The sequence below is a fragment of the Oncorhynchus mykiss genome, chromosome 16 (assembly GCF_013265735.2).
Source record: "Oncorhynchus mykiss isolate Arlee chromosome 16, USDA_OmykA_1.1, whole genome shotgun sequence".
Lineage (NCBI taxonomy): Eukaryota > Metazoa > Chordata > Actinopteri > Salmoniformes > Salmonidae > Oncorhynchus > Oncorhynchus mykiss.
The window spans coordinates 42,741,589-42,797,532 of NC_048580.1; the positions used below are offsets into that span (position 1 = coordinate 42,741,589).

The following is a 55,944-nucleotide window of genomic DNA, read 5'->3' on the forward strand; positions in this document are numbered from 1 at the left end:
TGAATTGTTTCCCTGTTGAACAACAAGGTAGAAAACAAGTGATCCACCTGTGGCTATTAGCCTGTAAATCAACACGCAGGGTTGTATGAAATTACCATGAATCTTTAAGAAAGAGAAGAACAGTTGACATAATGCCATGTCCGAGCTTTGTCCCTCAGCCTTAGCTTGCCCTGCTTGCGGGGGGGTGGGGGGTTATAGAGCTTGAAAGAAAGTACAAGTTGTGAAAGGGAAAGAAACCACAGATGTCAATTGTCCCCGGCGACAGATAGAATGGGAGTGAAACCACCTGCCTGTAGCCGACACCAAGACATCACACATTCAATGACAGAGAGACTCCTGTTGCTTTCCTACATGACAGAGCAAGGACTGAAGCTTTTGGAGAGGGGACGAAACCCTGTAAAGCACTCACACTGGCTGATGTAGTGTTTTACATGGCATCACAGTGAAGGATTTGAACAGTAGGCTAAACTTCTTTCCAGTTGACAGTGAGTTCACAATGCCTGAGAAAGAAAACTATTATTCTGCCCCTCATCTTAATTGAGTACTTCAAACTGGTGTGACCTGTTGTAATAATCACCAAGCTTGTTTCCCCACATTCTATGTGTGGTCAATGACTCCTCACCTTAGCTTAGCCTATGTATTCTCCTTATGCAAACACACACCAGTGACCGATGACTGACTTAGAGGGAGATCAAAAAAAAGAGGGGAAAAGAGGAATCCAACCCCCACATCCATATTGATTAAACAAATTTGCCGCAAATCATTTTACAAATGCTCTGTGGGAGGCTATAGAAGCTGGTGGAAATGCCCCTATTCAGACACCCTCCTCCCCCGCAGGGAAGGAACCCTGAATCTTCGCTCGTTTAAGCGTGCTGACAGACAAACAGCCTCTGATCCTCTGGCCATCTGCAGGGAGGGTCAGCCAGCCCAGTGCACTGCCATGGGGTCTTTGTGTCCCCGAAACCTTGAGATTTAACGGTGACAAAAAAAAACAACATTGGCCATCATCAGGGAGGAAGGGAGCAAACATAGAGAAACAAATCTCATTCAGAGGGCACAGAATGTTTAGTGTAATTATTTCAAGGGATATTTATTGATGTTACGTATAGGCAATTATGAGTACAAAAACATAAATACTGAAAACAGGTGTTCTCCACTGCTCACCCAATACACAGAGAGAGTACACATCAACCTCTAATATTAAACATGAATTCGTGTCCTGGACATATAAACGAGAGCAATGAACCTTAAAGATAACACTGTAATGGAAAGGGCTGTACAAATTAAATGTAGTTTTTATTATGTGCTGGATCTGAGGGGTAGCCCCACAGGGGAAGGTAAACAGGAAGTACCAGATGTAACAGACTGACCTAACTATGCACACACACAATGCCTGCCTTGTCACTACTGGTGAGTAGATGTGGCAGCTAACCTACTATCTCTATCAGTAATGACTATAGGGTTAACATAAGCCAAGTTTGCAGATATCTCAAAATCTAACTATACTTTGATGGGCAGAGGTGGCCAACTAAAATTACCTGTCCTGTAACCTCTTTTTTTTTTAACCTTTTCGCTGGGGATTTAAAAATACAGACCCAATCTCTTTAATTCTGACAGGAGTGATCACAAACCAGATCAATTGATATAACAACGGTTTCATAAACAAAACTCTGTCATAATGAATGGTTTTTAGTATTGTCTTGATTCTCATAAGTTGGGAGCTTCTGTAAAAGTTCCCATAGCACTTGTTTGGTCCTTCCATGTTGGGGGCCCGGGCATCCTTCCCCTTCTCATAACCTCAAACATGTGGTCAGCTCCTATTATTTTAACTGCTTCCAGTGGCTTGAGATCCTGCTCAACCTCAGAGTGCAATCAGGAACAGGAATGGCCACATTAAACGTCCAGGCTGGGGACAGCTTAGGTTACCATAGTTATGAAGACTGGAGGGGAAAAAAACAAGGTGAAATGGTGGCAATAACCATCTAAAGTGCCTGAGCAATGTGCCTCACAATCAATCCTTCTCTCATCTTCGAGGTCGTCTATCGATTCGATATAGGGGGTTAAAACGAATTGAAAACACCACAACACTTTCACAAACAAATATCATTATCATAGTTAGGTATGCCCAGAACTTGCAAGAGAGGGATTGGGGCAAATTCCAAATTTGGTTTTCTACTTCTGTTTGAGATTGCGGCAACATCCACACAAATACACTATATATACAAAAGTATGTGGTTACCCCTTCAAATTAGTGGATTCAGCTATTTCAGCCACACCCGTTGCTGAAGGGAGTGTAAAATCGAGAACACAGCCATGCAATCTCCATAGACAAACAGTGCTGTAGCGCGTGAAAATAGTCTGTCCTCGGTTGCAACACTCCCTACCGAGTTCCAAACTGCCTCTGGAAGCAATATCAGCAAAATAACTGTTAGTCGGGCACTTCATGAAATTGATTTCTGTGGCCGAGCAGCCGCACACAAGCCTAGGATCACCATGTGCAATGTCAACCGTCGGCTGGTGTCGTGTAAAGCTCACCACCATTGGACTTTGAGGCGGTAAAAACACATTCTCTGGAGTTATGAATCACGCTTCACCATCTGCAGCTCGACAGACAAATCTAGGTTTGGCGGATGCCAGGAGAACACTACCTGCCCGAATGCATAGTGCCAACTTTAAAGTTTGGTGGAGGAATAATGGTATGGGCTTTTTTATTGTTTGGGCTAGGCCCCTTAGTTCCAGTGAAGGGAAGTCTTAACACTTCAGCATACAATGACATTCTAGACGATTCTGTGCTTCCAACTTTGTGGCAACAGTTTGGGGAAGGCCCTTTCCTGTTTTAGCATGGAATTGCCCCCATGCACAAAGCGAGGTCCATACAGAAATGGTTTGTCAAGATCGGTGTAGAAGAACTTGACTAGCCTGCACAGAGCCCTGACCTCAACCCCATCGAACACCTTTGTGCCGACCTCACTAATGCTCATGGCTGAATGGAAGCAAGTCCCCGCAGCAATGCTCCAACAACTAGTGGAAAGGTTTCCCAGATTAGTGGAGGTTGTTATAGCAGCAAAGGTGGGACCAACTCCATATTAATTCCCATGATTTTGGAATGAGACGTTCGACAAGGAGGTGTTTCACATACTTTTGGTCATGTAGTGCATGGCCGTGTTGATATTTCAGTTCTATGAAGAAGATTATGATTATGCTCAGCGGAAGCAGCTGAAATTTGGGTGGTGAAGGATAGCCAAATAGTAATGTTAACAGCAGCTATCTTTACCACAGAGAGAGCCATGCACCTATTGCTGAGAGGGGAGTAGACCATTATCATGGCTCCACAACACAGAGAGCAGCTCAATTGTCATTACAACATAAAATGCACACAGACACCAACACGCGTGCACACACAACACTTTTCTTCTTCACATATTCCTGTTTTGAGAGGTTTATAGATTGTGCGAGGAATGAGGGGTTCCACACACAAACCTAATCCAGCCTAATGGCCCGTCGTTCATAAAGATGTCACGAGTGATGTGAGCAGAGCAGGTTATTGTGACCTTGGGACACACAACTCTATCCCTCACCCCAGATCTCAGAAGACTCACTGTCACATCAGTTGCTGGCTGGCACTGCAACCGCCCATAAAAAACACGCCAGCTTGTTTTTGGGGGACAGAGGGAGTCATAATACTCCACAGGCTACCTCAAGTAATATCCACTGGAGAAAGACGAGAAAATGTGATTGTATGTATTTAGAATTTAGTAAGCTACTATGATGCCAAAGTTCTGAAGACTCATTACATTGTAAGTCGATATTTATAATAACAAGTAAGCAATGTAAGAACAACTGCCATAGATCAGTGTTTGGTAGTGTCCACGTGTGGACACATACCCTCATCCCATGTTTTCAATTCCATTTCCCCACTGCGAGTCGGATGTTACGCAGGCTCCGTGACTCCTTCCAGTCAGCATCCACACAATGAGAAAAATATACTCCTCTACTCTTGCCTGCAGATTTTTCTCATAAAAACTCTTTGATAATTTAACCATCTGGCCAGAACCAGAAAAAAGTCCTAAAAGGGGCACAAATAAGGTCAAGGGTTGCCGCCTCCCTGGGTCAGGGGCCTTTGAAGGCTGTTATAGTGGACTTTACGAAAATTGTCAGCCTAGATCCCCTTGACAAATTAAAGCACATTCTTCTATTTTTAACAAGTATTCCATTACAGTTGCCAACCACCAAACATCACCAAAGGAAATGTTGGTCATAATGTCTGTCATCAATATAGTAGACTGCGAGGAGAGCAGAGGATAGAAGTCGGTGATATAGACACAGTACATAAAGTTCCTTCGGAAAGTATTCAGACCCCTTGACTTTTCCCACATCTTGTTAGGTTACAGCCTTATTCTAAACTTTCTTAAATTGTTTTTTTTTATTTCATCATCAATGTACACAAAAAAAACAATGACAAGGCAAAAACAGCTATATTGAAATTTGTGCAAATTTCTTACAAATAAAAAAATGCAATACCAAATTACATAAGTATTTTGACCCTTTACTCGGTACTTTGTTGATGCACCTTTGGAAGCGATTACAGCCTCGAGTCTTCTTGGGTATGACACTACAAGCTTGGCACACCTGTATTTGGGGAGCTTTTCCCATTCTTCTCTGCAGATCCTCAAGCACTATCAGGTTGGATGGGAACACAGCTATTTTCAGGTCTCTCCAGAGATGTTTGATCAAGTCCGGGCTCTGGCTGGGCCACTCTAGGACATCGACTTGTCCCGAAGCCACTCCTGCGTTGTCTTGGCTGTGTGCCTAGTGTTGTTGTCCCATTGGAAGGTGAACCTCCACCCCAGTCTGAGGTTCTAAGCGCTCTGAAGCAGGTTTTCATCAAGGATCTCACTGTAGTTTGCTCTGTTCATCTTTAGTCTCCCAGTCCCTGCTGGTGAATAACATCCCCACAGCATGATGCTTCACCGTAGGGATGGTGCCAGGTTTCTTCCAGAAGCTAAACTTGGCATTCAGGCTAAAAGAGTTCAATCTTGGTTTCATCAGACCTGAGAGTCCTTTAGGTGCCTTTTGGCAAACGCCAAGTGGGCTGTTATGTACCTTTTGCCGAGGAGTGGCTTCCGTCTGGCCACTCTACCATAAAGGCCTGATTGGTGGAGTGCTGCAGAGATGGTTGTCCTTCTGGAAGGTTTTCCCATCTCCACAGAGGAATTATGGAGCTCTGTCAGAGTGACCATTGGGTACTAGGTCACCTCCCTGACCAAGGCTCTTCTCCCCTGATTGCTCAGTTTGGCCGGGTAGCCAGCTCTAGGAGTCTTGGTGGTTCCAAACTCCTTTAATTTAAGAATGATGGAGGCCACTGGGTTCTTGAGGACCTTCAAGGCTGCAGACATTTTTTAGTACCCTTCCCCAGATCTGTGCCTCACAATCCTGTCTCAGAGCTCTATGGACATTTCCTTCGACCACATGGCTTGGTTTTTGCTCTGATATGCACTGTCAACTGGGGGACATTATATAGACAGGTGTGTGCCTTTCCAAATAATGTCCAATCAATTGAAATCAAGTTGTAGAAACAAATCAAGGATGATCAATGGAAAAAGAATGTGCCTGAGCTCAATTTCGAGACTCATTGCAAAGGGTATGAATACTAATGTAATAAGGTATGTTTTTCTTCTTCTAATAAATTAGCAAAAAAAAAACTGTTTTCGCTTTGTTATTATGGGGTATTGTGTGTAGATTGATGAGAAATCATATTTAATCCATTTTAGAATAAGGCTGTAACATAAAATGTGAAAAAAGGGAAGGGGTCTGAATACTTTCCGAATGCAATGTGATGATGCTAACCATAGTTAAGACTTGGCAGTATCAGCAAGACAATGTTATTTATATATTAGCTAATTGATTTTTACATTTGCCAATTATAAATGTTGATGTTATAATTGTGTTATGTATTAGTTTTTCTGTATAGTAACTTGTGTATCAAACGCTTCTCTAAATGTATAACTGCTAGACAGAGAGGGAAGGTAGGAGTTGTGTTTTCATGCATAACATGAGATTTTTTAACTTTGTACAGTTGAAGTCGGATGTTTAAATACACCATAGCCAAATACATTTCAACTCAGTTTTTCACAATTCCTGACATTTAATGCTAGTAAAAATTCCCTGTCTTAGGTCAGTTAGGATCACCACTTTATTTTAAGAATGTGAAATGTCAGAATAACAGTAGAGAGAATTATATTTTTCAGCTTTTATTTCTTTCATCACATTCCGCGTGGGTCAGAAGTTTACATACACTCAACTAGTATTTGGTAGCATTGCCTTTAAATTGTTTAAGTTGGTTCAAACGTTTCGGGTAGACTTCCACAAGCTTCCCACAATAAGTTGGGTGAATGTTGGCCCATTCCTTCTGACAGAGCTGGTGTAACTGAGTCAGGTTTGTTGGCCTCCTTGCTCGCACACACTTTTTCAGTTCCGCCCACACATTTTCTATAGGATTGAGGTCAGGGCTTTGTGATGGCCACTCCAATACCTTGACATGGTTGTCCTTAAGCCATTTTGCCACAACTTTGGAAGTATGCTTGGGGTCATTGTCCATTTGGAAGACCCATTTGCGACCAAGCTTTAACTTCCTGACTGATGTCTTGAGATGTTGCTTCAATGTATCCACATTAATTTCCTCCCTCATGATGCCATCTATTTTGTGAAGTGCACCAGTCCCTCCTGCAGCAAAGCACCCCCACAACATGATGCTGCCACCCCCGTGCTTCACGGTTGGGATGGTGTTCTTCGGCTTGCAAGCTTCCCCCTTTTCCTCCAAACGTAATGATGGTCATTATGGCCAAACAGTTCTATTTTTGTTTCATCAGAACAGAGGTCAAGCAAAGAGGCACTGAGTTTGAAGGTAGGCCTTGAAATACATCCACAGGTAGACTCAAATGATGTCAATTAGCCTATCAGAAGGTTCTGAAGCCATGACATAATTTTCTGGAATTTTCCAAGTTGTTTAAAGGCACAGTGAATTTATTGTATGTTAACTTCTGACCGACTGGAATTGTGATACAGGGAATTATAAGTGAAATAATCTGTCAGTAAACAATTGTTGGAAAAATGACTTGTCATGCACAAAGTAGATTTCCTAACCAACTTGCCAAAACTATAGTTTGTTAACAAGAAATTTGTGGTGGTTGAAAAACTAGTTTTAATGACTCCAACCTAAGTGTACGTAAATGTAGACTTCAACTGTATGTATGCAGTGCTGTGAAAAAGTATGTGTCCGCTTTCTAAATCTCTATTTTTGCATATTTTTTTTATACTGAAAGTTATCAGATCTGAAACCAAAACCTAACATTAGATTAAGGGACCTTGAGTGAACAAATAACAATACATGCTAATTTCCTTTATTTCATAAACAAAGTTATGCAAAACCCTAATGTCCCTGCGTGGAACAAGTAATTGCCCCCACCTTTAGCTTCAATGACTCCAACCAAATGCTTCATGGAGCTGTTGATCAGTCTGTCACAACGCTGTGGAGGAATTTTGGCCCACTCTTCCATGTAGAACTGCTTTAACTCAGCAACATTTGTGGATTTTCAATTGTCAACTGCTCGCTTCAGGTCCTGCCACAACATCTCAATCGGGATTAGGTCTGGCCAATCCAAAACTTTACATTTGTGGAATTGTAACCATATTCATGTCGACTTGACTGTGTGTTTTGGATAATTGTCTTGCTGCATGATCCAGCTGCTCTTCAGCTTCAGCTCACAGAGGGATGGCTTGACATTCTCCTGTAGAATTCTCTGATATAGAGCAGAATTCATGATTCCTTCTAATAAGGAAAGTCGTCCAGGTCCTGAGGCAGAAAAGCATCCCCAAACCAACACCAAGATTTTTACTGTTAAATGCAGTGTTTGGTTTTCGCCAGGCATAATGGGACCCATGTCATCCAAAAAGTTATACTTTTGACTCATCTGTCCATAGAACATTCTTCCAAGAGTTTTGATGATCATCCAGGTGCTTTTTGGGAAACTTGAGTCAACTTCTTGGACGCTGCCTGCTTTATATAGCAAGCCACGGCCATGTGACTCACTGTCTGTAGACGCAAACCACTTTCGTGAACAGGGTGGTGTACCTAGTAAGCTGGCCACTGAATGTGTGTATGTATATACACAGAACAAAAATGTAAAAGCAACATGTAAAGTGTTTCATTTCATGAGCTGAAACAAAACAAATTCACTGAAAGCTTATTTCTCTAAAATTGTGTGCACCATTTGTTTACATCCCTGTTAGTGAGCATTTCTCCTTTGCCAAGATAATCTCTCCACCTGACAGGTGTGGCATATCAAGAAGCTGATTAAACAGCATGATCATCACACAGGACAACAAAAGGCCACTATAAAATGTGCAGTTTTGTCACACAATGCCACAAAGTTGAGTGAGCGCGCAATTGGCATGCTGACTGCAGGAATGTGCCCCAGCGCTGTTGCCAGATAATTTTACTTTAATTTCTCCACCATACGCCGCCTACAATGTTGTTTTAAAGAATTTGCAGTACGTCCAACTGGCCCACAATCGCAGACCATGTGTTACCATGCCAGCCCTGGACCACCACATCCGGCTTCTTCACCTGCGGGATCGTCTGAGACTAGCCACCTGGACAGCTGATGAAACTGGTGGGTTTCCCATTTAGAACCTCTGCACAAACTGTCAGAAACAGTCTCATCTGCGTGCCTGTCGTCCTCACCAGGGTCTTGACTTGACTGCAGTTAGTCGTCGTAACCAACTTTAGTGGGCAAATGCTCACCTTTGATGGCCACTGACAAACTGGAGATGTTTGCTCTTCATGGATGAATCCCGGTTTCAACTGTACCGGGTAGATGGCAGATAGCATGTATTGTGTCGTGTGGGCGAGGGGTTTGCTTATTTCAACGTTGTGAACAGAGTGCCCCATGGTGGTGGTAGAGTTATGGTATGGGCAGATATAAGCTACGGACAACAAACACAATTGCAATTTATTATTGGGAATTTGAATGCACAGCGATACCGTGACGAGATCCTGAGGCCCATTGTTTTGCCATTCTTCCGCAGCCATCACCTCATGTCGCAAGGATCTTTACACAATTGCTGGAAGCTGAAAATGTCCCAGTTCTTCCCATGGCCTGCATACTCATCAGAAATGCCACCCATTGAGCATGTTCGGGATGCTCTGGGTCGACGGGTACGGTAGCGTGTTCCAGTACTTGCCAATACCAGCAACTTCGCACAGCCATTGAAGAGTGGGACAACATTCCACAGGCCACAATCAACAGCCTGATCAACTTTATGCAAAGGAGAGGCAAATGGTGGTGATGCCATTTGGTATCTGTGACCAACAGATGCATATCTGTATTCCCAGTCATGCGAAATCCATAGCTTAGGGGCTTGTGAATTTATTTCAATTTACTGATTTCCTTATATGAAATGTAACTCAGTAAAATCTTTGAAATTGTTGCCTGTTGCGTTTATATTTTTGTTCAGTATAAGATACCTTATAGGGTATTACTACAGTGACAAGCGTCTGTTCCCCTTCCAGAACAAATATATACATATATAATACATAATATATATACATAATATATATATTTAAACTTTTTGTTTGAGGTTAATACTTGCTATCTCTCTAAGCATAGAGGAATACATGTGTGCCAGGCTACACTCTAAGAAATAGTATGGTTAGGGTGCAGTATTGTTCCCAAGGGGTACAAAAATATGAAAATACACAATGTACCTTCAGTTCAGAGGTGTGCACATGGTACTGTTGTATAATCCAGTGTGTGGATAATCTAGTATAAATTGTGCATTTTAGTACCCAATATCTTGAATACAAAAAGGTACAATCATCACACACCATGCCCATCATTATCGTATTTTCGAGGATGCCCTATGGCAGGTCGATTTTTTTAAATTATTTTTTTAATCCAAAAATGTAACTTTGTTGCAGTGTCTTTTAACATGCACATTGATTGATTGATCTTATGCTACACAATGATAAATACATTTTTCTAAACTAATCCAATCTGTTAGTAGATGGACTTATTGGACTCGTTACGGAGATGCTTAGATGGTCTCAATTTTTCCAACCTTGGCAGACATAGTAAATGGAGAGTGCGGGTGATTAAAAGTTCAGATTTTTAGATATCTTAACTCTGCCTGGATTCAAATAGGATTTACATATAACTTTGCATGCCAGCATAATGTGACTTGCCAGATGTGGCCTGCAAACTGGAGTTTCAGACCACTGTATTAGGGTAAAACTAGGCTGTCAACGTATAGCCTTATGATATATTTAATGTATTGTCATAAAGACTTTTTAATTTCAATGATAAAATAGGCATTCACTTGGTGAAGGCTACTGGACTAAAAGCCATTGAATGCAACAACCATGTCTCTGTCACTAGAAAACACAGTCATAGGTGGTACTGGTAACTCTTCAATTTACTTCAAAATTAAACTTTATTTGTCACATGCGCTGAATACCACAAGTGTAGACTTTACAGTGAAATGCTTGCTTACAAGCCCTTAACCAACAGTGCAGTTCAATAAGAGTTAAGAAAATATTTGCCAAGTAGACTAAAATAAAAAGTAACACAATAGGAATAACAATAACAAGGCTATATACAGGGGGCCCTGGTACAGGTTAGTTGAGGTAATTTGTACATGTAGGTTGGGGTGAAGTGACTATGCATAGATAATAAACAGCGAATAGCAGCAGTGTACAAAAGGGAGGGGGGGTCAATTTAAATTGTCCGGTGGCGATTTTATTAATTGTTCAGCAGTCTTATGGCTTGGGGGTAGAAGCTGTTGAGGAGCCTTTTGGTCCTAGACTTGGTGCTCCGGTACTGCTTGCCGTGCGGTAGCAGAGAAAACGGTCTATAACTTGGGGGACTGGAGTCTCTGACAATTTTATGGGCTTTCCTCTGACATCGCCTACTGTATAGGTCCTGGATGGCAGGAAGCTTGGCCCCAGTGATGTACTGGGCTGTTCGCACTTCCTCTGTAGCGCCTTACGGTCAGAGGCCGAGCAGTTACCATACCAGGCGGTAATGCAACCGCTCAGAATGCTCTCGATGGTACAGCTATAGAACCTTTTGAGGATCTTTTGGGGACCCATGCCAAATCTTTTCAGTCTCCTGAGGGGGAAAAGGTTTTGTCATGCCCTCTTTACAACTGTCTTGGTATGTCTGGACCGTGATATTTCGTTGGTGATGTGGACACTAAGGAACTTGAAACTCTTGACCCACTCCACCACAGCCCCATCGATGTTGATGAGGGCCTGTTCATCCTGCATTTTCCTGTAGCCCACGACCAGCTCCCTTGTCTTGCTCACATTGAAGGAGAGTCTGTTGTCCTGGCACCACACTGCCAGTTCCTTGACCTCCTCCCTATAGGCCGTCTCATCGTTGTCGGTGATCAGGCCTACCACTGATGTGCCGTCGGCAAACCTTAATGATGGTGTCGGAGCCGTGTTTGGCCACACAGTCGTAGGTGAACAGGGAATACAGGAGGGGACAAAGCACACACCCTTGAGGGGCCCCAGTGCTAAGGATCAGCGTGGCAGATGTGTTGCCGCCTACTCCCACCACTTGAAAGATACCCTGGGAAATATACTGAATGTACAAAATATTTCCATGACATAGACTGACCATGTGACTCCAAGTGAAAGCTATGATCCCTTATTGTTGTCACTTGTTAAATCCACTTTAAATCAGTGTATATGAAATGGAGGAGACAGGTTAAAGAAGGATTTTTAAGCTTTGAGACAACTGAGACATGGATTGTGTGTGTGCCATTGAGGGTGAATGGGCAAGACAAAAATGTTAAATGCCTTTTGAACGGTTGTAGGTGCCATGCACCTCAGTTTGAGTGTGTCAACAACTTCAACGTTGCTGGGTTTCTCATGCTCAACAGTTTCCGGTGTGTATCAACAAGGGTCCACCACCCAAAAGCCATCCAGCCAACTTGACAACTGTGGGAAGCATTGGAGTCAACATGGGCCAGCATCCCAGTGGGACACTTTCGACACCATGCCCCGACAAGTTGAGGCTGTTCTGAGGGCAAAAGGGGGTGCAACTCAATATTAGGAAGGTGTTCTTAATGTTTTGTACACGCAGTGTAAGCCTTTACACCCTACAGTGTTAAAACAACACATATAAACCTTTTTAAGAGGTAGATGTTTGGCACTTAAATGGAACAAAATGGCTTTGTCACTGTGGTGGTTCCCTAAACAGGCAAATTTGTACATTTTTCCAAAGGTACCCTTCTGTACTATCCTGTCCCCTAAGGTAAACCAGAGTAGAATTAGGTACAAAGGACGTACCTTATAGGGTATTAATACAGTGAAAAGTGTTTGTACCCCTTTAAGACCAATCTTCATTTCTGAGAGTGTACAGAGCAAAACAGTGCGGCACAACCATCGGTCAGGGCCCATGTATGCAAAATCACAGTGGTTTGTCTGGATAACCATGGTTCTTGCTATTTTACTACTACGAACATAGAGTTTCACTCATATGAAGGCTTTTTTGTTTTCAGAGGCCATTTTACATCAACACATAGTACATTAAAGATGCAACGCCAGCCTGTCATTAACCCTGACCTGTCTGGTCTGATGGACCAGGATGAAAGCCTAGGATTAGGTCTTATCACTGAACCACTCATTTTGCTGGCTGCTCCCTATAGTTGTCAGTACTTCTGCTGACCTACACAATACCGACACTGTCCTGTGAAGTTTGTTGCGAGCACTTTACATTCAAAATCCCAATTTTTAAATGTCCAATTAAAATAGTTCAACAGACAGAGCTAGAGTAGATGAGACATCGTGTAGCTTCAAGGTAGGTCCAACATTCATCTTTATGTCCTCACCATCTTGTCAACATTTTTTTTCTTCTTCTGGGTTGCCTTTCAAACATGAGAATGTGTTTGGTTCTACTCCACAAGCGTTCAAAATGTTCAAACAAATGCTCAACATATGACAGCCCCATAACGCTGGCGGAAGAACGTGTTGGAAAGCGTTTTCCAGCTCACAACTGCTTAGTCCTGTTCAGTAGGAAATCTTGTGCTTATTGTTGCCTGGCTCTTAGAGGAGGTGATAAAGTCCTTGCTCCATGCTCCACTCTCTTCCTAAAAAGGTGAATGACACACGGTGGGTAAGAAGTGTCCCGTTTTTTGGGGGGAAACCGTGAGAGAATTGTTGAAACAATGAGCTTCATTGAACACCATTGAGGAGCCGGACCTCTTAAGAAGTATAGCATAAGCTACAGGTGGAATAGGGGTTACACAAGACTCAAGTCTCCCATCTTATAAATGTGCTATTTTGTCATTTCCTCCTAACACATCTATACAATCTAGCAAATCATACAATAATAAAGGATGTCTGTGTCATAGAAATTAGGTAACAAGCTATACACAACCAGCAAATGAGAAATGTATGCATTAAAATAACTATTTATACTCTACTGTATTCTTATAAATGTGCATTTTTTTAAAGAGAAAATCAACAACAACAAAAAGAAGACTGGAAATACACATCTGTAAAAAAAATCAGCTTTATCTTTAAACATTCTCACTCGGGTTCCTTTGTAAATGAATTGATGACGCAAGGTGATGGGGGGGTGGGGGGAGCAGATTTATTTTACATCTCCTGTTTCTCACAATCAGCATGACTATGAAGGAGGAAAACAAACAAACACAATTTTCTCACAGGACTTTGCCTCGGGGAGCTCTGTGTGGCTAGGGAGGGGCTTCATCAGGGCACACCATTATTAATCTTTCTTAATTGTAGGTTTCTATATTTCACAAAGTAACACCAGCTGGATCTTTCATCAGTAGACTTTTGTTTATGGAAGCTGAGAGCAGGCTAACAACAACAATTGGATGACAACAAAAGTCAACAGAAAACATCAAGGAAGTGCATTAATGATAAGTGACCATAGACCTGCTGCAAAAATACACATCTAACCATATGCTAAACACAATGAAAACAGGGTTCGAGAGGCACGGTTCACAACATGTGAACGAAAATTCATGACTTGTGTGTTTCAAATGGAGTTGTAGGCCCATGCCGGCCAATGATTCCTTTGGGTTCTTTGCTTTATCAAACGTTATATCATCTCATTCTTGTTGTGCATAAACCGCTCTTATCCCACTCACATCTTTTGGTCTTTTTGGGCAATAAAAGAGGGGAGTTGGCTGGCTAGGTTGTGTGGCATGCCTTAAATGCCTATGAAACAGCTTGCATTCCACATGTTGCACAGTAATGGAATCCTCTTCTGAAAAGGAATGCATCATGGTGGAATAATTGCCCTTACCCCTCTCTGGCCACTTAGTTAAAAGGGATTTGGATCTGTCTGCACCACCCCTCCTCTAAGCAGGCGGGGGTGGGGGGACGACATTAACATAAAAAGGCCTAACTTGTTTGCCCTCTCCATGGTATGGTTTATCCACAGTAAGATATACAACATCTGGGTTATTGGACAAATCATTTTCTGAATTGAATGTGTAATTTCAAGTTTCAAGTTTTATTAGTGTACAGGATACACATGGTATACACCGCCACAACTAAATGCTTACTTGCGGGTTCCTTCTTGACAATGCAACAATAAGAATACGAACATAAAGCCAATGGCTCGGTAGAATAGAATTAACACTTGAGCATAAGTATAATACAGGAAGGCACAATTTATATGTATCAGAGAAAGGGGAGATTGGGGGCAAGTGTTTCAATTGTGCAGTATTAGCAATAGTAAAGACTGGTAGCAGAAATTGTGGTTTGTTTCTGAAGCATGAATGTGTGTGTGTGTGTGTGTGTGTGTGTCTGTGTGTGTCTGTGTGGGTGTGTGCGGAGAATCAGAGCAGGTGGTCAGTCCAGTTCAAATGTTCAGCAGTCTGATAGCTTGTAGATGCCAACAGGCTCAGAGACAGTTTCCATCAGACCTCATGCTCCGATACCGTCTGCTCGACGGTAAGTGAGTGAACACTTCACCACCCACTGAAGAGCCTTGTGGACGGAGCAATTCCCATACCAGGCCATGATGCAACCGGTCAGGACGCTCTCGATGGTGCAGTGGTAGTATTTGGAGAGGACTCGGGGTGGCTTGCCGAATTTCGTCAGCCACCTTAGGCATTAGAGGCGCTGTTGCGCCCTCTTGACAAGAGTGGTGGTGTTGGTTCATGTCAAGTCCATAGTGGTGTGGGCGCCGAGGAACGTAAAACTGCTGACCCTCTCTACTGCAGTCCCGTTGATGTGGATCGGGGTGTGTTCCCTCCTCTGCTTTCTGAAGTCAACAATGTACTCCTTTGTTTTGCTGACATTGAGGGAGAGGTTGTTGTCCTGGCACCACAATGCCAGTTCACGTACCTCCTCCCTATAGGCTGACTCGTCGTCGTTAGTCATCAGGCTACAACTGCTGTGTTGTCAGCGAACTTGATGATGGAGTTGGTGTCGTGCAAAGCCACGCAGTCATGGGTGAACAGGTAGTACAGCAGAAGGCTGAGGATACACCCCTGGGGGGCCACTGTGTTAAGAGTCCGTGTGGAGAAGGTGGTTGTGAATCCTCACAGCCTGTGGTCTGCCTGTCAGGAAGTCCAGGATCCAGTTGCAGAGAGTGGTGACCAGACCCATGGCTCTGAGCTTAGTGTTGAACTTGGAGGAAACAATACTATTGAATGCTGAACTTTAGTCAATGAACAGTATTCTCACATAGGTGTTCCTCTTATCCAGATGTGTTACAGCCGTGTGAATAGCAATGGAAATGACATTGGAACTGTTGGAGCGGTACATGCCTGACATGCTGGCCTTGATGTGGGCCGTGACTAGCCCCTCAAAGCACTTCATGATGACAGGGGTGAGCGTGACGGGGCGATAGTAATTTGGGCATGTCACCTTGGCTTTCTTGGGCTCTGGGATGATGATGGTCTCCTTGAAGCAAGTGGGGACTACAGTCTTGGGACAGGAACAGGTTGTCCAAGAAGATGCCCGCCAGCTGGACAGTGCACACCCTTAGGATGCGGTCAGAGATGCGGTCTGGGACGGCGGCATTGTGAGTATTCACCCTTTTGAGAGTTTCTCACATCAGCCTAAGAGGGCGAAAGCATTCAGATCCTTCCTGGATGGCTCTGCATTGTCTGCCTCAAAGCGAGTACAGAATGTGTTAAGCTTGTCTGGGAGGGAGGCTTCAGTGGGCACCACACAGCTGGATTTGCTTTTGTAGTCCATGTCGTCCTTGTCACATGCATCACGTGTCTGAGTTTTTTGTCGAACACTGATTCAAGTTTGAGATTGTATAGTCTTTTTGCACTAACGTATTTACGGAGCTCGTACCTGCTTGCCTTGTTCGTGTCACCCGGTTCATTCTGCTGACATTAAATGCTGCAGTACGGGCTCTCTGCATGATATGGATTTCTCCGTTCAGCCAGGGTTTTTGGTTGGGGTATGTCCGGATTGTTATTGTGGGTCAACATCATGAACACATTTCCTAATGAAGCCTGTGACTAACGATATATATTCCACAATGTTGATGGATAAGTCCTGGGTGGATGAATTGTTGAACATATTCCAATCAGTATTCTCAAAACAGTCCTGTAGCATTGAGTCTGCCTCCTCTGTCCAGCGCTTCACTATTCTCTGTGTTGGTGGCTACCTCTTGAGTTGCTGTTGAAGGCAGGGTTTGTGTGGGGACTGGTGGGAGGTCCAAGTGGTCTTTGGCGTTCGCCTTGGGAGGCCCTCAGGAGAGGAAGACCTCTTCTGTCCAGAGAGAGGACCCCTGGGCTACTGGAGTGACAAGCCACAGCCGCCGCTCGTCTCACACACGGCCTTAGAGTGGCCACACACACTGCCGACACACTGACAGCTGGCTGAAACACTGCATCGCGGAACCATCTGAGCTGGATGAGTATACTAACTGGATTCTAAATGTTTAGTCAGTGTAATATTACTGAAATGTATTTTTGTGTAAAAAGTGTATTATACTGTGGTATTTTTATGTTTGGCAGAGAGGAATATGTTTGCAGGTTGAACAGGTTTCAAAGCCAGATGGCCTTTCTGTCAAGTTATGACTTCTAAAGGAAGACACTGCTGTGATGGAAAGACTGTCTATTAATTACTCAGTTATATTTCCCTATAGGCTGAGGTCCACAAAGGATTTGGCAGGCTTTAGGTTCAATTGCACCACTGTTGGTGTTAGACACGCTGTAAGGAGATTGAATAACATTGCTTACATCCATGCCTTAGCGTGCTGTACTGTTTGGAAGTATGTTTGGTATACTTGTGCCTGCTTATATTGTATACCAAGTAGCAGAAGTGAACAAAAAATATACTTTGCTCAAGGAAACTAATTTTCATCCAGTGCTTATTATCCAATTGATGATTTTGGGGAAGAAATCATCACAATCAAATGTATTTAGAAATGTATTTTTATATCAACAGTTGTCAGTAGAATCAAATCTCTTCTAGAATCCTATGAAGCAGCACACGTCAACCCCTCGGCTTGTATTTTGATGGTTCTGTGATTTCTCCAGTCCCATTGAGCCAGTCCTACCATCCTACGTAGTGCCTTCACCCCCGCTGAGGGGCTAATTAAAACAGTTTCAGGGACAAAGGAGGAGATCCATTGTATCAGTTCAACGGATATGGTGCCAGAGGGGCACAGTTGTCCAGGATTAGTGCCCCTTCAGAACCATACATAGATGGATATGTCAGCCTCCTCCCAGCACTGATGAAAGGTTCAGTCAACTCAATGGACTGCTGTAGATGTGGATATGCTGGAACTGTACTATGGAGGAATCCTAAACTATAGTGACCTTAATGTTTTCAACCCTGATTTAAGATTTTTTTTAATAATAAAAACAAAATCTGATGCAAAGTGCAAACCCAATTATGTCTATCTTCTGTAAATGCATTTGGTTTTATTTAGTTGTATCATCCCAAAAGAAACTGAACTGACAGATTTAGAGCAACAATAAACCAAACCCTCCCAACCTTTTCCCCATTCCTGAGTTGTGCAGAAACCACCACCCCCCCCCCCCCCCCCCCCTTCCCTTTCCCCAAAGAGATAAACCTACCTGCTGGTGACAAATCTTCCAACTTCCTGTGTTTTAACTTAAGCAAAGAGTTAATCAACTGGATTTTTAATCTCCTGAGCCACAGCCCTGGTGCCATAATATTTACGCTGGCCATTCTAAAGCTACCCCCCATCTAAATGGGTTTCTTGATTCACAGCTCTGGTTGACCTCATTAAGTGCTGACTAATAGTCTAAATATGGGAGTGTCTGTGGGAGGAAGTGGAAAGTAGAGATGCAATCAACACAACACATCTCCCATCTAATAAAAGCTGCAGGCATTTTGGAAACAATCGGTGAGAACCGGAAAGTCCACAGGTACCGCAATAAAACAAGAGACATGATTCTCAGAGATTAAAAGGTATTACTGAATATTTAAAAGTCTATTACTTCACCACCATGTATTTGCAAATCTATTAGATGTTTATACATTTGACACCTGGTAGGTTATTTTATTCCTTTTTGCAAATGACTGACCAGACCAAGAAACTTTGATTTGACTGAAATTACCGCATGTCCGTAGGACTGAAACTGCCCAGCAGATTTCTATTACACTACCGCTACTTGCTGTTTATTATCTATGCATAGTTACTTTACCCCTACCTACATGTACAAATGACCCTCTACTAACCTGTACATTGACTTGTTACCAGTACCCCATGTATATACCCTCACTATTGTTGTTTTGTTTTTTAAAACCTTTTTTTTTTATAACTTTAATTTATTTAGTAACTATTTTCTTAACTCTATTTCCTTAAAACTGCATTGTTGGTTAAGGGCTTGTAAGTAAGCATTTCCCTGTAAGGTCTACACCTGTTGTATTCGGCGCTTGTGACAAATAAAATGTGATTTGATTTTTACATTTATCTGGGTTCCGAGCTAGGTGTTTCATCTGCATCTGCTGTTATCTCTCTGTGGCCCCGGCTCAGCCAGAGCATACTTATCTAACAAAAAAGGAACTGTATGTAACCAGAAACAATAGACGTGATTGAGTGCATTCCTCAATTGGGGTCGGGTTACGACGGCCACTTTAATAGAAGATATCTGTCGAAGGAGATCTCCAAAGTTTTGCATTTGATCTTTATCAGTCTTTCAGAGCTTTTTAAAAAGGGGTACGTCCAACATATGTTAATTTAAGCATATTCTATTAAATGGTGCTAACAGGAAACACCCCAGAGCTCTGGTGACAGATGGCAATCCAACAGTGATTTGAACACTCAGGATAAAATGACATATCTATTTAATCATTTATACAGTCCAAAGGTCAATTGATTATTAGAAATATAAAATGATAAGTTATAAATGCATATACATTGTAATGCCCACAAAATGTTTACACATGTTTGCAATTAATGAAACACGTATTTATTATAGTTTGAATCATTCATCAATGTGTATTCATTAAAGTTATCATAGTTAAAAATAAAAATTAATTGGTAACACTAAGTTATGTTAAAGAACACACTGAAATTATTGACTTGTACGGCAATGTTGAGGAGAGTTAGCAAGCAAGCATTTCACTGTGCTGTATGCACGTGACCAATAAACCTTGATGTGAAGTTAACAAATTACATTGAAAAAAAATGTGGAAAATTCCACATTGATGGTAGACAGACCACTACTGAACTTTGAAAAGCCCCATTTAATGTTATTAGCGTAACAAAGGAAGATATGCTAATGGTAATCTTTTGGGCCAGCAATGTGTGCATGGGTGGGATCCATGTGAAACGACCTGAGAATGACTCTGCTTCTAAAGAATTCCCACACCAATGAGCTCCAGGGGAACTAGAGCCAATGGTTATAGCATGAAGTTACAATATGCATATACACAGTATATTGCTTGTTTATTATATTTAAGAATGTGTTAACAATATGACTGTTAGGATTATGTTATAATAATGATTATCTTATTATCATTAGTAGCAGCCAATTTTTGTTTTGGTAATCTTTACCATCATTAGTATGTGTGATAGGTGTGTAAGTGCAAGTGCAATGCTGAATTGGTGGACCCTTTAAGATTATATTGACAAAACTTAAATCACACCACCAACAGATTCCGTTGGGGGGTGGGATCACATATGCTAATAAAGCAGATGTCCATCAGCAGTACTCAACACAGTCCAGCCTATAAAAACAAAGCTTCTTTCTTCTGTGAGGAGAACACAGCCTGACTGATCCGCTCTTTGGGTTCAGAGAGCCAACAAGATTATTCTTTGATACTGAACTATCCTCTCAGAACTATACAAAATCAACCAAATCCCAAAGGAATTGGTAGCAAGCTGTGTTCAGACTAGATGTGTGGTTTAACTCAGGACAAGGTCCATATAAACAAGAACTAAACTCAAACATGCACATGAGTGGTCTTTGTCCAGTCCACCACAAGTACAGTAATTTGATCCCCAGACCAGGGCAGTTCTTTCCTCATTCTGAGCAGTGTGTGTGTTTGGTCAAGGTGTGAGTTGAGTTCCTTCTGAACTTTCCATGACACAGGCTGGAGGTTTCAAACATGTCTCTCTGTCCACTCTGCGCTTCTTCTATACACCGAGCTGATTATCCATAAACCATTGTTGTCTCCACAGGCATTTAGGATGCCACCGCAAATATAAGCTTTGTCCTTAGATGACTGATCACAGATCAACTAAAGTTCATGAACTTATGAGCTCAAGTGGTAAATATAAATATGACATATCATTGGGGTTGGGTTGCTGAACATTGAATATAAATGTTAAAAAGGTGAGACCGATTCTTGATACTATAACTCTTCAACACAATACAATTCTCAAATACAATACCCTAATCGCTTTCAGGCCCTCATCTGACCATTGTATTTCCTTGTTCACTCAACCAACTGTGACTAACAGCATTCTACATCAAAAAAGACAACAAGACCATTTCCTGGGTCTTAGAAAGAAAGTGTTCAATGCAGAAGCATAGCACCCAGTTGGCCATAAAATAATGAGGGGAGGAGAAATGAGAAGGGGTCAATACATAGAATTTTTAAAATATTTTTTTAAACATTTTACCTTTATATAACTAGGCAAGTCAGTTAAGAACAAATTCTTATTTTCAATGACGGCCTAGGAACAGTTGGTTAACTGCCTTGTTCAGGGGCAGAATGAGACACGAGGACAGAGAGACTCACATTTGGCTCATCTTCAGATGAAAACAACAGTACAATATAAAATATTTGAACATTTAAAAAAAAGGCACGGCTCTTGTCCTTTCTCATTCCCCCTCTGAACAGAGGGTCTATAGAAATTAAAAGGATGAAAAGGTTTCAAAAAGGGGCCTTAATGCCATCCATGCATGCAGGCCATGGAGTTTAATGGTGTTTCTCCTAAAACGGGGAACAAAAGAGATTCTTCCTGTCGACCCATTAAGGACGGTGCTCAATAAATATGCATCATAAGAGAAGAGCAATCACATTTCAATATTCATTCAATCGTGGTATTGCTGCGGATTACTGATAGTATAAGACGTATTAACACTTTACTGTAGGCACACAAATAAAGCCTTAGTGTATTTATGAAACACTCCACAACAGCCTTAAGTGTCTTATGATACAAATAATGTTGATTTTAAACACTTGCTATAAGCTATCATTACCTATGTAATTATAGCATTATTATAGCAAGTCGTTATACTGGGTCCTTATTATAAGCCGCAAAAAATCACTCTGGTTTGCCGTCAGTTTGAGTAAGGATGCAATCACTTTCTGCTGTGTGATTGTGCATTTAAACCAGATAAAGCAAACGCAGCCTTTAAAACAAACACAGACATAGCAAAGAGTAGGATCCCTAAACTGCCAGGAGACAATGGTCTATATCTGTCAAGATTTCCATCATGTTTGTTTTTTTTAGGATAATGCATGCGTGAGCAAAGAAAATATTGTGCTTGCTCATGGCCATCTGTCGAAGGCAAAGGCATCTTTCAAATGGTAAATGTTCATTCGTTTGGATATGCAATAGGTTTAACTGTGAGAATATTGACAATATAGGGTTGAAGGATCATAGTACCTTTTCAACTATTTCTTCAGTCAGCCCATCCTTCATCAGTGTTGTTGCATACGTGAGAGTTATTCAGTGGATTGGACAGTGACATTGAAAGCAAAGATCTAACCAGACAAGACTGTGATTGACTGGCCTTCCAAATCTAACTGAAAGTGCATACCGAAAACACAAAGCAACCTGCTGACAATGCGAAAATGATCACAAAACAAAGCCGAAAACCAGACAAATAGTATGTTTGACGAGAGAATAACAATTGATTGCAAACTGACAATTGATATCGAAACTGAGAAAATATTGCAAGCTAAAGAAAAACTTCAAAAATAACATGCAAACATGCCTTTTTTTAGTAAACCAATGGCCTTTACATACAAACACCCAACCACAATAGGTTTTTACGTTCACAGCTGGGCTATCAACAACATCACATTCATCATAGGTCATTTCAAAATGGTATATCTAGACCGCAAGTCACAGCAAATTATATTTCTGAGTGTTTAAGAGCAGGAGATATTCCTTTGGCCTTTTAAATGATTTTTTATGGGCTTTGGCCAGCAACACTCTGGCCCTCCCCATTGGCTAAAAATTATACTTATTTTCCTGTCCCCGAGGACTTATTTTTAAACACTGATTTCATTCTTAAAGAAACAACAGCAAAAATAGCCTGTCAGTGTAATGCTTCCTGACAGCCCAGGATAAGACAAAAACAACACCATAAATACTAACGTTTTGAATGAATTTACACTACCTCCCCAGGCCCATTTTTTAGAAGTTAGTGTTGTGGGTAGACTATATCTTTACTTCATGAGTAAGAATATGGAATAAGTTATGTATTTACTTTTATATATATATATATATATATATATATATATATATATATAAATATATATATATTCAATATTCTACTTTTTACTAAATTGTCTGAATCAAACACCTGAGTTGTTTTGTAAAGACTTCAGACCTAAAAACATAAATAGCTGTAAAGTGAGCGGCTATCCCATTGTTTTGTCGCCGCTCATAATTCCAATATCTGATATGTGACCTGGGTGCTCTGAGAGCTGAATAGAGCAACATGATCAACCACCGTGTATTTCTCTTGTTAAAGAGGAACAAATGGCAGCCTAATAACCCTCACTGTTACTAAAACAAAATGTATCTCACAACAATCACACAATTCCAAGTGAGAAGACCCTGAAAGGTCTGGAATACAACAGTTGTCACCCCTACCTGTAGTCTTGCTGCATGTTGGTTGTCAGGACTTACAAAAGACTTGACATCTGAAATAAGATGGCATAATAAATTCAAAGGCCTTCATACTTTGACAAATAATTGCAATGCATCCAAAAAGACAATTCACTTGTACCACTAAGCACATTGTCCACTTGTCAAACGGAATGTCTAATCAAAATACGTCTATATTTTGTATTTCAAACACATATTGTATTGAATGAGGGGCAAGATAAAAGCCTCCCATGTTGTGAAAAAAACCTAAACTCACTTAAAATGTCAATAGTGTCAGGAGAAAAAGATGCTAGCATTGGAAAACAAATCCATATCAACTCCGAACTGATCAGTTAATTGCATTAAGGGAATTCAATGCCTTTTACTAATGGTACAGCAAATTGTGTGCAAACGATTCAAAGGTCAAAACATTTGCACACAACAAAGAGTAAGGTATTTAGATAGTGGAACATCACATCATGGGACTTTATAGCTTTAAAAAAGAAAAAAAGATGTAAAAAGGAACCAAGAAAGAAATCCAAACCCTTTTTTTTTAAAAGAACTCCAATGTTGTCGTCCACGCTCCCCTAAATATTTATCACCATATTACTGACAGGAGTGAGATTAACCATACGGGCAGAATATTCATTACGTTTTATAATAATGGCCCTTTTGACATTTTCACACTATTAAAAGTGGTCAGATACTACTGTTCTGTTACAGAGGGAAGACTCCCCAGTATTTCACGTCATCCAATCTCTCCATCACTTGGCCTTCTCTGGCTTAGTTCATGTCCAGAAGGAATGCATCACAAAATACGACTTCTTTAAGCAGCTGTGAGTGGAAATAGCTTTTCCTGGAGACATTTATGACCCCCATTCAAAGGCCTGACATCTCAAACACAGGAAGGAAGGAACTCAGAAGTGCCATACAGTATCAAGAGGTCCATTTACACTTCCTGCTATATCTTTTTAACAAAGCCTCACAAAACGCACCTTTATTGAAAACAGAAATATACGATTATATGGATTTGTGAATGGCCATGGTTTTACTTACATGCACGCACGCACGCACAGTAAATAGGTTTGTGGATGTATAAATGCATGTGTGGATGCTTTTTATATTAGCCATTTCAAGTAACTCAAATGGCTGTGTCAAACTTTGATTAATTACACAGGGATTTACATATATAAAAAAAAAAAAACTGGGAGAGAGAGCACTTAGCCCACCCTCCTATGACGTCGCATGTAGAATGTGTTCGGGGGAAGCAGGCCCTCCTCAAGAGTGCTTGGGATTGGAACCCTGGAAGTCTCTGCCTGATAATAGATCAAAGAGATGCATCAGAGAACAATTCTAGTTTTAAAACACTTTGCCCACATAGCAGCCAGGCACCCTAATGCATAATGGAATTTTACAAGGCCTCAGCAATTATGGCTTCAACCAATGGACTCTAGTAATAAAACACCACGTAAAAATCGGTTAAATGAGATAATTAACCCCACATTATAAAAAGTTAAAAGATATACACTAGGGTGCATTATGTTGCTGTCTGATTATCACTCATATAGTCATAACACAAACTACATTTTGTATATTACCTAATGAGATCAAACATTTATAGGGATGAAAATAGACAGACATAAAATGTTTATAGATGTGGGGGAAAAAAAGAGGCATTGGTTCAGATCAATAGTTCAGGAGGATGATTTTAATGTTGGATACTTACTGACCCCCAAAGGCAATCTAGGGACATTACACCAGAGCGCTAGAGATGCTGGAGCCTTATGTCAAATGGCTGGTAGCCTCGGACACCCAGGCTTCACTGAAATGACGAGATGTCTGAATATAGAATGGTTAAAATAAGCATACATACAACTGTAAAAACATGTATGTTTACATGAGAAATCATATAGATCTCAATAAATAACCACAGTACGTTCTACAAAGACTGGCACTTCACAGATACTACATCCACCCTCTATCGATCTCTAGATCCTTCAAAAAAGGTACAATTATTTCAATTTTACAGAATCACAAAGTGACATTCCACATATTCCAGGACTCTTGAGATCTCCCCATTCTCGTTGGAAGAGCAGTCGGAGCATCAGCCAGCGAATGATTTGCTCAGATTGTGCCCATCCACAGCCAGAGAAAGCAGAGGGGTCACAGTTGAGTTTCTAAAGCCATTAGTGCTGAAAGAAAAATCAATGGTCAACTGTGCCAGAGAGACTCCTTGGTAACGTCCCAAATGGCACCCTGTCCCCTATAGGGTGCAGTACTTTTGACCTGAGCCCCATGGTTCCTGGTCAAAAGTAGTGCACTTACGTGGGAAATACGGTGCCGTATGGGACACAGCCCTTTTCCAGCGCAGCCTTCACTTCCCTGCGAACACTAAGGACTTGAAGGCTGAATGTCAAACTGGCTCCAAGAGGATAATAACAAGCAGAAGAGGCATTCAATCAAATGTCTATTGACTATTGTAGTTAGAAGTTTGTGCTTTGAAAACATAAGTACCTTGACATATTTGCAATGATGAATCAAACCTGCAATATAACATACAGGAGGAAGACCTCATTCGGAAATTGAGGCACATAGATCATTCTTTATCAGGTGAATCGACACAGCATTGTACCAATACCAAATTGAAATGTACATTGTTTCCCATGACTCTTTGCCAAAGCCATGAAAGGCTTCAATTCCGTATAGATACAAAGAACGTTAAGCAAATAGCTTGTGGACACTAGGAACATCTATTGACATAAATAATAGGTAACTGGAAAGCATAGAATGTATTTTCTGTCTAGGTTTTTTGATATAAGTTATCCATTTTTAACTTTAATGTATTTATACTCTTTCATGGTCAATGACAGGTTAGTAAAGCAGAAACATACACCAAGTACAATACATTTAAATTATTTCAAAATAGGACAGTAGCACAGAAACACAAGCAGATATTGTTTTAATTTGTTTTTCTGAAATGCCCAGTTTCATGACACTTTAAGCAATGCATCTCCTTCGTGTTCTACGGAATTGGAAAGTTCATGATTGGGAAACACGTCAAAGGTGAAAATAATCTGATTTTGACTAGGTTGTACCAAACATACTTCATTCAAGCCGGAATTTATGATTAACAACTAAATTCACCTAAGCATGACATGAGTCAAGAGTCATCACTCTGTAACGGAACATTAGCTGCCATCTCACCGTTTGTTATAAATATCTATTTGACCTGTTGACCTTCAGTAATGGTGATCTAGTCAGTCTTGGAGGCCGTCCATGTTGTGTGTGTCCGACACTGAATAGAGGTTCTGTGTAGAGACTGAGAGTTGTTCTAGAACAGGCTGGTTCTGGGCAGTCACCACCAGAGGCAAGCTGTGGATGACCACTCCCTGGCTGCCTAAACTGATGCTAGGGACAATGAGACTACTGTCCTCCTCACAGGTGGTAATGCTATTGTCCCCAACCCCGTGCAACACTGTTACATGTGCCTGCTTGGCCAAGTCTTCCGAAGGGCCACCTTCGCTACACATCATGTCTGGGGGCGGGAACATGGAGGTGGCCGTGGCGACTAGATTACCGTGGTTCCCTCCCTCCGTCACAACAGTAACCTCGGTGCCTCCCTCCTGGATAAGAGCGTTAAAGCCCTCCAGGTCTGAGCAGGTGGTGATGAAGGCCTGTGTGCTGTGGGCTGCTGAAGAGACCTGGGAGGTAATGGCTGTCTGCAGTAGGGCCTGGTGCAGAGGGTTACTGCTATCCTCTGAGGAAAGGTGTGTCAGCAGGACCGTCCCAGGCTCCAAACCAGCGCCGTCTGTTGGACCTCCTATATGCTGCATGGGCGTGAGGCTCAGGTTGACCTGCTGGATCATGGAGTTGACCACCATGTCCTGACTCTCTGGGCTCAAGAGGATGGCGGAGGAACCCTTGGTGTGATGCTGGTGCTGCCCAATGTCCACACCCACCCCAGCCTGCAGGGGATGGAAGGAGCCCTCCTGACCCAAAGGATGGGATACTATGATCTTAAGCTGGGCACTGCTATAGGGGGCCAGGGGAGCTAGGGGTACATGGTGGAGGGGGAGCTGGGTGGTGTGGCTGTCCTGCCTGGGTAAAGGGCTCACAGTCACACTACTGGGATGGGAGGTAATGGGCTGGAGTGTCAAGGAAAGAGTCTGTTCAGAGCCTGATTCCCGGTGCTGCTTCCTGTGGCTGCGCAGAGAGTCCTCCCTCACAAACGATGCCTCGCACAGGTCACAGCGGAAGGCCCGCGTCGCATCCAGCTTGGCCCGGTACCGGGAGCTCACAGGCTTGGCAGGGTCCTCTCCGTTACCGACACTGGCTTTGCCTCCTTTCCCACCAACACTGGCCCCCTTCTCAGGTTTGTCCGCATGGCACTTCTTCTTGTGGATGACCAGGTTGCTGCGCTGCTTGGTGGCGAAACTGCAGAAGTCACATTTGAAGGGTCGCTCTTCAGAGTGGATCCGCTCATGGACCTTGAGCGCCCCCTTGCTGGAGCAGGAGTAGATGCACTTGGAGCACTGGATGGGTTGAGTGGGCTGGTGCTCTCGCGAGTGCTGCCGCAGGGCTGTCTTGTTGGTGCACTGGAAGTCACAGTCAGGGCAGGGAAAAGAGTTGGACGTGCCATGTTTTATCTGGACGTGAGATTTCAGGTTGCCCTTCATGGCACAGCGGTACTCACAGAAGTCACACTTATAAGGCTTCTCACCCGAGTGGATGCGGATGTGCCTCTTCAGGTCAGAGTTGATCTTGAACTTTGCTTCACACTGAGTGCACTGGAAAGGTGCATCCCCTAAAGTAGAGGAATATATATATATCTTTATAGAACACCCAACAACAACTTGACTCGAAACGTACGTTTGCCAGACTATTCAGAAGTTAAGTGGTCTTATACCAAAATGAGTCCATGTTCCATATTTAAATCCCAAATGAATGGGAAACAATGTAGACCATTTAATAGCCAGATTTCAGAACCAGATTTATATACAGTGGGGCAAAAAAGTATTTAGTCAGCCACCAATTGTGCAAGTTCTCCCACTTAAAAAGATGAGGCCTGTAATTTTCATCATAGGTACACTTCAACTATGACAGACAAAATGAGAAAAAAAAAATCCAGAAAATCACATTGTAGGATTTGTTATGAATTTATTTGCAAATTATGGTGGAAAATAAGTATTTGGTCACCTACAAACAAGCAAGATTTCTGGCTCTCACAGACCTGTAACTTCTTCTTTAAGAGGCTCCTCTGTCCTCCACTCATTACCTGTATTAATTGCACCTGTTTGAACTTGTTATCAGTATAAAAGACACCTGTCCACAACCTTAAACAGTCACACTCCAAACTCCACTATGGCCAAGACCAAAGAGCTGTCAAAGGACACCAGAAACAAAATTGTAGACCTGCACCAGGCTGGGAAGACTGAATCTGCAATAGGTAAGCAGCTTGGTTTGAAGAAATCAACTGTGGGAGCAATTATTAGGAAATGGAAGACATACAAGACCACTGATAATCTCCCTCGATCTGGGGCTCCACGCAAGATCTCACCCCGTGGGGTCAAAATGATCACAAGAACGGTGAGCAAAAATCCCAGAACCACACGGGGGACCTAGTGAATGACCTGCAGAGAGCTGGGACCAAAGTAACAAAGCCTACCATCAGTAACACACTACGCCGCCAGGGACTCAAATCCTGCAGTGCCAGACGTGTCCCCCTGCTTAAGCCAGTACATGTCTAGGCCCGTCTGAAGTTTGCTAGAGAGCATTTGGATGATCGAGAAGAAGACTGGGAGAATGTCATATGGTCAGATGAAACCAAAATATAACTTTTTGGTAAAAACTCAACTCGTCACGTTTGGAGGACAAAGAATGCTGAGTTGCATCCAAAGAACACCATACCTACTGTGAAGCATAGGGGTGGAAACATCATGCTTTGGGGCTGTTTTTCTGCAAAGGGACTAGGACGACTGATCCGTGTAAAGGAAAGAATGAATGGGGCCATGTATCGTGAGATTTTGAGTGAAAACCTCCTTCCATCAGCAAGGGCATTGAAGATGAAACGTGGCTGGGTCTTTCAGCATGACAATGATCCCAAACACACCGCCCGGGCAACGAAGGAGGGGCTTTGTAAGAGGCATTTCAAGGTCCTGGAGTGGCCTAGCAAGTCTCCAGATCTCAACCCCATAGAAAATCTTTGAAGGGAGTTGAAAGTCCGTGTTGCCCAGCAACAGCCCCAAAACATCACTGCTCTAGAGGAGATCTGCATGGAGGAATGGGCCAAAATATCAGCAACAGTGTGTGAAAACCTTGTGAAGATTTACATTGCCAACAAAGGGTATATAACAAAGTATTGAGAAACTTTTGTTATTGACCAAATACTTATTTTCCACCATAATTTGCAAATAAATTCATTAAAAATCCTACAATGTGATTTTCTGGATTTTTTTTCTCATTTTGTCTGTCATAGTTGAAGTGTACCTATGATGAAAATTACAGGCCTCTCCTCTTTTTAAGTGGGAGAACTTGCACAATTGGTGGCTGACTAAATACTTTTTTCCCCCACTGTAACTTGTGAACACCAATTCCATGCTTCAGTGTACTAATCAACCCAAGTAGTGAAGGGAAAGCAGACCCACCAGTGTGTGAACGGAGGTGCACGGTGAGCTGGCTGGAGTTGCGGCTGGCGTAGGGGCAGATCTGGCACTTGAAGGGCCTCTCGTCATAGTGGATACGGAGGTGTTTCTTCAGACTGCTGCTGTCGGCCGCAGCGTAGGGACAGTACTTGCACTTGTGAGGCTTCTCTCCCGTGTGGGATCGGAGGTGCATGTTCAGCTTGTCCCTCCGGCTGAACCGCTTTTGGCACAGCTCACATTCAAACGGCTTCTCACCTAGACACACACAAGCACATATACACAAGCACATATACACAAGCACACACACACAGGTGGATTGGAGGATACATTTATGTCAAGTCTTGCAATACATACTAGGAGGAGCATAAATCCAATTTGAATTATGATCTAATAATACTGGTATTGTTACATACCAGTATGCGTTTTGAGATGCCGCTCCATGTCTTTTTGACCGTACTGTGTCTTGAAAGAGCAACCTAGGGGCAAAGGAATAAATGATGCATTTGATTAGAAAATTGATTGATTCATGCAGCCTGAATATAATAGTGTTGTTTCACCCACATTTTAAGGCCACCTCACTGTAGTATTAAGTTGTGTAGCTATAAAAAAAAGTAACTAAATGGTTGCAACTGACCAGCAGATAATGTGCTTCCTCTCTAGCAGCAGTATGGAAGGAATGTATCAGAAGAGTAATAAACGAGGAAAGAGGGAGTGAGCTACCAACCTGAGAAACAGCAGCTGCGTCTCTTTGAAGTCAGGGCAGGTTTTATTTTTTTGGAAGGTGTTTTGGGGGCTTTGGTCAGGATCTTTTTGACACCTCTCATAACACACGTCTGGTAGGCTTCCTCAAAAAACTCTGTGCTGGAATCTGGGCGGAAAGGAGGGGGGGGGGGGGGGGGAATATTCTGACTGTAAAGGATACATTTCCAGACAACCGAGTTCCCAAATAACAAAGGAATAATTTTTAAAACTTGATAACATATAGACTATTCATTGTTCCAACAGTATATTAAAGGAGTTTGGGGTAGCATGTTCAAGACAAGACCGTGTAGAGAGAGAGAGACCATCTCATGGTCTTACCTGTAAGAGTGGGTGCGGAGTTAGATGCTGATATGTTAGAGGAGGGTATATGGCAGCCATTTTGCTTGTGGGCCAGAAAGACCTCAAAGTTATTGTACTGCTGCTTACAGAAGCCACAGATGTGGATATCTGGGCTCACTTCCACAAGTACATGGTTCCCTCCTGTTGATGAGGGGGAAAATGGGATAAAACCCAGTTTTTATTCAAGAACATTGTGATTATTGACAACCATAGCCTACCCTGCAATACCAAGACTAATCCTACCTTTGAGTAGGGACTATTTGAATGTAGGCCTACTTTGCAACTTGTAAACATAGCTAGCCATATTTTCATATAATTGCTAACAACAGACTGCTAGATGATACTAAAGCCATTGGATCTTTTTTTGTATCACACATATTTAAATTAATAATTTGACTACCAAGTGGACTTTGTTTTGAACATTTGTTATGAGTTTTCTTACCCCCTCCGTTGAATGATGCCATTTTAACGCTAATATAGCTGGATATCAATTCAGTTTAGGGCTCCCCTAACGTAGGCAACCGACTTGGGACAGGCGCCTCGAATCGAATCCATTCAACATAAGTATACAATACAACAAGCGCCTTTGAAATAACAAAAGTTCCTTATCTACTGACTTTTAGCTCTGAACTCTCTACTGGCAACATTGTTGCAACCATTTTACGACAGGCTCCCTTCACTTTTCGGCAGTACACACTTTTCCTCCAGGGGAATTTATTTTTTCATTTTCATTTGAGCGCATTACTGCCATCTAATGACTCGGTGGTCTCAGTTCCCAGCATCCGCCACATACTTGACTCGTAACCAAGGGCCTTATTCTAATGAAATCCAAAATCTTTGAAGTGCTTTGTAAAAAATTTTTAAAAAAAATGCAAACAAAAATAGGATCCAAACAAACAAAAGTCAGCGAGGAAGAGGTGAAACGAGAGGGTTTAGCTCCCAAAATTAATCGTTAAGCTAATTATGAGTTTTTGTATGGGGCAATGAGTGTATTGCTATTTTGATACAACTTATTTGATATAATAGAAGTTTCATAATGCTTAGGTTGTAACGAGTGTACTGATATAAGTGTGATGCATGTGACATCCTGGCAACTTTGAGAAAAAAACTCTTTATATTGTAGTTGTACCTGTGGAAATTCTAGAGGCTAGCGCAGCATCTCACTCACCGTTGATTACACGCTGTTGACATAAAAAAAAAAAAAAATTAAAGTATGAAATGTATCCACAAATCCAAAGAGAGGAATAAGCAGGAGACTGTTAGGGCGAAGTCATAGGCATCTCGTCATTATATCCAGTATCTCTGCAAATGTCTCTTTTTGCCTCTATCAGTTGACTCGAATAACGTACACAGGTCAAAGTTGACACAGGTAAAGTCAATCAAAGAACAATTTAAATGTGAAATGTCCTCTCCTCTCTGTTCATCTGCAGATGGTGTTCTTTTTGACAGGTGAGTGATCAAAACGCTAACTTTACATTTCTACTACATGTTGTTAATTTACCGCCTAGTGCCTAGGCTTAGATCAGCAAACATTTTTGCGATAGGGCCACATCGGCATTTTGAAATTTAACGGGGAGCCACACATTTTTGTCAAAATCAATTTGCGGGCCAGAAAAAGGGCAGTTATTTGAAAATATATGTCCAATATCATTTCTACCTACTTTCTATCTAGTTGTAGACACCAATGAATTGCCTGGAGTGTTATTTTAACCCAAAATAATAATTTATATAATATTGTTTTATATTCTAATCCTCCTGAGTGGCACATCGGTGTAAGGCTGAGATGTCACTACAGATCCAGGTTCGAGCCCGGGCTGTGTCGGAGCCGGCCGCGACCGGGAGACCCATGAGGTGGCACACAATTGTCCCAGCATCGTCCGAGTTAGAGGAGTGTTTGGCCGGCTGGAATGTCCTTGTCCCACTGCACTCTAGTGACTCCTTGTGGCGGATGGGCAGAAACACGCTGACTTCGGTCGCCAGCTGTACAGTGTTTCCTCCGACACATTAGTGCGGCTGGCTTCAGTGTTAAGCGAGCAGTGTGTCAAGAAGCAGTGCGGCTTGGCAGGGTTGTGTTTCGGAGGACCCATGGCTTTCGACCTTCGTAGTCCACGTTCAGCTCCTTTGTCTTGCTGACGCTGAAGGAGAGGTTGTTCTCCTGGAACCACCACACTGCCAGGCCTCTGATCTCCTGCCTGTGAGCTGTTTCATCGTCGTCGGTGATCAGGCCCACCACCATCGTCTGTTATTTGCAAACTTAATGATGGTGTTGGAGTAGAACACATTCCAGTCTGCGCTAGCGAAACAGTCCCGTAGCTTAGCATCCGCTTCATCGGACCACTTCTGTATTGAGTGCGTCACTGGTACTTCCTGTGTGAGTTTTTGCTTGTCAGCAGGAATCAGGAGGATAGAATTATGGTCAGATTTGCCAAATGGAGGGCGAGGGAGAGCTTTGTATGTGTCTTTGTGTGTGGAGTAAAGGTGATCTAGAGTTTTTTTCTCCTCTAGTTGTACAGGTGACATGCTGGTAGAAATGAGCTCAAATGGATTTATGTCATTTTTATCTTTGCTAAAAGACATGTATCTGTAAAGTGTAGGCTATGTATGCAACAACTGTTTTCTGCTAAAATGGTTTTTGCATGTATGGGTTATCTAATCTTTCTCAATGGTCAATCTTGTTTTCCCAGATGTAGATAGCGAAAAGCCTTGATCTACAGCTGACGGGTAAGCAAAGGCCAGGGTTCTGAAGATTTGACTCTCCTGTTTACTTTTCTTCCCTCTGAAGTTCCTCATCCTCACTTCTCTCCCCAGCAGTGTTTGTGTGATATGTCTTTCAGTCATATGTTGTTGACTATTATGGATGGTAGTAGCAGTCTGAACCAAGCCTGGCTGATGCGACAGACATGGTACAAAGCAAGGGACAGCTTGACCAAGCTGCTCTACCAGGTCAACCATCTCAAAATCCAAGCGCAGTATGAGGTAGGCTAATGAGTGAAAGGTTCAGTGGCGACCCACCTGTTATGAGCCCCACCTGTTTAGGTGGGGTTGTTATTTTGGCATTACTATGTGTCACATATCAGTTTGAGAACCATGTACCAAAAAATATAATTGAGTTAATTAATAAAACAGCATAAAAACATGGTCTCTTTTTTGCTTTCTTGAGTATGTAGGTGTTTCAGACTAGCGCTGTGCTTTCTGTGGTGGTGGGGCAGTCAGCGGAAAATACAGAGCTTACGGGTTGGTAATGTTCTCTAGTTGCACCGTGATTGGCTCAGTGTTCTGTCACTCATGGGGACACTACATCACCGCAAAATCTATGGGGATCTGTGGCCATGTCAACATCATACTTTCAAAATCTTAGCTAGCAAGCTAGACAAGCAGTTGTCGTCATGAATCAAGTCGACAATCTACTGGCAAATTCTTTTAAATTCTTGTCATATGAAGAGAAATTATAGATAAAAAGTATTGGTGCTGATCGGGCATTGGACATAAACATTACACATTACACACAATTGCAAATTCAACAATGAGTGGTTTGGAAGGAATCAGTGGCTATCTGCAAGTGTTGCAAAGTAATCACTAGCCTGCTATTCAATGGAGACGGTTTGTGGTCCAAGTCTGGGTTTAAGGGTCCCTTTTCCAAGCTTAAAGGGATAAACATTCATTTGCAACACCATGGGCCAGAAAAGGTTGAATACATTGGCAATGCTGTCAATCAAGCATGACATCTGCCGAGTTCAAGACAACTGGGAACGTTGAAGAATATGAGCTCCGACTGGGAAAATACATTTTGAACGGTCATCCAACTCAGAATTCCAAGTCGGGAACTCGGGCCTCTTTCTAGAGCTTCAACCTGAAGATCACTGACGTCATGATTCGACCTTGGTTTTTTCAGAATTACCAGTTGTCTTGAAAGCACCATAAATCCAGAGAATGCCAGACAAAATATGATGACAAAATTTGCCCACAAGATGGACCGCCGCACCACCTCTTGGTGGATTTACATGCACCAAGATTTACATGCTAAATTTCCCACTAGAAAGGTTTAGTAAAGTTTTTATGTTCCTTCTATAAGACTTACATACAGTTGAAGTCGGAAGTTTACATACACCTTACCAAATAAATTGAAACTCAGTTTTTCACAATTCCTGACATTTAATCCTAGTAAACGTTACCTGTCTTAGGACAGTTAGGGTCACCACTTTATTTTAAGACTGTGAAATGTCAGAATAATAGTAGAGAGAATTATTTATTTCAGCCTTTATTTCTTTCATCACATTCCCTGTGGGTCAGAAGTTTACATACACTCAATTAGTATTTGGTAGCATTGCCTTTAAATTGTTTAACTTGGGCCAAAGGTTTCGGGTAGCCTTCCTCAAGCTTCCCACAATAAGTTGGGTGAATTTTGGCCCATTCCTCCTGACAGAGCTGGTGTAACTGAGTCAGGTTTGTAGACCTCCTTGCTCACACACTTTTTCAGTTCTGCCCACAAATTGTCTATAGGATTGTGGTCAGGGCTTTGTGATGGCCACTCCAATACCTTGACTTTGTTGTCCTTAATCCATTTTGCCACAACTTTGGAAGTATGCTTGGGGTCATTGTCCATTTGGAAGACCCATTTGAGACCAAGCTTTAACTTCCTGACTGATGTCTTGAGATGTTGCTTCAATATATCCACATCGTTTTCCTGCCTCATGATGTCATCTATTTTGTGAAGTGCACCAGTCTCTCCTGCAGAAAAGCACCCCCACAACATGATGCTGCCACCCCTGTGCTTCACGGTTGGGATGGTGTTCTTCGGCTTGCGAAAACTATAGTTTGTTATTAACAAGAAATTTGTGGAGTGGTTGAAAAACAAGTTTTAATGACTCCAACATAAGTGTATGTAAACTTCCGTCTTCAACTGTACACGTGATCAAATATTATCTCTGTGACTCTTACAGTTAACAAAAATGAGAAAGTGACGAGAGTAGAGATGGAGTAACTGTAAACCATGAGAGTGAGTGACACACAACTCCATTTCCAGTAGCAGGTCCTTAGTTGCCTGATCGCCACCATAAAGCTAAGGGTAGATTGTCTGAACTGATTTAGGTTATATCGGGTAATTATTTATATATACACTAGATGACTGACAGGGGTCAATGTTTTGAAGCCACCGCTCATCAATTTTGATACACCCCCACCATTGTAAAAAATTTAATAATAATAAAAAACAAATCTATAAAAACATTTTCCTTAAAGTCTATTTTTTAGGAGTCCCGACTACAACCCCAAAATACTTAAATACATGTAATTTTGTCCTTGAAAAATGTAATTGAAATACTGTAGAATTTCAATAATTCCTATGGAGGACTGATTCTTCTGCAGTGTACCAATATGGCTGACCAGTGGTTTCAAAGCCTCTCATGGGCAATCCAGGATTTATCTCCATAACTGGGTAAGGAAGTTCTTGATGTCCTCCACATATTCTAATGATTCCCAACATGACGTTTATGTGAGGTGTTTGCTGCTATTCCCCTTATTCATACAGCTTCAGAGGTCCCTATGTTGATACATTTGATGACACTCGCTTGAATGAAGAGCATGCAAATCATTTTTCACATAAATCCTCAAAAACGAATACAGTTAAATGTACTTCAAACGGTCTTTATAAAGTTTGCGGCAGTCTGGCAGACAAATGACTCATGGAGAGATGGGGTAATTAAACAGGCATAAACCACATCTCACGCCTTAAGCAATGTGTAGGCCTCTTCTGACTTTGATCTACAGTCAGTTTTCATAATTATGCCAGGAGAATTATGTATCAATCACAGCTTTTACAATTCCAAACATACTACTTGCCACTCAATACTCCAACATTTAGGCCTATAGCATTTTTATTCTGTGTATTCTGTGTATTCCACCCTCATATCCATATCCAATGTTAACCAGGATAATTTATATCAATTAAAATTCATACCAATGACTTTTATAAACAAATTATATTTGCATCCTCAAAGCACAGGTCCAACTTATCATGTAATGTAAATAGTGCTCTGCCAATTTAGAGTGTTGCCTCATTCTCTCTCTGGTCATTGAGATCCATAAGATTCCTCTCCCTGAAGTAATGTCCTTCTTTATTCCCTGCGAGACAAGGGCAACAATAAGTGGGGGGGAGTGGGGCCTCTGTCACAGTATTCCCCCCACACCGAGGCATGCCAGCTGCTTACAGTGTCTTAATGGCAACGAGCTGTCACAGCCCATCACAGTATACCGCCACACAGGAGCGGCAGATGCTGTAATTGCAGAGTGACTTGTTGGTTGTCAACAGCAATTATAGCATGTTTCCACCTGAGGGCACCCGAGGATTACTGGCAAGCCTGGACACAGCACTGCCATAGACTTGCATTAGAGCAGCATCCTGGTTACAGTGTCGCCATGGACTTACATGAGAGCTGCTGAAAGCAAGAAAGCCAGCCATACTGTCACGTCCTGACCTTAGTTCCTTTTTTATGTCTCTATTTTAGTTTGGTCAGGGCGTGAGTTGGGGTGGGCATTTTATGTGTTGTTACTTTGTTTTTGTATTTCTGTGTCTGGCCTGGTATGGTTCCCAATCAAAGGCAGCTGTTTATCGTTGTCTCTGATTGAGAACCATACTTAGGTAGCCTGTTTTCCCACTATGATTTGTGGGTAGTTGTTTTCTGTGTCTGTGGTTACCATACAGAACTGTTTTGTTTTTTTCATTTATTTCTCTTGTTCTTTTGTATTCTGTGTTCAGTTTAATAAATATATTATGGACACTTACCACGCTGCGCATTGGTCCGATCTCTCATACTCCTAGTCAGAGGAAGAAGAGAATCGTTACACATACAAGCATGTCAGATGTAGAATAATAGTTTTAGGTGTAGGTGCAGACGGGCCTACAACTTGGTGTTTATTTCAGTGAAGATTTTTTCTTCTTTTGAGGACCTGATCATGTGATGCCCAGACAGACCGCTAAATAATATCCCCCAAAAAGTAGAGTTTTGATACCTGCAGTGTTTTGGAAGTGTTCAATTGTCTCAGACTGTCTAGCTTTTATTTAGCTGATTGTGAGTTCTCAAAGATTATATGATTAAAAAAATATATTATCCATAGTCATTTCTCCATATTTTACATATGATTTTAGTCATTTAAGTTAACACTGAAAGTGTTTTTCCATCCTGAAAATGTATGTAAATATAGATTTTTTTTATACACAGTTTAGACTTAGGTGACTGAGAAAATGCTTAGGTTGTCCGCACAATGATTCCATGGCAGAAATATCCCTGGGTGTGCATGCAGTATTTTAGTAATTTCACTCATTTATTTATTAATGTCATTGTTTTCTCCTGTTTGAGTCAGGGGAAGCTCATTTGCAGTTGCCAAGTCATCCTCTGGTTGTTATCACCCAGACAGAGCAACCAGTGTGGTGTTCTGAAAATGTATAGGTCCAACTCCTAAGTCTGAACTGATGTGCGAAGATGTTCTTGTTCAGATCTATGAAGGGATATTGTCAAGAAATACTGTCTGATGAAAACATAGTAGAGGGATGATAGGCACATACCCATAAGCCTGCTCTATACAATGAGACACACCTTATAGTCATCATGCAACATTAAATTCCAAACCGAAACATATTGGCCAGCTGATATTTGTCCTAGTTTAAAGAGGGAGGAGAAAGATGTCCCAAAGTTCCATGTTTGGTTAGAACTGCATGACAAATTATACACACATGTATGAATTCCTCTAGTCAACAGCTGCCATCTTAGCATCAGATAAAACAGAGCCGAAGTCTGGGAAACATCAGATGCCTCGGGAATCTACTTCATCAGGCGCAAGCACGGACACACGCGCATGGACACACGCGCACATGCTCACAGACAAATCAGGACTACTTCATTGTATCTGCCAAGTGATGCACATGATATGCTTATAGATGAGGACTAACTGGAAGGGCAGTGTGTGTGTGTGAGAGTCTGTATGTGACTTCATAGAGAATTGTATAGCCTTTTGGGGATTACTCCCTTGCACAAGGGACATTCTGTATACATTTTTACCAAACTCAGACGGGAATGTAAATACTCAAGGAGATCCATGTTTTACTGTAAATGTATGTTTAACCCAGAGCCTATGATGGAACTTGATTATCTAAGCAACCTAGACTTACTCTAGTTTATTATAGACATAGCTACGATAAGGACACCCACTGCAAGTATTTTGCTTCGTGTACACTGAGATCTGGAAAGCCTTGTTTTCTTGTGTTGTTAAATGGTGTCAGTAGGGGGGTGTCCAAAAGCAGGCTTGAGAAGGAACACTGTTATGTTTGGTTGTAGCTGCTGACATTTTGGGATCAGCAGGTCAGCAGAATGATGTAGCAGTAGACATGAATCAAAGCACTGTAAAGCAGGGGATGTGTTGATCATGAGACAAATCAATGTAATTATTATCTCACTATGATAGAATACCTAATTAATGTTGTTGTGGACTGGTTATGAGCACAATTTCAACTTTGTTTGATCATCACTTTGTTATCAATTATTCAAATACAAATTTTAAAAAATCAGGCTGTTGACCAAAGACTGTGACTGAAACAAACCAGTATAGACTGAACTATGTCTGGATTCCGACAAAGGGAGGATACAGATGATGTCACGATGCCGAAGATTTAGAGTACATAGATAGTTACATAACAGTAGATGGACAGTCTGAACTGTCCGTTCAGGGAGGAGCCACACTCTGCCACTAGCCCACTACACCGTTGGTTGTCACTAAGGGAGCAAGGCTCATAATTGGACAGAGGTGTCGTGAGATAATGAAGCCAGAGCTCACACCTGCCAGACCTCAGGGATACCTCTTGACTGGCCACTTAAATCTTCTCCACTCCGTCTCCACCGCGGGTCTTAAGGGCAAGAGAGTGAGTAAGAAACTAATGAAAAAACAGGGTGCTGCTGTAGGGGAGGATCCCTGACTGTCAGGATAGGGATGTGAGCAGAGAGTACCCCCCCCCCTTTATTCACTACCTAACTGTAAAAATGTAAAAATGTCAAGAATCTTCAGACAAAATCTTGGAAATGCTGCACCAGCTATTTTGTTTCAAACTCTCAAAACACTCCTCACTTCGTTCAGTTCACCGATGCAGGTTGTCTTTGGTGACAGCATTTTGTGAGAAAATGCATATTTTGCCAGATTTCAGCAGACTACCCTGTAACAAAGTGAAGGAAAGCAGACAGACAGACTGACATAGAGACAGTGGGAATGGAGAGAGTGCATAGATTTTGAATCAAGATTTCATCGAGTATTTAGGGCTAGGGGATACGTAGCTGATGTAAGTAAGTATCCACATACATCAGATGTCTGACTCCCTCATGGTAATTGCGAGACATGATAGAGGTCAAGTAAGCAGCAGTGATCTAGCATAGCTAGGTCTATGGCCTACATGCAGGCAACAAGTCACTTACCATAGGCCTTTGAATCGGCAACAGCAGAACCCACACACTGAGCAGACAGCAGCAATGGACAACCAAAGTCTGTCAGGAATTGACAATAAGTGTACTTAGTAACAATAGACCCAACATCATCATTATGTCCATCTCTTACAAGCTTTGAAAAGGAGTGCGGATATTTCCTAATGTGGATCTAATTTCCTAATCGCACTGATAAGCCATGTTGAAATGCACCCTGAAATGAAATCATACGGAAACCAAAAGCTTATCAAGATGAAACCATGCAATTACACCAGAATTATCTATCACCATCCGTCATGTATGCATTTGTTTGCAAGAAACTGCTTACACACACACACACTCCTGTATCCTAATTGAAATATTATTTTACCTTCTTTTGAATTATTTATGGTGTATGACTAGATTGATACTACAATACAAAGTGCACACAACATGAACACACATTATGTGATGGAAGTACAATATACAGTACCAGTCAAAAGTTTGGACACACCTACTCATTCAAGGGTTTTTCTTTATTTGTACTATTTTCTACATGGTAGAATAATAGTGAAGACATCAAAACTATGAAATAACACATATGGTATTATGTAGTGACCAAAAACGTTTTAAACAAATCAAAATATATGTTATATTTGAGATTCTTCAAAGTAGCCACCCTTTGCCTTGATGACAGCTTTGCACAGTCTTGGCATTCTCTCAACCAGCTTCATGAGGTAGTCACCTGGAATGCATTTCAATTAACAGGTGCATCTTGCTTAAAGTTAATTTGTGGAATTTCTTTCCTTCTTAATGCATTTGAGCGAATCAGTTGTGTTGTGACAAGGTATGGTTGGTATACAGAAGATAGCCCTATTTGATAAAAAACCAAGTCCATACTATTACAAGAACAGCTCAAGTAAGCAAAGAGAGTCGACAGTCAATCATTGCTTTAAGACATGAAGGTCAGTCAATCCGGAACATTTCAAGAACTTAAGTTTCATCAAGTGCAGTAGCAAAAACCATCAAGTGCTATGATGAAACTGGCTCTCATGAGGACCGCCAGTGGAAAGTCCATTATAATTTTTATATACTGTACTTTCTATCTGGTTTTAGACATTCAAGCGTTCCCTGGAGTGTTATTTTAACCCAAAATAATCATTTTTATAATTTTTTAAAAAATCATTAAAAAAAATGAGAATAATTGTTCTAATCATTTTTTCTCAAACATCACTCGGGACAGATTGAACGGGTTCGTGGGCCATAGTCCCCTCCCCACACCCACAACTCTCTGTCTCCATCTGTTTTGTTCTTTCTTGCTGTGTCTCCTTCAAATAATCCATTTCTATTTTTTTAAATCAAATAAAATTGTCACATGCTTCGTCAACAACAGGTGTAGACTAACAATGCAATGCTTATTTACGGGCCCTTCCTAACAATAATAAATAAAAAAATAACGCAAGGAATACATAGAAAAATAAAACACAAGGAATAAATACACAATAAATACACACAAAACAAACTTGACTATATACACAGGGTACCAGTACCGAGTCGATGTGCAGGGTTACGAGGTAATTGAGGTAGATAAACTGTGTATAGAGAAGTATGTGGACACCCCTTCAAATTAGTGGATTCGGCTATTTCAGTCACACCCGTTGCTTAAAGGTGTATAAAATCGAGCACACAGCCATACAATCTCCAAAGACAAACTGGCAGTAGAATAGCCTTAGTGAAGAGCTCAGTGACTTTCAGCGTGGCACCGCCATAGCCACACACAAGCCTAAGATCACCATGCACAATGCCAAGTGTCGGCTGGAGTGGTGTAGAGCTCGCCATTGGACTCTGGAGCAGTGGAAACACGTTGTTTGAGGAGATTAATCATGCTTCACCATCTTGCAGTCCGACAGACGAATCTGGGTTTGGCTGATGCCAGGAAATCGCTACCTGCCTGAATGCATAGGGCCAACTGTAAAGTTTGGTGGAGGGGGAATAATGTTTTTCATGGTTCGGACTAGACATACAACTCTACAGCATATAAACATTCTAGACGATTCTGTGCTTACAACGTTGTGGCAACAGTTTTGGGAAGGCCCTTTCCTGTTTCAGCATGACAATGCCATCGTGCATAAAGCGAGGTCCATACAGAAATGGTTTGCAGAAATTGGTGTGGAAGAACTTGACTGGCATGCACAGAGCCCTGACCTCAACCCCTTCAAACACCTTTGGACATATTAATGTCCATGATTTTTGAATGAAATGTTCGATGAGTAGGTGTCCACATACTGTTGGAAATGTAGTGTGTGTATGTGTGTGTGTATCTTATCTATTATTCAATGCAAAGAGTCTTACTGTAGCCATATAGGAGGAAATCAAAAGGCTCTTTACTTTGATACAATTTGCTGTGGATTCCACCAGCCTGAGCTGTCCATCGTCGGACTACCATTGCTAATGAGATCGGGGGTAAAATTTAGAGTGGTGGGCTGGCTGTCATCCGCTAGGTGATGGTTTTAAGACTAAGCAGTGATACTTCATTAATTAACCTTCACATTCTATGTAGATCTGCTCATCAAGATGCAGTTAATTAAAGAAAGGTCATTCCAAGGGCTGCTGGGTAGCGGCAGTATTACAATAGAGGGATGGCACTGCTCAGAGCGAGATAACACCATGGGGAGGGGGCAGGAGACAGCCAGGGGGACATTTTGAAGACATTCAGAACTAAAATGGCCAATTGGCAGTGGAGAGCAGTGGAGTGCTAAAGCCATGCTTAGACTGTGAACTTCCCTTTCTACCACCCCTCAGACCCTCTTTGCGAACATATTCTAGGTTTTTGTTTGTCATTTCGCCTCTTTTATTTTTTCTATCCTGTCAAAAAGCTCTAATGGATAAAACAGGAGTTAAAAATTAATCACTCTCAATTGACAGCATCTATCTTTTAGAATCTTAAGTTACTTTTTTTTTTTTTTTTTTTTACAGTTCAGTGTCTTCCGTTTGAAAGAGCTAACGTCACTTTCTTTGACCTTGCTCTGTGTCCAGACAACTGCAATCTTAAGTAAATAAAAGGCAAGGAACTGGAGCACCACATGAACTACTGATGGTTTATCGGTGAGTGAAACCCACTTCCAGGTGGTGACTATCTTTACCTTAGTCTCTAAAGGCATGATATGCAGAGAGCCTTGTATTATGAAGTCGTAACGTGGACATCAATTCGATTTTGGACGTAAAGGACAGTTACATAAAGGTGAACTACTGTAGTCCATTCACTTACCATGGGTCAGGAAGTAAAATGTGAAATATTTAAATGAACATTGACAGAGGAAGCTAAGGCTGAAGCCTGTCAGACAACCACAATTAACTAAATGTGTTCTCTTATACTGGCTCAGCTTCTTGAATCACTATGACCCCATCTTGTTTTGAAAATAAATCAATGTCGTAATATTTTCTAGAGTCGTAACTGCCTCCCCATGTTCATTCAGCCCTCCCATGGACATATATGAGTGTTTTTAAGAATCACCTCCAATATCTGATGAAGTGAAAAAATGTGGATGATCGGATATATATCACCTACCCACCTTACGATACAGTAACTGCTGACCCCGGACACAGCACCATTACGACAGGCAAGGAGAGGGCCGGGCTCCCTCCCCTGCATCCTGACCGAGCGACGGTTGCTACGTGGAGAGACATTACCGCGGGCCTCTGCAATAATTTATCGTAAGAGCGCGGCGAGCCGTCATCGAGCCACTGACAGAGAGCTGCAGTACTTTATCAGCCTGCCTGTAAATCAGCCATGTGTGGGTGCAGACGGCAAACATTGTTTGATCTCTTTCAGACACTCTAATAATCTGCTCCCCTCTGATTGATACCTTCACACAACAAAGCGCATTACACCAGCAAACCAGAGGAGCCATCAAAGTGTGTGTGTGTGTGTGTGTGTGTGTGTGTGTGTGTGTGTGTGTGTGTGTGTGTGTGTGTGTGTGTGTGTGTGGTCATCAGTATGGCCAGTCGCCTGGAGAAGGAGTGAGAGAGAGATGGAGGGAGGGAGGGTAAGGGAGGAGAGAAATGAGTCTTCTGCAGAGACACAGGGTCGTTTTCAGTCTCTAAACGAATGACAGGCTAACGGGTTCACAAAACGATCATTGGTTGAAGGGAGGGGCAAGGAAAAGGACAAAGTCAGTGCAGCCATAACCCTCAACAAAAAATACCCTGAATAGACAGGAAGAGCTATTGAAACCGTTCTGCAGTAAAGATTTTTCTTTATAGTCCAAAAGCTACTATACATATTTTTCATACTGAATGTCGGTTTTTTATCATGCATAGTTTAAGCATCTCTTAAGAAAAGAACCATAACTAATTCAACATGTAACTTGTCTCTTAGATCACATATGCTAATCCTGGATTAAGTACCGTGCGCATCTAAACAACAATAATAAAAAGATAGTTGTAGTTGCCTCTTCGTTCTAGTAGGGTGAATTTGGATAGGGTGGAACATCATAAACTCTGACAGTTTAATCCTGACTCGTTTACTTCTTGATCTGACAAGAGAAAATCTAAAGTACTGTTACTAAACCCTCACAGAGAAACCACATGATCAAAATCACATCGCTTCATTGGTGTGACGTCATATAGGGGGGCAGAGCTAGATTCAAACAGGAAGCTCACCTCGTGAAACACATGGTAAGATCGGTGACATAGCTTTTTTTCTGTTTTGATGTTAATGTTATAAACTGTCATAAATAATACACTGTGCCAAATTGCGATTTAAATGTGCATACTATGTACGGGTGTATCAAAATACGCAAAGTTTCCAAAATGATGTTTCATTTTTGTAATTCAGTTATTTATATAGTTGTCCTGCTAGTAGGAGAGCATGGAGTAGATCATGGAGGAAAGCGATCCCGTTTACAATAGGGACCCTTTGTACTTAGGTTAGGCAGGGCTCTGATTCCTGTAGTACTATATCCTGTTTATTTTTTTCTTGTAGTACTGTTATTAGTACTGTTATTAGTACTGTTATTTGAGTGAATTCAGAAAAAGGGGGCCACTTTTTGCATTTCCGTCTTCTGTAACCTCTTCAGATATCTATCCAACATTAGTCTAACACGATCCATTTCTGATATCATCAGATGTTTCCTAATCACACAAAACAGAAAATATGGTTCTGGCTCAGTGTACACAAATGTGTCATGATTCCTGTGGATATGATATCAACATTTGTTTTTTTGTGTGATTAGGAAACATCTTGAGGATTTCAGAAATGTATCATGTGTTGGACTAATATGTTGGATAGATGTCGAAATATGTTAGAGGAAACGGAAATGCAAATAGTGTCCCACTTATTCCGAATTCACCCTACATATGTTCCAGTGGAAGCTGGTGGGAGGAGCTATAGGAGGACAGGCTCATTATAATGACTGAAGTGGAATAAACGTAGTCAAACCTGGTTTCCATATGTTTAATGTGTTTGATACCGGTCCATTAATTCCATTCCAGCCCTTACAATGAGCCTGTCCTCTTATAGCTCCTCCCACCAGCATCCTCTGATATCTTTATATCTCAGATTGGAATGTTCATACTGTAACAACCACACTGAGTATACAAAACATTAAGAACACCTGCTCTTTCCATGACATCGATTGACCAGGTGAATCCAGGTGAAAGCTGTGATCCCTTATTGATGTCACTTGTTAAATCCACTTCTATCAGTGGAGATGAAGGGGAGCAGACAGGTTACAGAAGGATTTTTAATCCTTGAGACAATTGAGACATGGATTGTGTATGTGTTACATTGAGGGTGAATGGACAAGACAAAATATTTAAGTGCCTTTGAACGGGGTATGGTAGTAGGTGCCAAGGGCACCGGTTTGTGTCAAGTACTGCAATGCTGGGAGGGGGTTGCAACTCAATATTAGGAAGGTGTTCTTAATGTTTTGTACATTCAATGTATATCTGTTCAAACTGAGTGGTTGTGTATTCTCTGTAAAATGCTGATTTTTCTATTTCATTCACAGCCTCCCATCAAATCAAAGTTAAATGCATCCTTCCGAATTGCATTCCAACTCCTTGTTGATATGGCTTATGTGCAATGGAGAGCAATGTCCCATTCAATAACCCACAATACCCGTACCATTTGTGCTATAGTACTCTGCTTCAAAATGTAATTGATTTGAGTGTGACACAAAACCATAACTCTACCTCATCCACCGTTCGGTGATATTAGACATGGCTTCCAATTATTCATCCCCAAATTCAATAGCTATTTTCTGTGCAATGAAATATAGTGGTTTCAATCCAATCCAGAGAGTGATGCCATAGAGACCATTTCAAAACAGCTTGCTGCCTCAGTAAATAAATGAACATGGAGGGACTCATTGGGCTTGAAAAGGAAATGGTGCCTATCTCAGTATCTCTGCCAGCTTACTGTTTGATGATGAGAAGAATCGCTATACTCATAAATTAGACATTAGTGGTGTCCACTGTGTGTGCATCTATATCAAAAATGTTAATTGAGCCTTTATTCACTGATTTACCTTCTCCTTTGATTGACAATGCGCTCTGAAGAATGTGAGTGCATTTGCAACAATCAATAAGAGGATTCTAAATTAGAATTCATAGATATCTTACGGTCGCGGAGGTCCGGCAGACAGACATTCACCATTCTGTTAGAAGAGCATTAAAAAAAAGTACCGTTGAACAATAAAATGCAATTATAAGTGGTTTGTGTGTTGTGTGTGGAGTATCAGTAGCCCACCCAGGCCTGATAATGAACGTGATGCAACATGCGCTCAGTGAGCCGTGCGTGCGCATAGCCCCAGCCCCGCTCAATGCATCTCTGAAAATAAACAGAGCAATGGAAATGGTCTCTCATTAGTGTTCTCTTCATAATAAGTCCCTTAGACAAGGTTGACAAACCAGGCCTCTCTGGGTCTGGCTTCATCAATCCTCGGGGACCATCCCTTTAAGACAGCAGAGGGCCTAACAGGGGCTACATCCCAAATGGCATTCCTATTCCCTATATGGTGCACAACTAGCGCACCACACTTTTGAAAAGTAGTGCGCTATGAAGGGAATAGCGTGCCATTTGGGACGTGTACAGCCTCGCCAACCAACCCCATCCCCACCGCCTTACATACTCATCCTCTACCCTCCTTCATTCACAGTGGAGCAGAAGTCTGCAGCACAAAAATAAAATACACCAGAAATATCTAATAAAGAAGAAAGTCTAGTTGCATAGATGCTATATCATCACTAGGCACATCAGGGATAATATGTCTGTTCGGCAAATCTGTCTTATTAGAATTCAAGGGGTCTTGCTGTATGTGAGAGAAGTTATTTTGTGCTCTCGGGACTGGATGAATGACGCTGTTTGGGTTATTTAAACAGGTGTTCAGATTGTTTCATGTGCACCTGTTTCTAAATCACATACGTATTCAAAACGGTGTATTGATCATACCAGCAGGAGTGTATTTATGGAGTAAATAGGCATGGTGTTCTTGTGTGTCCATCAAGTGGCTATAGAGGTCACAGTATCAGAGATCATTAGAATCAAAAGAGAAAACAGGTTGAACAAAGACATCACCGATGCCCATCAAAAGTCCCTGGTTTATCCAATGCAAAACTCCAAAAAGATCATGTTGAAATGTCGTTTCTTTTTATATAATCATCTAAAGTGGATCCTCTAGATACAAAATCACCAGTAATCTTCTCTTTGTGTCTCTTCATACCTCCATTCCGCTCCTCCTCCACCCAGCTACAGTACCTGAGCTGTGATTTGGCAGGACAGGCACATCACACGGCTGCTGTCTGGAGGGCACTGTAAATATCACCTTTCTTGTTATCTCCAAGACCTGTTTTTCCCGTAAAATAGGGGAACATGTAACTCAATATACTGTTGGATAAAGCCGTTCGCTTTCGGAGGACATTGTTGGTGACGTGCCTTAGTGCCCTGGATGGGTATGAAACTACAAATGAATAAGTAATGCAGATATGGATGATATTTTCCTACAGATCCCCTTTTCGATGTTAGATCAAAGGTACCGATCACAGTGGAAGTGGTAACGCTAAACGGATTGTCCGAGAACACAAAGTGCTTTCTGTTCTTGTGGATCATTTTCTTTGTCAGACTCTGTGACATCACAGCACACCAGCCTAGAGTGGAGATTGTGGATTATTTTGGAAAATCTCTTGGCCCATTCAGAATTCACCAGCTAACATACATGTCTGCTCAGAACAATCGTATTGATTTTTCAAATGACAAGGGAACAAAGGATCTGACAAATCCCGTAATGAGGTATTATAAATTGCAGCCAAATAAAAGGGCCACTGAATATCGCATGAGGGGGATCATGAAAGTCATATCCACTACTAAGTATTAAACATTCAGCCACTATATTCAACAACGATATATATTTCACAGCGCACTTGATCATTTCAATGCATGAAATTGCTGGAAGCCATGAAGATGTTTCAAATGGTCTAAAATGTATAGACGGTAGAATAAAATTGGAAAGCAATAACCCAGTCTGAAATGAAATGGCATTTCCCTCTGTAATACCCTCGTCCCCCTGGCACGTTGTCGTTTGTTGCTGTTGTTGTGTTCACCCACACACTTATATTACGGCGTTGTTTCATTTGAGCTGCAAGATAAAGTTATTTCATTTTGTGGGATTAACTTACTGTAGGTATTTGTGTTTTGTTTGATCAGTGCATTATTTAGAGGTAAAAAAATAAATAAATAGGATAGTGGCTCTCTTTTCCAGCAACCTCTGTCCCGGGTTTAATTTGTATTGGTATCATGAAAATGCATCCATCCACTATCACCAGGATTAGGTGGTGGGCTAAGTAATTTCCCTAAAGGAAGAGGCATGTTGAATTGGAGCATAACAATGACAAATAAAAAATTCAAGTGAGCGAGTACAGTATGAAAAGACGTCTCTAGCACGCTGAGGCATACAGTGGCTTCAGAAAGTATTCACACCTCTTGACTTTTTCCACATTAATGTGTTACAGCCTGAATTGAAATGGTATTCAATGTAGATGTTGTGTCACTGGCCTACATTGCTGTTAGCAATAAGTCACTAAAGTAAAACTGCAAAACATTTGGCCAAGAAATTAACTTTATGTCCTGAATACAACTTGTTATTTTTGGGGCAAATACAACACATCACTGAGAACAACTCTTCATAATTTCAAGCATGATGGGGGCTGCATCATATTATGGGTATGTTTGTCATCGGCAAGGACTAGGGAGTTATTTTAGTCGATAAAAATAAATGGAATAGTGTTAAGCACAGGCAAAATCCTAGAGGAAAACTTGGTTCAGTCCTCTTTCCAACAGACACTGGGAGACAAATTCACCTTTAAACACAAGGCCAAATAGTTTCTTACCAAGATGACATTGAACGTTCCCGAGTGGCCTAGTTACAGTTTTGACTTAAATTGGCATGAAAATCTATGGGAAGACTTGAAAATGGCTGTCTAGCAATGATCAACAACAATTTTGACAGAGCTTGAAGATAATTAATCAAATAAAAATAATAAAATAATAATTAATATTGTAGAATCAGGTGTGCAAAGCTCTTAGAGACTTACCCAGAAACAAATCAACGCTGTAATCTCTACCAAAGGTGATTCTAACATGTATTGACTTAGGGGTGTGAATACTTAGAGTACCAGTCAAAAGTTTGGACACCGCTACTCATTCCAGAGTCTTTCTTTATTTTTACTATTTCATACATTGTAGAAAGTAGTGAAGACAATGAAAAACTATGAAATAACACATGGAATCACGTAGTAACCAAAAAAGTGTTAAACAAATCAAAACATATTTTAGATTTTAGATTCTTCAAAGTAGCCACCTTTTGCCTTGGTGACAGCTTTGCACAATCTTGGCATTCTCTCAACCAGCTTCATGAGTTAGTCACTTGGAATGCATTTCAATTAACAGGTGTGCCTTGTTAAATGTTCATTGGTGGAATTTTTTCCCTTCTTAATGCAGTTGAGCCAATCAGTTGTGTTGTGACAAGGTAGGGGTGGTATACAGAAGATATCCCTATTTCCCTACATATACGTATTACCTCAATTACCTCGACACTGGTGACCCCGCACACGGTACCCCCGCTATTGTTATTTACTGCTGCTCTTTAATTATTTGTTATTCTTATCTTTTAATTTTTTTCTGGTATTTTCTTAAAACTGCATTGTTGGTTAAGGGCTTGTAAGTAATCCTTTTACTGTAAGGTATACATACACCTGTTGTATTCAGTGCATGTGACAAATACAATTTGATTTGGTAAAAGACCAAGTCCATATTATGGCAAGAACAGCTCAAATAAGCAAAGAGAAACGACAGTCCATCATTACTTTAAGACATGAAGGTCAGTCAAATCCGGAAATTATCAAGAACTTTAAAGTTTCTTCAAGTGCAGCCGCAAAAACCATCAAGTGCAATGATGAAACTGGCTCTCATGAGGAAGGAAAGGAAGACCTAAAGTTACCTCTGCTGCAGAGGTTAAGTTCATTAGAGTTACCAGCCTCAAAAATTGCAGCCCAAATAAATGCTTCACAGAGTTCAAGTAACATACACATCTCAACATCAACTGTTCAGATGAGACTGTGTGAATCAGGCCTTTATGGTCAAATTCCTCGTAAGAAACCACTACTAAAGGACACTAATGATAATAAGAGACTAGCTTGGGCCAAGAAAAACGAGCAATGAACTTTAGACCGGTAGAAATCTTTTCTTTGATCTGATGAGTCCAAATTTGAGATTTTGGTTCCAACTGCTGTCTTTGTGAGATGCAGAGTAGGTGAACAGATGGTTAATTTGTTTTTCAACAGGACAATGAACGCACCTCCAGTTGGAGGAGTAAGGGCTATTTGACCAAGAAGGAGAGTGATGGAGTGTTGCATCAAATGACCTGGCCGCCACAATCACCTGACCTCAACCAAATTGAGATGATTTGGACAGCAGAGTGAAGGAAAAGCAGCCAGCAAGTGCTCAGCATTTGTGGGAACTCCTTCAAGACTGTTGGAAACGTATTCCAGGTGAAGCTGGTTGAGAGAATACCAAGAGTGTGCAAAGCTGTCATCAAGGCAAAAGGTGGCTACTTTGAAGTATCTCAAATCTAAAATATATTTTGATTTGTTTAAAACCTTTTTGGTTACTACATGATTCCATATGTGTTATTTCATAGTTTTATGTCGTCACTATTTTGTAGAAAACAGTAAAAATAAAGAAAAACCCTTGAATGAGTAGGTGTGTCCAAACGTTTGACTCGTACTGTATGTAAATTAGATAGTTCTGTATTTCATTTTCAATGAATTTGCAAACATTTCTAAAAACATGTTTTCACTTTCTCCTCGTAGGGTCTTGTGTGTAGATGGGTGAGGGAAAAAATATATAATCAATCAATTTTGAATTCAAGGCTTTAACACAGGGGCTTCAAACTCATTCCATGTAGAGTGTCAGACGGTTTTTGTTTTTTCCTTTCAATTAAGACCTAGACAACCAGGTGAGGGGAGCTCTTTACTAATTAGTGACCTTAATTCATCAATCAGGTACAAGGGAGGAGCAAAAACCCGTAGACACTCGGCCCTCCGTGGAATTTGACACGTGCTGTAACACAACAACATGTGGAATAAGTCCAAATGAATGAATACTTTCTGAAGGCCCAATAGTAGCTTGTTGCTACTATAGCTTGTTGCTACTGTAACTTGTTGCTACTGTAGCTTGTTGCTACTGTAGCTTGTTGCTACTATAGCTTGTTGCTCCTATAGCTTGTTGTGTTGAGTATTTGTCTGTCAGGCAACTATAACCAGTTACGAACAACACTATCAGTGTTTGGTTATATATTCATCTACCTACTATAATACCATAGTTATAAAGCTCTGCATGTCTATTACTAAGACTACCCATGAGTATCTTTCTACTTTTTAATGTTTTTAACAAAATGCTAATGGTCTTCCACATGCACCTGAGCAAGGATAAAAGTGCCCTAATTCCCACTCCAAAGGTCAGGAAAATGAGTTATGGTGGTATAAGCACCTGAAAGCTATTCCCTAGTTAGATTTGACAAAGAGAGGCTGCCAGTTTCCCACTTAAAATAGTGTGGGGTAATAAATGATCATTTGTGCAAGTGTTAGTAGCTACAGGCACGGTAGTGACTTTTGACATAACTTTAATGCTGGCTGATTTTACATGCTCAACATGTTTAGAATGATCATTTTATTCATGATCCCCAGTATGTAGGCATATTTGATACATATTCTTTCATAATACCGGAACATATTATTAAAGGGTTATTTAAAGATGTCTAGATCACTTCATGCAACATAGTCATCCTAATCTTCAATAGAATGAGCAACACTTGCATGATGCCGTAAGTGATACATGAAAACCTTCACCCAGACCAGCCAATATATTAACCCGTTCACTAGCATTTCACAGGTCTCACATACAGTACAGAGGGCCAGGTTCCTCCCTCAGTGAATTTCATAAAAATAGTTAAATATAAAAAAATATATATACAACAATACTAAATATATTCACGTCACCAAATAATTGATTAAAACACATTGTTTTGCAATGAAGGTCTACAGTAGCCTCACCAGCACTCTGTAGGATAGCACCACGGTGTAGCCGGAGGACATCTAGCTTCCGTTCTCCTTTGAGTACATTGACTTCATTACAAAACCTAGGAGGCTTATGGTTCTCACCCCCTTCCATAGACTTAGACAGCAATTATGACAACATCCGGAGGACATCCTCCAACCTATCAGAACTCTTGCAGTATGAACTGACATGTTGTCTACCCAATCAAAGGATCAGATAATGAATCTAGGACTGAAAGCATAAGCTAAAGCTAGCTAGCACTGTACTGCATAATTGACTCAGAGAGAGAAAGACAATACTTTTACAGTTTTGAAAAAATATTTGTTTTTTTAAATGAAGGAGAAGAGAGAGAGAGATTTTTTTTCACTTTCACTTACTTAGCTAGTAAATGCAACTGGCTAGTTTAGCCTACTCAAACACTGGCTCAAACCCTGCCACCCCGGCAGGGTAGCCTAGTGATTAGAGCTTTGGACTAGTAACCGGAAGGTTGGAAGTTCAAATCCCTGAGCTGACAAGTTACAAATCTGTCGTTCTGCCCCTGAACAGGCAGTTAACCCACTGTTAACAGGCCGTCATTGAAAATAAGAATGTGTTCTTAACTGACTTGCCTATTTAAATAAAGGTAAATTCTTAAAAACAAAGAGCTCAAACAGAGGGATGCTAGCTGGCTATGATTATCCAACACTGGAACTCTTCCAAGTAAAGGTAAGCTTTTGGTTTTACTAATTTAATCCCACTAGGTGGTGGTGTAACTGCTAAACTGCTTACTGACTGTACTGCGTGATTGTAGCAGGTTTACTAACATGCTAGTTCTATTAGCTATGTTGACCATGACGTTACTTTAGCTAATATGGTGACAGCAATAAAGGCTGTGTGTAGCAGTTATGATATGGTTTGGCTTGGAATTTTTTTTTGTGCCTGGTCACTGACAGCTGATGTGTTGTGCATTGAAATCTTCAAGCGAAGGGAAAAGGTGAGAGGAGGACAGCACGTAGATGCAAGAAGAAATACAACGTGTCTGCTATGAAAGTGAACTGTGTTTACGTGTGACCAGGGGTATATTCAGTCTGCTGATTCTGTTGAAAAACATTTCTTAAATGGTAGCAAACAAAACTAAATGGGGATAAACATACCTGCATTTGTCCAATAGACACTCTCGTTTGCAACTGTTGGACTAATGATTACACCCTAGATCAGCTAGGTGCAGGCAAGAGTGTGGAAGGCTGTGTGTCACTGTCTGTCTGTCTGTCACCTGAAATTTTTCTCTCAACCTCTGTGCACCTACATTGTAAACTTGACTAGGTTGAGGCGGCAGATAGCCTAGTGGTTAGGGCGTTGGGCCAGTAACCAAAAGGTTGAAAAAAATCTGTTGTTCTGTCCCTGAGCAAGGCAGTTAACCCACTGTTCCCCAGGCACCAAAGACGTGGATGTCGATTTAAGGCAGCCCCCTGCACCTCTCTGATTCAAAGGGGTTCGGTTAAATGCGAAGACACATTTCAGTTGAAGGCATTCAGTTATACAACTGACTAGGTATCCCCCTTTCCTTTCCAACCTCATGATGGGTATAGGGAAAATTCAAGTATCATGTAGTAGCCTAAACCTACAGGTGTTACATTGAACTGGGTGAATGGAATATGAATGACAGTCATCCAATATTCTGAAAGAAATAAGGCCAAGCTCACAAAAAAAAATATATCATCCTCTCTCATCTTAAACGGCAACGACCGCCACTGCAGTACCGAAGCTGGTATTACTGATGTGGACACAGGGCCTTAGAACAGTATGACAGTTTCAGGTGCTGGAGTCTATTAATAGTTTACCTCTTAGCCTCAGCATTTCATCATTCTGCTGTCCGAGCTCTGAGGGTTTACTGCTTCCTGCCAACAAAAAAAAACACGAGAAAGTTTTGCATCTCCATCTCACCCACCATCATATTTCATTGGGCGGATTATTATAAATAAAGGCACAGACGGTGACCTGTGCTATTAGTTACACAGGAACCTGTGAGTATCCAGGTGATTTGTCTTCTGTCAGGCCTTCAGTGTTTATCCTTTGCAATCCAACAGGATTGGAATCAAAGACGGTGGCATTCATTCAGCATGAGATATAACCTGTCGCTCCCAGAGGTGAGGAAAGGGAAGGAGGGACCAGAGAATAACAAAAGACAGTCATCAGCAAGACATCATACACCGTTCTATAGTCCCTAAAGTGGCCTACACACAGAGAGAAAAGCATTCTGTATAGTTGTGGTTTTTACAGCACCAAGTCTGTTGACAAAGAAAGAAATCAGGAGGGAACCAGGTGGGAGATTTGTGCCTTTAAACAGCAGGTCAGGCTGCGGGTCATATCCAAGTGGAAGTCTAGCGCTAGCTAGCTAGCTAGCTAAGCTTCCCTCCCTGTGCGACTCTCCTGCTATGACCACACAAACTCGTCTCCCCCGAGCATAGCCTCCCTGACAGAGTGCTGAGGTAAAGAGTAAATCGAAACCTCTCACCCTACCAATCCCCAGGTCTCTCCTCTCCAACCCAGTGCTAGGCCTAACACATTGAGACAAGGCTCTCTGTGGTTCTAGCCGTTAGATCTCCCTGGATCTTTGATCTCTGACAAATAGAGAATATGGTCTGAGTGCTGCAGCCTGAGGGCATTACCAAGCACCAGGAAATGGCATCATAAAGGGTCAAATTCAGGGAGACACTAAAATGTAGGCCTTATTGGCCTCATTAAGGCTACAGTCACGTGACAATTACATTATCCATGAAAAATGACTAAGCTTTGTTCTCCCATCATCTGAGAAATGGGCATTGAGTTTCAGCCCTGATGAGTTTTAAGCT

General features: G+C 41.4%; 1 protein-coding gene across 1 annotated transcript; it reads right to left on the bottom strand.

Moving 5' to 3' along the window:
• Positions 1–26,260: 26,260 nt before the first annotated feature.
• Positions 26,261–31,760, bottom strand: LOC110492059 (zinc finger protein 64). The gene is made up of 6 exons (XM_021566040.2): positions 31,503–31,760; positions 31,040–31,201; positions 30,684–30,827; positions 30,373–30,435; positions 29,963–30,214; positions 26,261–28,122 (listed from the first exon to the last, which is right to left on the bottom strand). The coding sequence occupies exons 1-6, from the start codon at positions 31,522–31,524 to the stop codon at positions 26,576–26,578; spliced, it is 2,190 nt and encodes a 729-aa protein (XP_021421715.1). The 5' UTR covers positions 31,525–31,760; the 3' UTR covers positions 26,261–26,575.
• Positions 31,761–55,944: the final 24,184 nt, after the last annotated feature.

Bases quoted from the DNA above. Each gene is read 5' to 3' on its own strand.
- LOC110492059 (XM_021566040.2), bottom strand. From the start codon at position 31,524: ATGGCATCATTCAACGGAGGGG. The intron at 31,202-31,502 runs GTAAGAAAACTC...CCTCATCAACAG, and splicing joins GGCATCATTCAACGGAGGGG to GAGGGAACCATGTACTTGTG. The intron at 28,123-29,962 runs GTGGGTCTGCTT...CCTCTACTTTAG, and splicing joins GCACCTCCGTTCACACACTG to GGGATGCACCTTTCCAGTGC.